A 55304-nucleotide genomic window follows, 5' to 3' on the forward strand; every position below is an offset into this window, starting at 1 on the left:
GGTTTTGGCCATTCCTTCCTGTAGTTTAATTCCAGCAATGAACAGCTGCCATCCATACTATCTGGGAAGTGAAAAGCTCGAGAATTTGGTGCGACTTCCCTTTATTATCTGTTTCACAAATATGACAGGGGTTCTCTGCACGAAGTATTGTTCCGCAGCGCACCAGGGGGAATCCGGGATGAGCTGGAAACTCTGCCCAAAAAGTGTTTGGAGCAAACATGGATCAATGGTCCAGTACAGATCAGCCACGACTTAATGGAATAGCATATCAAGCTGGAGGGGCTGAATGGCCTTCTCCTCTTCCTACCCTCTGATAATGAAATACTGATTAGTAAGCACGAAAACCGTGTTGTAAACTGAAGCTGGGGTAATGTCGCCCTCAGTGTTTTCCTGTGTTTCTCTGTAAATTTGTTATCAGTGTCAAAATTGCGATAGTTTGAGATTGTGTTTGATAAACCTATCAATTTCACAGTACTCATGGAGTGATGTAAGGATGTATCTGGGGACTTTGTGCTGGTTTAATTCTTGGAAGAGACAGAAAAAAAATTCTGAAAGATTCTGATTCAGGTTATTGCATCAGGAGGTGGAAAATATGGCATTTATCTCTGCAATTTTTACAAGTATTAACGCTGAAATATTACACATCTCGCTGCTCTATTTTTAACAAGCTTGTCACTTCCTGTAACATTGATGACTTAATTAATAAACCTGCATTCTGGTATCGACTGGTGGAAGGTCTTTCTTTCTGTGACTTTTGGTATTTAGCCTTTGATCTTATTAAAATCAAAATATGCCAGCAAACATGAAATGAATGAATTAAATGAAAATCGCTTATTGTCACAAGTAGGCTTCAAATGAAGTTACTGTGAAAAGCCCCTAGTCGCCACATTCCGGCGCCTGTTCGGGGAGGCTGGTACGGGAATTGAAACAGGCTGCTGGCCTGCCTTGGTCTGCTTTAAAAGCCAGCGATTTAGCCCAGTGTGCTAAACCAGCCCCAGTTTGACTTCCGATATAGCATTGTGACACGATGGTCACAATGTTCTTCTTTGTGTACAGTTTCACTGTATCATCCAACCACAATTGCATCATAATTTGGTCAGCTCATGACAATTCCATCATATTAATGGAACCGCATCTTTGCAAGACCGTAGCATCATCAGCACGGTAGCACAAATGGATAGCACTGTGGCTTCACAGCGCCAGGGTCCCAGGTTCGATTCCCCGCTGGGTCACTGTCTGTGTGGAGTCTGCACGTTCTCCTCCGGGTGCTCCGGTTTCCTCCCACAGTCCAAAGATGTGCAGGTTAGGTGGATTGGCCATGATAAATTGCCCTTAGTGACCACAAAGGTTAGGCGGGGTTATTGGGTTACGGGGATAGGGTGGAAATGAGGGCTTAAATGGGTCGGTACAGACTCGATAGGCCGAATGGCCTCCTTCTGCACTGTATGTTCTATCACACAGGACTCTGTCCTTCCAGAAACATTGGAAGAAAACAGCAGCAACCATCACTCCGCTACATATCCATTGACGGACAAAAACTGGTTGAAACCATCTGTGCCGCACCTCACTTACCCACATGGAGCAACCTTCCCGAGCAAGATCTGCCGGCGGTCATCATTTCGATCAAGGAGTTACCGGTGACAAAACCTGTTGAGTATTACCACGGCGAGAGAGTGGTCCTTGTTAAACAGCTTCAGGATAGGCCAAGGCCCCTGTGCAGCCAACCTGCTGGGCCGTCAGTACAAACTCCCCCTGCACTTGGGAGACAAAAACAAAGCTACACATTTATTGTGGAATGTCCCCTCTACAGACTAACTGGCATGCGGAGCAGCCTAAACTCAGCAAATGAGGAGGCCAACGCTTAGCTTCAGGGATTTAAATTTACAAAATAATGATCACATGATTACACTTGAGCATCAGAACATAGGAACAGGAAGAGGCCATTAAGCCCCACGGGCCGGTTTGCCATTCAACTGGACCGTGGCTGATCTTTAATCCTATTTACCTGCCTCCAGGTAAAACTCACTTTTCCTTCATACCCGTATCCAACAAACTTCTATCCATTTCTATCATGAAAATTTCAGTTGATCAAGGGCGAAGTTCTCCATTTGGGAGACTAAGGACTGGATTCTTCCACCCCGCCCACTGCAAGATCGCCACGGGCGGGACGTGGACCATGTAACGGTCCGTTGACCTCGGGCGGGAATTTCTGGTCGTCGGCCGGCGCAGGCGGAGAATCCTGCCCTGAGTGTTGCCACCGGGACTGAATTACATGCAGTTCCCATTCTCCTTGCGGGCGCTATTCCGGGAGCAATTCAGGGCTCTGCTGACGTGAATTCCAAGTAATTCCCAGCCCAGCGGGCCTCCTAACCGCTTGGGCCGGAGATGCTGCCAAAGAGTCTGACAGCCAGAAATGTTTTAAGCGCTCCACTTACCACGCACTCATTGCAGCCACCAAGATGGCTCAGAGGAAACCTGCCCCCGCCCCAAGGTCGGGGGTCCGAGGTGGACTCACAGCTCCATGCCAATGAGGAGCGGAGGGACATCCTCTTCCCCGGGGTGGGCCGCAGACTCAAGCCTGCCCTCCTGAACACTGCCTGAGAGGTGGGGCAGAGGCAGTCAGCGCTGCCAGCCTCACCAGGTGGAGACAGCTGGTGATCCGGAGATGTGGGGGGTCACTGGTGAGGCCTCTGCCCTGAGAGGAGCTGAGAACCAGGGAGGGCTCCAAAGGCTGCGTTGCGGGTGTCCTCTGGTTGGGGTGAGCTCTGCTGATCCCCTGCTTCCTCTGTAATGGGGAAGCGCTTCTGAGGGGTGCCAACGCCTCATGGTCAGTATCTCCGTTTTTGAGATAACAGCAGGTGCCTCCTTAGCTACACGGCAAAGACTCCTCGCTTTTGATCTGCAGTCAATTCAATTAAAATTACATTGTCTCACAGAATCAATGAAAAATACAGGCCCTTTGGCCCATCGAGTCGGTACCGTTGAATGAAAGGCACCTGATGTTTGCCAATCCTAATCCCATTTGCCAGCACTTGGCCCATAGCCTCGAATGTTAAGACGTGCCAAATGCTCATCCAGGTAAAGTATGAATAACTTTGTGGGTTGGCCGTGGCTTTCACAGATCCATCAAAACAACCTCCCAAAATATCCCGGACCTTCTTTGCAGCGAAATGTTTTGGGTTGAGAATTGGATGCACTCATATCATGATCAGCGCTCACCCTACTGCGTCAAGACTTTGATCTCCCTAAGGTCATCTACCTATTCCCAGAGATTAATGTACTTTTCCTGAGGGCGGCACGGTGGCACAGTGATTAGCATTGCTGCCTACGGCGCTGAGGACCCGGGTTCGATTCCCGGCCCTGGATCACTGTCTGTGGTGGAGTTTGCACGTTCTCCCTGTGTCTGCGTGGGTTTCACCCCCACAACCCAAAGATGTGCAGGTTAGGTGGATTGGCCACGTTAAATTGCCCCTTAATTGGAAAAAATGAATTGGATATTCTAAATTTAAAAAAAAAAGAAAAAAAAAATGTACTTTTCCTGCAACTGAGCTAAATCTCACTGATTTTCCAATGGGAGGATTTGGAGACATTGGGGAAGATGATCAAAAATTTGGTCAAAAAGGCAGCTGGTTGAGAATGTGTTAGAGAGATAGAAAAGAGAGGTGGAGAGATGGAGAGGTTTCGGGAGGGGTTTTCAGATTCTGTGAACTGAGGCAGCAGGGGACACAGCCAATGGGGAGGCCCAAGAGGCCCGAACTAGAGGAGCACTGTTACCTTGATGAATTGTAGGGCTGGAGGAGATTACAGCAATAGTGAGGGGTGAGGCCACGCAGGTATTTGGAAATAAGAAAGTGTATTTTAAAATCGAGGTGTTGCTGGAGCGGGAGCTAGAGTAGGTCAATGAGCAAAGGAACGATAAGTGAATGAGACTTGGTGCAATTGAGAATTAAATGATTGCACTGCTGCCTCACAGGCGTCTGGGTTCGATTCCGGCCTTGGGTGACTGTGCGGGGTCTGCACGTTCTCCCGTGTCTGCCTGGATTTCCTCCGGGTGCTCCGGTTTCCTCCAACAGTCCATGGACGTGCAGGTTAGGTGGATTGGTTACGCTAAATTACCCCTTAGTGTCCACAGATGTGCAGGTTAGGTGGGGAGATGGGATTAGGGCGGGGGAGTGGGCCTAGGTAGGATGCTTTTTCGGAGGGTCAGTGCAGACTCGATGGGCTGAATGGTCACCTTTTGCACTGTCATAGATGGAAAACAAAAATACGGTCTGGCACATATAGGGTTAATGTGGGACTGAGTACAGTACCGCCCACACAGTAATGACCCAGACCCAGGTTAAGTGTAGTGTTGATCAGAGATGGACTGAGACCGAAGCATGGGGGTGGAGCCTAGCCTGTACCCTTTACTGTACATGTTAATTTAGGGCGGCACTGTGCAACAGTGGTTGGCACTGCTGCCTCACAGTGCAGGGTCCTCGGTTCAAGCCTCGGGTGCCTGTGTGGAGTTTGCACGTTCTCCCCCTGTCTGCGTGGGATTCCTCCGGGTGCCGGTCCAGTTTCCTCCCACAATCCAAAGATGGGCAGGTTAGGTGGATTGGCCGCGCTAAATTGTCCAAAATTATTAGGTGGGGTTGCGGGGATGGGGTGGAGGTGTGGACTTAAGTAGGGTTCTTTTTCCAAAAGCTGGTGCAGACTCAATGGGCTGAATGGCCTCCTTCTGCACTGTGAAAACAAAATCTATGATATCATATAAAGACTTACAAGTAAGCTACTGAAGGCTCCGAAGACTTCTTTAAGATGCACCGTTCTGTAACCAACAATCTCCCAACAAGGATATGAAAGTTATGTTTCCCCAATCTCACCAGTTTTATGTTAGTGGATTAGAATAAAATTTCCCCCAAGATTTTCCTTGACTCGACAAAACAGAAATTGCCAGAAATGTAGATTAGACACAACAGGAGCTGAAACAGGAAGGTTAACACTTTGGAAATGACCTTTCCTTGGTTCTGTACAACAATCTTTGACGAATAGGCACCCCCCCCAGGATGAATCTATCATTTCGCTTTTTCTGTTTGACTGCTGTACGTTTCCACCGCCCTTCTGTTTTATTTCAGCTTTCTATCTGGACTAAACCTTTGTTCCTGTTCTGAAGGAGACAAAGGAACAGTATTCTCTCTTCCTAATGTCGGAATGTGGGCTTGTGGTCATTGGTGGATCCCCCTGTGTTATCTGACAGCGTTGGTCATTACAAGCTGCTTGCTCAGCAGTCTGCTCCGTTGGCCTGCTTGGTGTGGAATAAGGCCAAAACATTTTTTAAGTGAGTTAATGCAAAGTTCATTGTGTAAATCAGAAAGCAAGAAGTGATGATTGTGTGCTGAACTGCTTGATGTGATGTCTGCTGTCCCCACTGATTTCGAAGTTTGATTTGTGTGGCTGTCAACTCATGGGCGATAGACTTTTATAATGCATTCCATTCCATCTACGAATCACTATTTATTGCAATAAATTTGGAGCTTGATTTAGTACTTGATTTGCTAAACGTCTGACTTGTGGTAAAAGACATTGGTAAGCAAATAGATTGAGCCATAGATGTTGGGACGTGGGTCATCATCATTGTGCTAATGCCAGCAAATCTAAAGAGCTGGTCATTGACTTCAGGAAGCAAAGTATTATGCACACCCCTGTCAGCATCAACGGGGCCGAGGTGGAGATGGTTAGCAGCTTCAAATTACTTGGTGTGCACATCACCAAAAATCTGTCCTGGTCCACCCACGTCGACGCTACGACCAAGAAAGCACAGCAGCGCCTTTACTTCCTCAGGAAACTAAAGAAATTTGGCATATCCACATTAACTCTCACCAACTTTTACAGATGCAACATAGAAAGCATCCTATCTGGCTGCATCACAGCCTGGTATGGCAATTGCTTGGCCCAAGACCGCAAGAAACTTCAGAGAGTCGTGAAAACAGCTCAGTCCTTCACACGAACCCTCCTCCCTTCCATTGACTCCATCTACACCTCCCGCTCCTTTGGGAAATTGGGCAGCATCATCAAATACACAGCCCACCCGGCTTACTCACTCTTCCAACTTCTTCAATCGGGCAGGAGATACAAAAGTCTGAGAACACGCACGAACAGATTCAAAAACAGCTTCTTCCCTGCTGTTACCAGACTCCTAAACGGCCCTCTTATGGACTGATCTGATTAATACTACACTCCTGTATGCTTCGTCCGATGCTTGTGTCTATGTATTTACATTGTGTACCTTGTATTGCCCGATTACATATTTTCTTTTCATGTACTAAATGATCTGTTTGAGCCGCACGCAGAAAAATACTTTTCACTGTACCTCGGTACACGTGATAATAACCAAATCTAATCCAATCCAATCCACAAGGTGACCCTTTCATTTCAGACAGAGAACACACAATTAAACAAATGGGAAAAATGAAGATGAAAATGTTAAACAGGGAGTTGAGGCAGACGTCAGGAAAAATGATGAGATACAAATGCACCTATCAGCGGACAACAAGTATGTTACATATATGTCGAGAGAAAACAATGGGGCTATAGATGTGGTAACTACAAAGTGGAGATGTGAGGAAATTGACGCATTTCTGCCAAAAGCCAACGCCACAAGGTGAATGACATGAAAGGGAACAAAATAGTATCACTGTAGAGCAGTAACTAAAGGAGAAGGGGAGAGAGAGAGAGACAGCTAGCAGCAAAACTGCAACAGTCTGCAGGTATCATCTTCCGAAGAAACAGGAGTCTTTCACCTTTGCTGATCCTGAAGACTATTCCCAGATGTTAACCTGAGTATGGTAATTATTTGCTGGGTTTAGCTCACAGAGTTACTTAATGTTGGATGTTGTTCGGCAAAAGGGATGTCTTAGAGTTCAGGTAATCACAGATAGGTGGGGACCAAGGGGATGATTTCAGGTATAATTATGTGCGTACAGTGTCACAGTGTATTATCATCCTTCTTGTCATGTGTGTTTTTGCCTTTTTCTTCAGTTAATAAATACTTTTTATTCATTGTTCCCCACAATGAATAGACTGTTCCCCATTGAGTTGTACATCATTCCTCTTCACATTATATTTAAAAAAAGGAAAAAACCACGATGAGCCAGTGTTCCAAGTGATCCCTCTGGATTTTGGGTTACTTTCACGAGGTTCATCACAAGTGTCTGAATTGACAATGCCTGTTCTTCTCCAGAGTGAAGATTCTTCAATTTTCCCCTGGAGGAGCTTTAATTCAACTTTTATTAAACATCCTTATCTCCACACTCCAAAGATGTGCGGGTTCCTAAAAAAAAAAAATGTGCGGGTTAGCTGGATTGGCCATGCTAAATTGCCTCTTAGTTTCCAGGGATGTGAAGGTTATATTAAAGGGTTATTGACGGGGTAGTGGGCTTGCGTAGAGTACTCTTTCAGGGGTTGGTGCAGACTCAATAAGCCAAATTACCTCCTTCGGCACTGCAGGGATTCTATGGAACTCTTAACACCTCATCCATGGCTTATCATTCCCACCGGGTATTACGGCAATATCTGCAAATGTGGCGACGATGTCTTGTAACTCACTAACTCCCTAAGTGACATCTGCTGTACTTGTGGATCTGTGCAGCATCTGTCATTAACAGCGATCGGCTTATTGTTATCATGAATGTTCACACCATTTGCAAGATTAGTAACTTGGTGGCGAAGGCACTCGCAAATCACAAGAACATGTGCTACATGTTATTATTGTAGCCCACCCCAAAAGCTACAAAAATAAGAGGTTTAATGATTAGTGCATTTGTTCTCCATTAGTTGTTGAGGTTCCTCTGATCCCAGGGCTGTAGCACATGTCATCCCACACATTTACAGAGACTCTTTGCTGCAGAGGTCACCACTGACATAGAATCATAGAATCCCTAAAGTGCAGAAGGAGACCATTCGTCCCATCGAGTCTGCACTAACCCTGTGCAGGAGCACCCCACCCAGGACCATGCCCCCATCCCATCCCCTTAACCCCTTGTAACCTTTTTTTTGGACACTAAGGGGCCAAATCACCTAACCTGCACATCTTTGGACTGTGGGAGGAAACCGGAGCACCTGGAGGAAATCAACGCAAACACCACACAGACACGCAAGGCTGGAGTTGAACCCGGATCCCTGGCGCTGTGCGGCAGCAGTGCCAACAACCACTGTGACATCTGGAACAACAGGTTTGGCTGTTGTAGCACAGTTACCTTTTACCACAAGCATCCAAACTTCTTCCAGATTGACCGTTCCTTAGTGTTGGTCGTTTGCTAGCTTCAATTAGAAGTTTCATTCCTGTGGTAACAGAAAAACATTTTGTCGAGCACCTTGTGATTTGGATTGTGCATAAGGTCAAGGAGCAGGAACATCAGATTCCTGTCTCTGCCGAACTCTTTCGCAGCGACAGGCTGAAGCAACTCATTCATTCTTATTGTGTGACTCCCGAATCAGTCAGAGTCGCAGTACTGACTCAGTGAATTAATCAGGTTACACCGTGCCCACTTTGTAACATTAATAGGCCTTGTACCTAGATCTATCTGCATTGCAAGCACGCCCATTTGGCTGGGAATAGCGTCAAAGGCCAAATGAAAAAGGAATGTGCGTGAGTCGCGCAAGTGTGGGTTGTTTTAGATGTCACTGCTGCCCATAGAATGTGAGGGTGCAGAAGGCCTTGGAGACGGCAGCCAAGTTTTACAAATTCCGGCTTTCCTTTGGAAAAATACGCCACGGTTTACTGTTTTACTTCGGTTTTTCCATCAGCCCAAGTCCTGCCTAGCAACCAGAGGGGAGAGTGCTGACCCACAGTAGTTCTGAAGTGAGTCACAATCGGGATTCCAAATCTCAGTTTCTGTGGTAACCTGCGGGAGCTTGGCACTGTAAGGTGGGGGGGGGGGGGGGGGGGGGGGGGGGGGGGGGGGGGGGGGGGGGGGATTAGCTTTTGAAGCTGTATGACCATTGCTTAAAGTTGAAAAAAGATCTTTCAAGAGAGGGCCTGACCACACATATGGGTGATGACAATGTTTTAACACAGTCTCCTTCCACTCAATATTATTAGCACTCTAATAGATTCCGGTGTCCTGTTATACGAGGAAGAATTTAACTCTTCAAATGCTGACAACTCTTCAACACACAGGTCCAGAATTTGCTGGACCGGGAGTGGGGGTGGCGGGCAAACGTTACACGGCACATGTGGTCAGATTATATTCCCGCAGCATCAACTCCAAATATCTCTATGCCGCAAATTGCAGGAAATGTAAACAATTTTTCCTATCATCATTCTCAAGTCACTTTAAATAGAACATACAGTGCAGAAGGCCATTCGGCCCATCGAGTCTGCACCGATCCACTGAAGCCCTCACCCTATCCCCGTAATCCAATAACCTTTTTGGACACTAAGGGCAATTTGGCATGGCCAATTCACCTAACCTCCATGTCTTTGGACTGTGGGAGGAAACCGGAGCACCCGGAGGAAACCCACGCAGACACGGGAGAACATGGAGACTCCGCACACAGTGACCAATGGGAATCAAACCTGGGACCCTGGCGCTGTGAAGCCACAGTGCTATCCACTTGTGCTACCGTGCTGCCCTAAATCTGTGCCCTCTCATTCTTGATCCTTTTCCGAGGGGGAACAGTTTCTCCCTGTCTACTCTGTCCATCCCCCTTCATGATCAAATCTCGTTTTAGCCTTCTCCTCTCCAAGGTGAACAGTCCCAATATTTTCAATCTATCTTCGTAACTGATCCTTATCCTGGAACTACTCTTGTAAACCTCTTATGCCCCTGTCCAATAACTTAATTGTGGCCTAAATGCAGTCTTACACAAGTTCAACACTGGATCCTACAGCCACTGAACTGCTATATTGGGCGGCATAGAGGTTAGCACCGCGGTTTCCCAGCGCCAGGGACCCGTATTCACCTCCAGCCTTGGGTGACTGTCTGTGTGGAGTTTGCACATTCTCCCCATGTCTGCGTGGGTTTCCTCCGGGTGCTCCAGTTTCCTCCCACAGTCCAGAGATGTGCAGGTTAGGTGGATTGGCCATGCTAAATTGTCCCTTAGTGCCCAAAAGGTTAGGTGGGGTTACTGGGTTACGGGGATAGGGTGGGGGCATGGATCTAGGTAAGGTCCACCTTTGGAGGGTCAGTGCAGACTTGGAATTGACTCCGGGTCTCTGGCGCTGTGACGCAGCAGTGCTAACCACTGTGCCACCTATAGGAGTTAAATTCTTCCTGATATAACAGAGGAAGGAGGAATCTATTACAGTGCTAGTGACAATGAGTGGAAGGAGATTGTGCTAGAATATTGTCATCACCCACGTTTGGTCAGGCCCTCTCTAGAAAGACCTTTTTTAACTTCATCCAATGATGACAGTCATCAGTTGGCCACTGTGGATCAGTGCAATGAGGATCAACTGTGTAGCTTTCCCAGACTATATAAGCCGAGCACTGAGTCCTGCTGGGGGGGGGGGGGGAGCTAACTTGGTGAATGCAAAGAAGGTGCCTTGCAGAATTTGTCCTGCGCTTCTTGTTGGCCATGGACTGGGCAAAAACCCTGATTTGGATTGAACTTTGGCCTGTATGAACCCGCACTGTCGCCGTTACTTACTGTGTTGAGTTGTCCCTGGGAAACAGATTAGCCGTCCAGGTTTACATAGGGATTCACTGTGAGCAAAGCTGGGCTCAACGAAGAGTGAGGTGTTCAGTTCCTTCTCTGTTTTGCTGAGTACCTGAAGACCTTTAGTCAGTTCAGATTTCAGTCTCCGGACAACTGTGTGAGCTACTGAACTGAGTGAACCCCACCCCACCTATCACCAGCCCCAGCCCTTTGACACATCACAAATGCACTTTAGAATCCTGTTTCAATAAGATCACCCCTCAGTGTTCCGAACCCCCGAGAATATTGATCTAATTTACTCAGCATCTCATCGCAGGACAACGTTCTTGGCCCAGGGATCAACCTCGCTCCTTATTGCTGTACTTTCTTCAATGCAATTACATCCTTCCCTAATGCACACCGAAACTAAACCAATAAAATTAAATCACAACACCGTCAGTTAAAGAAAGCGATATGGAGACAACACTTTTGAAATCCCTACAAAACCAAATTTGTACTTCACGTAATAACAGGAGTTAAAAATCTACTGTAAGGAGCCAAATTGAAAGTTCACCACTCTTCAATGTAAAGGTCATCTGTTCCAACTTAATTTTTCCATTGGTTTGAAAAATAGTTTCCCCTCCCAATTATCGGAGCTACAATGCACAATAAAACATTTATAGTCAGCACCACATGGAGCGTTTATGGCTGCTGTTTCAGACCTCAGGTTCTGCCATTACATACCGTAAGCAGGAAAATGTTTTCGTTGAGATAGCGCCCCTGCAGTCACCATGAGCTATCCACGCAGCAGCAATTTAAAATGTTTACCTCCAATTTTGATTAGAAATGGCTGGAATTTTAAAGAGTGTCCGGCTGGCGAGCAATGCCATTTGTGACATCAAAACGGTGGTGCTCGGACCCGACGGCACTCGTGGTCTCAGGCGGGCGCTGATGTGCGGTGGACTCCTGTCTGTGTGTAGCCCTGCTCAGACAGAATTTCACATTGGCCCAGGTCCCTAACACCCCCTCACAGGATGGAGCCCACAGCCTGAGGCACCTCGTGGAATTGGCCTTCGTACCCTTTTGCACGGCGCAGAGGGGCTTAACACCAGCAGCCTGCGGTGGAGGAGTCTCAACCACACAACCAGAGGGGCTGGGGTGCCTCATTGACCCTTTTAATCTGATTCTGGTTCGATGTTTTAAGTTGCGTTTGTGACTCGCTTTTTGTTGGAAGGCAGTTTCCCTTTAAGGGACTGTCCCTTTAATTTGTCCCTCAATTTATTTGATTTAGGTTACTTGTGTTGCTCGAAATCATGGGAGTCCCACATCAGCCCCTTCCATCTCCAATTTAAACTGGGGGAGGCTCCCCCGGTCCCAGGTGACTGACATGGGGCCTTCCTGTGACCATGGTTCCCGCTGCATCCGGCTGCTTTAAATCCAGCCCCAAGTTCCCCCTCCTCTTCAATGTCATGCCTCTGTACTATTGTTCACTTTTGACTGTTTCTTGAAAGAAACTTCTCAATATTAGGCTAAAGCAAAGTCACTAAATCTGAGGAAGCGCGTAGCTTAGATGCGGTTGAATGCTTATTATATTGTCTAGTCAGGATTAGCTTGCAATGCATGTTGAGGTAAAATAATTAAAGCTTATACCACTTTTAGTCATTTAGAAAGGAAAGCACTTTGCCCCCCCCCCCAAACGTTTGTAGCTTGCGTTGGTTCGTTGCTCCTAATGAGGATGCTGGACCTTGGTACAATAGCACAGATACTGGAGCAGATCTGTTTTGCTCTTATGTCTGGTTCCATTGTGTATCAATTTCTCTCGCCTATCCTTTATACTCAATACAAACACTGAACACAACTCCCCAGTGTTCAGGCAAAAGATTAGTTTATAGGCCTGTTGTTGTTGTTGTTAAGAACATATTTTTCAATTGCCCTTTTTGTGGTCGGGCTCAACAGGAAGAGCCTGTGATTACTGATGAGACACCAGGGTGTGTGCTTGTTTGTTGTCAGAGACTCGTACATTATCTGCTCAAGCTAACAATAACTACTGACTCCCTATCACTAGATGTTTTGAATATTTAAAAAGTTGTTTGTCAGAGTGCCCTGAGATGGAACTCACAGTTTAGCCTCCCTTCTGCACTTGGGGGAGAAACATTGTCATTTTCCCGCTGATTGGCAACAACAGTCGCATCCTCAGAGCGGAGGTGGAGGTACATTCGCAGGCGGACATGTATCCAGTCATTCCATTTGAAGAATCTCTTAATTCCTCACTCAGTCTTGAACCTGGCCTCCAAATGTGGAGGCGATGATGTGGCTTGAATTTTGCCCTAATCCTTGCAGGCAGAAAGGAGGTTCTTGGGAAATGATATTGAAAATCAACGCAGTGTCCCCATTCTACAGGAGGCCACAGAGAAACTGGCCTCCCCATCAGGTCCTCAATGGCACCACTACCATAGAAATTGAAGATAAATCTGTCATTCTATGGTCGTGATTCATTCTGATTGAAGTCTGACGAACCAACGATTGTGGTCAGTGAGTGTAAAAAATAGCATGGTGATATGTCATCGAATTAAAACGTTTTGGAATTGTAAACACCTTTGTCTGACACCCTGTTATGTACCACACAGATTGATTCTGTGTAGATCCATTACTCTATCGATGGCTAGTTCTATTCATTGTAATGTCAGACCATTGCCTTGAAGCATATAATTATTTGATAGTTATTTTGATTTTCGGTTGTTCAAGTGTAACATGTGCACTATTTTCAGTAGGTCTGGTTCCAGAACCCTCGCCCTTAGCTCGTAATCTCCACTGATGTGCTGCCCTGGACTCAGCAATACATCAGAATCCCTCCAGTGCTTGAGGAGGAGCATGGTATCTCAACCATTAGAGATGTTTGGAGAGATCAGTGATGAAGATCTGTGCAATGCACCATCATATCTCCATTGAAAATGTTGCAGGAAAACGGATATAAAATCCTTATACTGGAGGACCAGATTCATTCCACTTCACTTCTGGATAAATACGTTTAGATTAAGCAAAGATTCGAAAGTCTATTATATCTAGTGTGACGAAACCTCAGGTCACAGACACGCATCTTGAATTTGTCTACCTGGATTGGCAGATATGGCTAAAGTGACTCAGTGTAATAATAATAATAATCGCTTATTGTCACGAGTAGGCTTCAATGAAGTTACTGTGAAAAGCCCCTAGTCGCCACATTCCTGCGCCTGTTCGGGGAGGCTGGTACAGGAATTGAACCGGCGCTGCTGGTCTTGTTCTGCATTACAAGCCAGCTGTCTTAGGCCGCTATGGTTAACCAGCCCCACAGTGTACTGTGTATTCTCAGGTCTGGGTCACACCTATTAGAAATGTACAATGAAAACCCTGCTTAAAGCCATCAAAATAACTAACAATAACCACACAACAAGCTGCTACGCTAAGGACTGATACTGATTAATAATCTATGAAGCAAACCACATCAATGCAATTCATATTTGGAGACTGACTTCAAAAAGGCTTAACAATGAAATGTGTGTTAAGGGGGTTCAGGCGTTTCCATTGCTTATTATTTAAAATCCCAAACGTATTCATTTCTGATGCATGGAATCAATTAAAAATAGGCTCAAAATTGCTTCTTACAAAGAGAAACATGATTGCACATTCATAGTTCCAACATTAAGTCTACAGCAATCATGCTAAGAATCTGGCTATTCCCTAGTCTTCCTTGAGACTTGAAAGCGTTAGCCATTGGGTTCTGTGCCCTCTTTTGGACAGATTGTGTGGTGGCTCAAGACAGACACTGGAGGCTTCCAGTAATAAACAAAGAGGTTTATTGATGAAAGGCAAAAAGCAGTTAGATAACAAACAAAGAATAAAGAAAAGTACAGCACAGGAACAGGCCCTTCGGCCCTCCAAGCCCATGCCGACCATGCTGCCCGATTAAACTATAATCTTCTACACTTCCTGGGTCCGTATCCCTCTATTCCCATCCTATTCATGTATTTATCAAGATGCCCCTTAAATGTCACTATCGTCCTTGCTTCCACCACCTCCTCCGGCAGCGAGTTCCAGGCATCCACTACCCTCTGTGTAAAAAACTTGCCTCATACATCTACTCTAAACCTTGCCCCTCGCACCGTAAACCTATGCCCCCTAGTAATTGACCCCTCTACCCTGGGGAAAAGCCTCTGACAATCCACTCTGTCTATGCCCCTCATAATTTTGTAGACCTCTATCAGGTCGCCCCTCAACCTCCGTCGTTCCAGTGAGAACAAACCAAGTTTATTCAACCGCTCCTCATAGCTAATGCCCTCCATAGCAGGCAACATCCTGGTAAAACTCTTCTGCCCCCTCTCTAAATCCTCCACATCCTTCTGGTAGTGTGGCGACCAGAATTGAACACTATACTCCAACTGTGGCCTAACTAAGGTTCTACACAGCTGCAACATGACTTGCCAATTCTTATACTCAATGCCCCAGCCAATGACGGCAAGCATGCCGTATGCCTTCTTGACTACCTTCTCCACCTGTGTTGCTCCTTTCAGTGACCTGTGGACCTGTACACCTAGATCTCTCTGACTTTCAATACTTTTCTACCATTCACTGTATATTCCCTACCTGCATTAGACCTTCCAAAATGCATTACCTCACATTTGTCCGGATTAAACTCCAATTGCCATCTTTCCACCCAAGTCTCCAAATGATCTAAATCCTGCTGTATCCTCTGACAGTCCTCATCGCTATCCGCAATTCCACCAACCTTTGTGTCGTCTGCAAACTTACTAATCAGACCAGTTACATTTTCCTCCAAATCATTTATATATACTACGAACAGCAAAGGTCCAAACACTGCTCCCTGCGGAACATCAGCACAGAACACACAACACTCCAGCTCCCTGGTCCATCCTGCGTGAAAATTCCCCGTTGGCTGGGGTTCACTCGCTCTCATGCGATAGGCCCCAAGCCGGCCATGTGGTCCATGGATGTCCCCTTAAAGGGGCCACGCCACCACACCTAGAAAATGAACCATCAGACAAAACATATCCTTCGGGATAATGGTTGTGGGTTAGTCGGCTAATGAATAGTGGAAACATGATTTAGTTTACTGTATTATGCCTTGATCTTGCTGACATCACTTCCTGTAAAGTGCTAGTCACAGATTAGGGTGGATGTAACTCTTTTAGATTGAGGCATATGAAATGAACAATACACGAAAGGAAACCCCATGTTACAAAATGCACAGAAGAAAGGTGCATTATACAAGATGTTTGCTGATGATTGCAAAATATTCAGTTCAACTTGCAATTCCTCAGATACTGAATCTGCCTGTACCCATATGCACTATGAGTGGGCAGCAAGGTGGCATAGTGGTTAGAACTATGGATTCACAGTGCTAGGGTCCCAAGGTCAATTCCCGGCTTGGGTCACTGTCTGCATGGGTTTCCTCCGGTTGCTCCAGTTGCCTCCCACAAGTCCTGAAAGATCTGCTATAGATAATTTGGACACTCTGAATTCTCCCTCAGTGTACCTGAATAGGCGCCAGAATGTGGCGACTAGGGGCTTTTCACAGTAACTTCATCGCAGTGTTAACGTTAGCCTACTTGTGATGAGGATTAGATAGGGTGGACTGTGAGAACCTTTTTCCTCGGATGGTGATGTCTAGCACGAGGGGACATAGTTCTAAAATGAGGGGAGATAGATATAGGACAGGTCAGAGGGAGGTTCTTTACTCTGAGAGTAGCAAGGGCGTGGAATGCCCTGCCTGCAACAGTAGTGGACTTGCCAACACTAAGAGCATTCAAATGGTCATTGGATAAACATATGGATGATAAGGGAATAGTGTAGATGGGCTTTACAGTGGTTTCACAGGTCGGCACAACATCGAGGGCCGAAGGGCCTGTACTGCGCTGTAATGTTCTATGTTCTAAATAAAATCTGGACAACATAAAACTGTGAAATGGCCAAGTCAGATTCATGGCACACAAAGTGCCAGGTAATGACAATCTTCAACAAGAGAGCCTAATCAACTCCCTTTGACATTACCATCATTGAATCCCCCATGGCCATCACCCTGGGGTCACCAGTGACCAGAAATTTAATTGGACCAACCACATAAATACAGGAGTATGTTAGAGGATGAGTATTCTGTGGCGACTGACTCACTTCCTCAATGGGCAAAGTCTTTCCACCACCTAAAAGGAACAAATCAGAAGTGCAGTGGAATACCCTCCACTTGCCTGGGTATAGCTGCAAGATCATTCAAGAAGCTCAAAGCCATCCTGGACTAAGCATCTCACTTGATTGATACCACATACAGCACCAGTGCAATGTGTGCCACCTAAAAGATACATACCAGCAACTCATCATGACATCTTCGTACCTTCCATACCTGCAATCTCTAACTGAGAAGTGCAAGGGCAGCAAGTGCATGGGATCAGCATCACCTCCAATTCACACACCATCCTGACTTGGAAATATATTGCCATTCCTTCTCATTTCTGGTTGAAAATCCTGGAACATCGTCCCGAACAGCACCGTGAGAATCCCTTCACTGCACAGGGCAGTCACAGCTCAGGAAGGCAGGTCAGGTTCACCTTCTCAAGGCCAATTTGTGAGGATGGGAAATAAACGCTTTCCTTGCCAGTGATCCCACATCCCACAAATGGATAAAATACCGGGTATTCCACTGCAGTACTGTGCTGTGAAATATATGAGATAAATTTGCGTTGTCGGAGTTTTGTACCCTAGGAGCACATATCAGGAAATTGTAGGCATGAATCATCTCCCTCCTGTGTTCCGTAATAGGTTGAAAATAGGAGTTCATGTGAATTCCCAATCTGCATTCCTCACACACGAGTTTGCAGAGCAGATGTGCAAATTCACAAGCTTTAACCCAGAGGCTTTAATTTTTGAATAATAATAATAATCTTTATTAGTGTCACAAGTAGGCTTACATTAACACTGCAATTAAATTACTGTGAAAATTCCCCTAGTTGCCGCACTCCGGCGCCTGTTCGGGTACACCGAGGGAGAATCCAGAATGTCCAATTCACCTAGCAAGCACGTCTTTCGGGACAGGTGGGAGGAAACCGGAGCACCCGGAGGAAATCCACGCAGACACGGGGAGGACGTGCAGACTCCGCATAGACAGTCACCCAAGCCGGGAATCGAACCCGGGTTCCTGGCGCTGTGACACATTTTCCATCATCACTGGGCCTCTCCTGTTACAGCAAATAAAGGTCAACATATCTGTAACTTCCTTTTGACCCATACTATTGATGCCAACTCCATAAGACCTTCAGAGTAACTCCAATATTTCTTAATGCTATATCAGGTGTTAAACTATACGTTATCCATATTATCATAGAATTTACAGTGCAGAAGGAGGCCATTCGGCCCATTGAGTCTGCACCGGCTCTTGGAAAGAGCACCCTACCCAAGGTCAACACTTCCACCCTATCCCCATAACCCAGTAACCCCACCCAACACTAAGGGCAATTTTGGAAACTAAGGGCAATTTATCATGGCCAATCCACCTAACCTGCACATCTTTGGACTGTGGGAGGAAACCGGAGCACCCAGAGAAAACCCATGCACACACGGGGAGGATGTGCAGACTCCGCACAGACAGTGACCCAAGCCGGAATCGAACCTGGGACCCTGGAGCTGAGAAGCAATTGTGCTATCCACAATGCTACAGTGCTGCCCATATTCTGGACAAAAGCCCTTTTGAAGTCAGTTACAAGGAATGACGTTCCAATTCGCCAATTTTCCAGACCCAACCCATGATTTCCCCTTTCCTCATATCTCCCCCAACCAAAAGTAACAGAAAGAGAATTCTGTAAACCACATGAAACATCAGATTCATTCTGAATTCCAGTTGTAATGTCTCTCTGTCAGTTCCAATATATTTTAGGTTTCAATCATGGAATTTGAAACAAAAGTGACTAAACTACACTGTTTTACTAATAACGTGGACAAAATGATTTATTCACAAATACGTGTTGAGCTATGGTTGAATGACACTTTACAGATCACATGACTAGCAGCACAAAGGCTGACAGAGAGGCCAGAATTTTACATTGCTCAGACGGAGACGAGCCTGGTCCGGAAACCCATGAAATTGTACAGGAAGTCGACGGGCACCAGTCCCAATGTCATTGTGCAGTCACGTGATACTTCAGTAGGTGGGCACGCATGAGAGTCAGAAGTACACCGGCCAACATGCAGGCAACTAAGCCCATTAAGAGGCTAACTGAAAGCACGTTTACTTGGCCCAACTACTTTTACGGTTCGGGGGGGGGGGTAGGACGATGGGCCGAGTGGCCATTTGTTTGGCTACAACCTCGATCCAGGGGGCAATGAATTGTCAAGGCTGTAATGAAATTTTAAAAGGTGCCTGGGGACGGAGGTTTGCGTTTGAATGTGCCGCCTAGGCTCAGGTGCAGCATTCTTTTATCACATTTGATCTGCAGAGATCTGCAGCTGCTTGAGGCAGCTCCGCATCAGCTGCCCGCCTTGAGGGAGCCCATCAGAAGCTCCAGCTTTCACCCTCCTTTATCTTGGCACGTGCTCTCTTCCCACCCCCGCTTGGCAGCGCCACATGTTTCTGAGCACGCTACGTGCCCGTTAATTGGACAGCCAGTGTGGAATTGTGTACCAGGGCCAATCACAGTCGGAAGCACATTTCGCGTTTGCTTCTGGACCTGCCAAGAGTGTGTGCCCAACGGGGGGCAACATTCAGGCCATAGAGTAGAATCTTTGAACAAGACCACCCTCTATAAGGAACCATTTGAACAATATTATATTCAATTTAAATCTTTAGATAAAAATAAGTTGTATTTCAATTCTCTCATAGTTCCTAAAGTGAAAACAAGGTAAACTAGACATGGTATTACAGTTCAACCTTCAATCTAAAAGTCACAATAATTACAAAAGTTCCACAGTGCCTGTGAAAAATGTATTGGTAGGTTTTAGAGAGTGAGAACACTAATGTGCCACTTTCATCCCAGTAACATTATGCCACGTGTCTGAAAACAAATGTATAAAAGGCTGCCAAACATCTGGCCCATGGACATTTTAATTGTTCCTTCCCCCCCCCCAACCTTTTTTTATGTCACATCATTGTTGTCTGCGATTTCTGCTTCTTCAAATGCCTTGTCAGATCTTCGATTCGGAGGTCTTTCAGCTTAACCAGATGCTCGAGTCTCTGTACTTTCATCTGCAGAATCTGACAAAACGAAGAACATTTCAGCACACTCGAGAGCAGTCATCTCCGAATGTCACATCAACTGTTGTTATGGAACACAGCCTGAGAAAGCACCCAGCTCCAACCAATGAGATAAAAATGAACACTTGTCAAATATTAATATAATATGCGCTCATGTTTGCTGCTTTGTCATATAACATTTGGACACTGCAAGTTTAAATAGATTGATCGGGTCAGCACCAGAGGTATATTGTGTTGTTTGGGTTACACCTCATTAGTATTATATTGGTAATGGATACACTAGTGCATGATCTGGAGTACAAATGCAATTTCATGGCAGGCAAAATTTGCAGCATATTTTGATGTCATAAGTGATGATGTATCTTTTTTTTGCTTGTAGAAGAGACGGAGTTGGATTGGGCAGGGACAAAACCGACATGACTCATTGGGATTTCAGATAGAGCAAAAATATGTTTATGCAGCTGAGTTGAATGATTCAAAAGTGCCCACCCATGTAATTCACCCACCGGGTAAAGCTTTGATTCACACTCAAGCAATTATGTATCGCTGTAGTCACTGTACAATGACAGTTACTGATTTAAAATAGTACATCTTCAGCTCAAGATGATACGAGTCGTAAAAGATGAATTCATCGTTTTGCTCTTATGCCTCACTCTCTTATATGTAGCGGTTTGTGTGAAACATCCGCCTGGTGATTAATCCTCTCACAACCACATCTGATCATATAGCTCTTTGTATAGTCCTGTTTTCAATTTGACCTGAGCGTATCATTGGATATTGCTTCTGTCTGCTAATTATAGGTTGTCTCTGTTTGAAATACTTGGCCAATTTAATCCACCAAAAATAATAAATAAGATATAGGTGAATGCTGACTGAAACACCGATTCTTCAAATCTAGTGATGTGTCAATGGAAGACTCAAACAAGAGGAATGCAAGTTGTGTGCAGACAGAAACCAGAGGAATTCTGTCTGAAGCGCTACGAGCTGAAGGCTTTGCTTTACATTCTACGCTACAAACCTGAGATGCCTTCAGATATTTGCCTTCTGAAAGGGCGATCTGTAGAACGGCACAGTGTTTAGCATTTGTGTCTGCATGGAAATTCGATTGCATTCTGAAGAGAGGTAAAAGAGGCAACGCATTCACGTAAAAGTGTTTGGCAAGAATTTCACTCAGAGGTTTGATTCGAAGTGGGGGGGGGGGGCGGGCAATCTTGTTAAACAAAAGGACGGGGTTTGTGGGGGCCAGGGTAAAGAGGACTCTGTTGCAGAAGCAGAGACAGAAAGGGAGGTTGGCAATACCGAACCTGCTGCATTATTATTGGGCGGCGAATGTGGAAAAGAGAGGCGATGATGGTTGGGGGGGCGGGGGGGGGGGGAGGGATCAGGATGAGGAGGAGTCCTGTGGGGCATCAAGTCTGAGCGCCAGGGTGACGGCTTCGCTGCTGTTTGCTCCGGGGAAGTATACGGGGAGCCCTGTGGCGCAGTCGACAGTCAGCGTGTGGAATCAGCTGAGGAGACATTTTAAATTCGAGGGGATGTCGGTGTTGACACCACTGAGAGAGAGTGGAGGGCGTTTGCCAAGTTGACAGGGTACACTTTATTGGAGCAACTGCTGCTCCCGGATGAGTTGAGGGAGGGTAGGATTGGAGATATATGCACGTGGTTGGGGCAGCAGGGTGGGGCACAGGGGGTGAGGATCAAGAACAAATGGGAGGAGGAGTTGGGGGAGGAAAATAGGTGATGCGAGGCATTGTGGCGTGTGAACTCAACCTCCTCCTGCGCGAGGGTGAGCTTGATTCAGTTCAAGGTGACGCACAGGGTACACATGACTCAGGCGAGGATGAGTCGGTTCTTCCAGGGGTGACCGATGGATGAGGATAAAAGGGGGGAAATTATCCAAACTGTGGGCTATGATTTTGTGGAGGGTGTATTTTCATTGTTGCTGTTTTACACACGTTTGGAATAAAGTACATTTTTTTTTAAAGTAAAAAATGTTTGGCAAAGCACTTTTTTATGCGGAATAAGCAAAATGGCCAGAGGAGTCCTGTGTTAATTTGTAATGAACAGGTGATTCAATGATACATTTCAATGTGAATCCAAGTCCTCGTCCCCAAGTTGATGACTGTTGAACGGAGCACAGCTTTGTTTCCGGACAGGAAAAGTTCGCTTCTTTCTTCAGCACATTACACTCCTGACTCACGGACACTAGATTCTGCCGGACGTAGAAGCCAAGACGGATAGGAGGGATATGACTCATTTTGTGAACCAGGGCACTTTGTCCTGCCTCATGCTTCCCCTATCATTGCCACGTGGAATCTCCAGACACACACACACACACCCAGCGCTTCACTGTAGACCAGCCCTTCCTCTGTAAGGTTCAGTGTGGGAAATGAACCATGAAGATTTATCTAGAACAAAAGTAGTCAGTTAGCAGCATTGCTGAGTTTAAACAATAAACTCTGTCAGACTAATTCGACACATGAAGGGGATGGGCTATTATTGAGGTGGTTACAAACTATGCACATTGGAATCCCATAATAAGTCAACCTCTTCACTAACAGAATAAAATCTATTAACAGTGCAGATCTTTGATGGCCATTAATCATATCTAAAACCAGGCATGTGATGCTCAATACATACAAACATACAAACTAGGAGCACGAATGGGGCCACTCGGCCCCTCCAGCCTGCTCTGCCAGTCAATAAGATCTGATTATAACCTCAAATTCGCATTCCCGCCTACCCCGACAACCTTTCACCCCCTTGTGTGTCAAGAATCTATCTATGATGTGGAGATGCCGGAGTTGGACTGGGGTGAGCACAGTAAGAAGTCTTACAACGCCAGGTTAAAGTCCAACAGGTTTGTTTCAAACACTAGCTTTCGGAGCACTGCTCCTTCCTCAGGTGAATGATGAGGTAGGTTCCAGAAACATTTATATAGACAAAGTCAAAAATGCAAGACAATGCTTTGAATGCTAGCATTTGTGACAAAATTCTATCTAGTTCTGCCTTAAAAATATTCAAAGGACCTGTGTTGTATCTTTGGTCTAACAGCACAAAATAAATTGATTGCTGATGCATATGGGTTTAATGCAAGATCAACAGAGGTTTATTAGAAAGGTCTTCACTGTACAAGGGTTGGCACTAGACTATGGGCAAAAGTCCGTGAAGTAGCCAATGATGTCACACATGTTACGTGACTCCCTTCTTAAAGAGACATTGCACACAACTACAATAACACATATATACATCCCTCCCTCTTTACTTATAAAGGCCAACAGAACAAACAACTAATATTTTAACATAGTCATTTACATATATATATACACACACACACACACACAAGTGCGGGGGCATGAAATTATTACATTGTAATGACACAGTAATAAGATAGACTGTCAGGTGGATGACTATTCCTCGCTGATTGCCTGTGCCCTTCTGGGACTTTGTTCTTCTTGACCTTAGATGTATTTTCAGGTTCTCCAGTAGATGTCTCTACCCTAGAAGGTTTTATAGTCTCTTTTTCTGAGGAAAGACTTATAGTAGCAGGTACCTCTGATGCAACTGCTTCTTCTGTAGATGAACTAGAAGTTACACAATCAGATAGGATGGAGACTGTTACCACTTGCGGTGGTTCTGGCACTGGCACACTAACGCGTGTGGACAATAACTGATCTGCAAGGCGTCACCACACGAGCTGGTCTTCATTTGGACTGTGTAGGATATTGGGCCATCTGAGCCAATATCGTCACAGGGACCCACTTCTCACTGATGGTGTAGCAGTGCGCTAACACCTGTTGAAACGAGCTTTTCCTTGAATTCCTTTCTCGTCTCATGATAGGGCAGCACGGTAGCACAAGTGGATAGCACTGTGGCTTCACAGCGCCAGGGTCCCAGGTTCGATTGCCTGCTGGGTCACTGTCTGTGCGGAGTCTACATGTTCTCCCCGTGTCTGCGTGGGCTTCCTCCAGGTGCTCCAGTTTCCTCCCATAGTTAAAGGTTAGGTGGATTGGCCATGATAAATTGCCCTTCGTGACCAAAAAGGCTAGGAGGGAGGAGGAGTTTTTGGGTTATGGGGATAAGGTGGAAGTGAGGGCTTAAGTGGGTCGGTGCAGACCCGATGGGCCGAATGGCCTCCTTCTGCATTGTATGTTCTATGTTCTAAGATCTGTGACTGTTGGTATCGCTCTACTATGTCAGATGTCTTCTCTGACAAGAGTAAATCAAAGGTAGTCCTCAGCTTCCTTTTCATCAATAGAAAAGCTGGTGAATTTTGTGCAGTGGAATATGTCGTATTTCAGAATGTTGCTAAAACCTTGTTCACAAGGCAATGTAGTGAACCTTGGGCCATGAAGACTTTCAGTATGTGCTTCAGGGACTGGACAAAACTTTTAGCTAAACCGTTCGTGGAAGGGTGGTAAGATGCTGACTTTACATGTTGAATTCCACAAATCTTTAAGTAGTCTTTGAACCCTTGGGCTGTAAACTGGCACAAATGGGCAAGAACACTTATGACACTTAGAAGCTACAATGAAATGCTTCAAGTGCATGGTCTTCGTGTTAGGAAAGATAAATGTGATTCTTTTCAGATATCCAGGATGTGAAATTGACAGTAAGGGTCTACACAAAGCATCCAAAATGATGAATTAATTAAGCCATTGACAATGCTCGAATTCAGTTCAATTCTTTCCAGCCAAGAGTGGCAAAAGAGAGCTGGAAAATTTCCTCAGACCACATGGACTGGTAGCTCTGTAGTTTACATTGGCTGTCCTTGCTCCAGCAATCATCCTGTGATTGACCTGTTTTGGCACAGCGATGACATGCCTGTTGGCGGGTAGACTTCTTCTGGGCGGCAAGCAGTTTATGCGCTTGCCCCACGCTGAGAAGCCTCGAGCTCCATTAAAATGGAAATTGCTGATGCAGCCTTTGGACTTAGATTTAATTCCATTGGTAATCGTCTCTGAATGGCCTCATTTGTCAAACTACACGCCAAACAATCTCTAATTGAGTCGTCTAGCGAATTGCCAGATTGTTTGAGAATTGCGACGAACGTACAATATTTTCCCCTTCTAACTGATTCCTTTGATGAAATTGAAACCGCACCACAATATTTAATGGCTTTGGTGCAAAGTGGTCTTCTAATATTTTAACCAATTCTTGATACGCCTTATCCGCGGAATATAGGGACCATAAAGTCTTCCAACATCTTATTGGCCAGAATATAATAACGGAATCTTTCTGAGCATGATTCCAGTTCTCTGAGTCTTCAGCAAATGAGTCCATTGGGCCAACATTTTCCACCATTTTAACAGTATCGGAATGCTCTCCCATCTTCCCTTAAGTTAATGGTCTGGTTAAATATAGTTGAATTGCCAATTTAACAGCTTTTGTTCTCTGCCCCACACTACTTCCATGTCTTACTGCATGTGGCGGGAGCTGCAGCCTGAACTCCTCGGAGTGCCGGTTCAAAGTCAGTATGAGTCCTTCCTTTGAATTTTTGCCCCCCAAAAGCTTTCCAGTTCCAATGCCAGATGCGATTCCTGATTTTTGTTCATTTGCTTGACTGGTGAAGCAGCTCAACTCGTCTACACCAGTGGTCAGACTTTGGCTTTTCATCTTTCTTCTGAAAAGTATTTTTTCCCCTGATCCGTTCCTCGCAGCCAGTTTACTTTTTTGTAAGCTGTTGTATCTCTGGGCTAACAGTACAAAGAAAATAGATTGCTGATGTACGTGGGTTGAACGCAAGCTCAATAGAAGTTTATTAAGTAGGTCTTTAATGTACAAGAGTTGGTACTAGACCAGGAGCAAAGGCCCTTGTAGCGCATGTAGCCGATGACGTTGCACATGTCACATGACTCCCTTCTTAAAGAGACATTGCACGCATATACAATAACCCATATATATAACTTTTTAAAAATAAATTTAGAGTGCCCAATTCCTTTTTTTCCAATTGAGGCCAATCCACCTACCCTGCACATCTTTGGGTTGTGAGGGAGATACTCATGCAGACACGGGAGAATATGCAAACTCTGCACGGACAGTGACCCAGGGCCGGGATCGAACCCGGGCCCTCGGCGCTATGAGGCAGCTGTGGGATAGTGAGGGGGGGTGGGCGTCACCATCGGCGGACCTGGAAGGTACCACTGGTGGGGAGTGCCGGAAGATGCCGGCCTTTTACCTTTTAAAGCTGTGCCGCACCTTTGAATGTTGGTTGCTACGTTTCTATTTTGTTCAAATTGCAGCTGTAAGCAAAACGTGAGTAGGAAACACAGTAGTTGCGCAATGTCAAAATAAATTCAGATGTATATGTTAATTAAAGCACAAGGAAAAACGTGGAAGAAATGACCCAATATTTACACTGTCAGCGCTGATTTCTCCACTCCTGACCATTGCTCATTTCATCAGCATTTACAAGAATAAAATCCACCGGCTGTGCAGATCTTTTGTGGTCATTAATCATATCTAAAACCAGGCACGTGACATCTGCATACTTAGTACAAATGAACATTCAGAACTTGGAGTAGGCCACTCGGCCCTTCAAGCCTGCTGCACCATTCAATTACATCATGATTGATCTGACTGTAACCCAGACTTCACATTAACATGGTGCTTCCAGCAAACAAATCTTCTCAGGATGGGATTTCCGTAGGAGATTCCAACAGTGCTCCGAAATTCTAGAGGCCAGATTCCATCATCAACATTCCTAATGACACCAATTGAACGTTATGTCGCAGAATGAGCCAAAATTAGATCATTTTCATTACACGACCTACCCCGACTGTTTCACGAAGGGCGAACAAAGCTTGTTCCTTTTCCTCTAATAAGAGACGGATTTCAGGATCCAGGTGGGAATACTGCTCACAAAACGACCTAAGACAGACATAATGGAGATGGGTGAACAAAAAGGGAACATGTTTACCCTGCTGCCTTTCTGTAATAGTAATTCAACACCTGTGCCAGAATTCAACACTCCCCTCTCCCCCACCCTGGACAGATTCTGAGGCTGGGGAGGGATGGGTGGTGTAAAATTCCGTGTTCGTGTTCCGTGTTCGTGATTCCCCCCGGAATCCCGCCTGCCCTGACCCGGATGCAATGTTTTAACAGTGGGGCAGGCAGGTAACGGGCATTTCCCACCCAGCCTTAATTGTTAGGCTGCTACGAGGATTGCCCTGGCGTTGGGGATGTTCGGGAATCGACGTATCGGGTGAGAAGGGCGCGGGCATGTGCCTCCATCAGAAGCCCTCTTCTGACACCGGGCATATCCTCCTTCAGGTTCTGGGCCTCCCTTTTCACAGCCCCCCCCCTCCCCCCCAGAGACCCCAATCACTCCCTTTGGGCCCTGTACGTGATGGCCAAGGAAGGTGTGTTCACAACACGGCCAGACAGATTGTTTGTGGATCCTTTCAACACATGCCAATGGCAGGTTGTATGAATGGGAGAGATTTCTGGTCAGCCATCGACAGGAAAGAGAGAGAGAGAGAGTGAGAGAGGGAGAGAGAGACCTTCTCCCTGTGCGATCAGGAGACAAAATTGAGACTGCTTGGGACTCTGAAAATTATTCCACTGGGATTGGATCCAATCACCACCTGTTACCAGCAGAGCAAGGCCTTTTGGGCCAATTCATTGACCGCCAACCAATCAACTAAACCAAATTCCACCCCATCTCTCTCCCTGGGGCCGACAAGTCTGAAGCTCCTGTTCAAACCAGCAGAGGGTAGGAGAGTGTTCTCTCCTGTAACTTCTTAATTCTGCTGCTTGACTTAAAGATACATGTCCATGAATCATCCGTAGATCATAAATAATGACAGCAAAATAAAAGAAAGGGGGAATAAACAGGGCGGACCCTTACACATCACAGTCCATTGCTCCAGGCTACAGCATGCATGTAAAAGTGTATGTTGCCACAGCAACTTGGACTCCTTGGACAGAATGGTGCCAAATCACGGGACTTGACCCCTATTCTGACTGGGATGGATTTGTGACCTGCCTCCTTGCCCTAACCATGGTAGAGATCATTGCGTTGGCGGCCGGCCCTGACTTCAGACAGCGAGAACCGAAGACGATATTGAAAACATTTTTCAAAGTACACATTGTACAGCACAAATGCTAATGATATTGATCGGCACTTGGTGCCTCATGCCATATATTTGACAATTGCTCTTGTTTATACTGATACAGACATTCATAAGCCTCATTGTTAGGCTTCTAATTGTAATTGACATCCCTGTTCTTCTCCATCCTCAATTAGCTTTTCAGCTTTCTTGTCTTCTCCCATCAGACTTAAATTTGTTGAATGCTTCTTAGTGTTTTAACTTTTCTAATCTTCCAGGTTGCAGATTTACTGATTGTAAAATGTTACTTCAGTCACTTATTGATCTCTCTCTGTCTATTTCTATCTATGAGTGAGTGTGTGTGTGTGTGTGCGTCTTTGATTTGTATTCCTTCAGCCAAGTTGTAGTAGGTTGTGATAAATTATAGAAAATAATTAATAATTACATTTTACAAAGCTCTGTTCAAAGTAAATTGCACATTGGACCATTGTGCACAAATGAGGGCACCGATTACGTCGTTGAATTTTCCCATTTCAGAGCACTTACAATGTGCCTGAATGGGATATATTGTGCTACTAAATATTATGAGATATTTTCCCCTCATTTATTCTCTTTACCTCTCCCCCTCCTCACCCCCAACCCTCCCTCTGTGGTACATTAGTCAATTATTATTATCCTGAGCCTAAACATTGCAGCAATCTGCTCGACCTTGATCATCCTGGTAACGAAACATCTGTAATTGCAGCCGCGCTGTGGATGGGAACTTTGCCAATCTCCACAAACCCCCCCCCCCCTTAGCACAAGAACACTGAGGCCAGCCACAGATTGTTATTTATGCTTGATTTCTGTTTATTTTGTCGGGCCTGATAGTATTCTCATTTTATTTTATTTTTGTTATCTCTCTGCTATACTTCCCTTGGCCGTACTCTTTTACTCTTGAAGTCACAGATATCAGGGTCTGGTCCCCTGAGTTGTGCCCCACCTCCCTCACGCGGGTTGCTGTTTTTCAAGCACAAGGGACATAAATTACAGATCAACTAAAAACAGGACAGAGGAAAGTCAATCAGTTACAGTGGGGAAGGCTGCAAATGATACCATTGCATTACTGAACGAAGGTCATGTAGCGGAAATCCAGTTCTGGGTTCCATAATCGTTGCACTGTTATAACATGTGCAGTTCGCCATTGACTTGTGATATTATTGCTAACTTAATTCCTGCTCCTTTTTTAATAGCTCTCATGGAAGCATTCTTGACGTAGGATCCTACTCCTTCAGATACCATGTTCTAAGAGGGCATTGTCAACCATGGAGTTCCAGTGGATTGGTCCATGAACAATGTTGGCAAAGTACTCCAGTGGTTTTCCGTTTTCTTCTGCTGTACAGCAGATCAGGAAACTCTCCCACTCTTACCTCCTGCCATCAGGAACGTGGAAGGATTTACAGGCTGATGATCAACTTTTTTTGTCACGTTATGAACGCACCTTCTATGGGCATCAAGTCCTGAAGTGGAACTTGAACCCAGAGCCTCTGGCTGGCAGAGGGGGATGCTACTCGCTGCACCACAAGACTGTCTGACATAGGACGCCTGCGCAATACAAATTAACATGAACGTGTTTGCACATTCAGACTAGCAACCTCAAAATGCTGAAATTACTGTCCAGCTTTTATGCTGCAGAACTGTAGTTAGACTCTTGAAAGCTATCAGGAAGATATCAAGGTACTGGATAATGCAAAGGCTACGGGCCCTGACAATGTTCCAGCAATGGTACTGAAGACTTGAGCTCCAGAACGTGCCATGTCTCTCGCCATGCTGTTCCAGTATGGCTACAAGACTGGCATCCATCAATAACGTGGAAAATTGCCCAGGTATGTCATGTACACATACCTGGCCAATTGCTTCCCATTCAGTCTACTCTTGATTATCAGTAAAGCAGCGCTGTTAAGCGGTACTTGTTTCACCACAACCTGCAACCTGACCATTTAGTTTGGGTTCTGCCAGTGTCAATCAGCTCCTGACCTCATTACAGCCTTGATTCAAACATGGACAAAAGAGCTGAACTCCACAGGTGGGTTGAGAGTGACTTACCTTGCCATCAAGGTAGGATTTGATCGCGAATGGCATCAAGAAGCTCCAGAAAAACTGGAGTCGATAGGAATCAGGGGGAAACTCTCCGCTGGTTAGAGTCATACCCAGCACAAAGGAAGATGGTTTTGTTTGTTGTAGGATAGTCATATCAATTCCTGCACATCACTGCAGGAGTTCCCCAGCGTAGTGTCCTAGGCCCAATCATCTTCAGCTGTTTCATCAATGACCTTCTTACTATCATATGGTCGAAAGTGGGGATGTTCGCAGATCACTCCCCAATGTTCAGCATCATTTATGACTCCTTAGATAATGAAGCAGTCCATGTCCAAATGCAGCAAGACCTCGACAATATCGAGGCTTGGGCTGACAAGTGGCAAGCAACATTCGTGTCACACAAGTGCCACGCAATGGCCATCTTCAATAAGAGAGAATCTAACCACCACCCCTTGACATTCAATGCCATTACCATTGCTGAATCCCCCACAATTAACATTCTGGAGGTTACCATTGATCAGAAATTTAACTGGACTAGCCATGTTAATACTGCGGCCCCTAGAGCAGGTCAGAGGCTAAGACTCCTATGGTGAGTGACTCACCTGACTCCCCACAGTCTGTCCACAATTTACAAGACATAAGTCAGGAGTTTATTGATATACCCTCCTCTTCCCTGAATGAGTCCAGCTCTAACAAAACACTCAAGAAGCTCAACACCATCCAGGAAAAAGCAGCCCTCTTGATTAGCACCCGATCTACAAGCATTCACACTCTCCACCACTGATGCACAGTAACAGCCATGCGCACCATCTCCAAGATGTACTGCAGGATCTCACCAATGCTCCTTAGGTAACACCTTCCAAACCCACGGCCACCACCATCTAGGACAAGGTCGGGATATGCATGGGAACACCACCACCTAGACGTTCCCCTCTAAGCCACTCACCATCCTGACTTGGAAATATTTCACTTTTGCTGGGTCAAAATCCTGGAATTTCCTTCCTAACAGCACTGTAGGTGTGCCGTCACCACGTGGACCACAGCAATTCAGGACACCGCACCACCACCTTCTCAGGGGCAATTAGACCCAGCCAGCCAAGCCCACATCCCTTGAATGAATAATTTTAAAACTACCTTGTTTGTCTGATTGAGCAAAAGCAAAAAAAGTAGGTTGTTATTGTGAGCTCCATCAGGGTGGTTCAAAAGCAACACTAAAAGCCACAAAATCATAAAAGAACAGGAAACTATAAACCACATACAAAGTTTCAAATGTCAAAGCCTTCATCAGAACGGACCATTAAAAAAATGAACAAGTATCTTTGTGAGACTGAAAAAACAATGTCAAATGTTCCAGAGTAAGCAGGGAGAGAATGAACAGGTATGGTAGTCAGTGTGAGAGTCAACAGTGAAATTTAACTTTGATGGGTGGTATGAAGAAGTGGTAGTGGATAGGCTGCCCAGAGCTCACCCTGTCTCATTTTACTTTCCCCTCTCGATCGGAAAATTGGATGACGATCAGCTACTGTCTGTTTTGTGCATCCTCCCCATTTCTCATCCTCGGAATACACTCCATGGTGCTCGTTCCTTCTAAGCCCTCTGGCAGACATACAATCCGCACGTCCTGCGCTCTGGACCTGTTCTCCTGCTCCTCCACCTTCACCTGCAGCCACTTGCATAGATCACCCAGGATTCCCACCTCCGCCCCTGAAGGCACAATCTGATCGCACTGGCCGGACACCACTTTCTCCACCTCACATATCGTTAACTGTCTTCTGCCGGGTCTGATAGCCAATCCTGAGGAGATCCTCTTCTCCTCCATCTTCCGCTCTACTTTTCTGCCGAAACTACTCCACTAACGGGTAAAAAGTGCCAAAGCCAATGCCTTCGAGCCGGAGCTGCCCTATGTGCGACCACTCACTCCATGGAAGTCAAGATTTAGCAGACTTGGTAAAATTCACACCCAACACATCCAACCAATACAGCAAAGCAATCAACAAAGTGATCAGAATTTTAATTAAACAGCCAAAACAGTCGAATGCAAGTCCGAAGTTGTGATCAACCATACAATGTTGTATGGGTCAGTTCCCATCTTGTGAGTACTGTTCAGTTTGACACAAAACAAGGGCAGGAGACAGTGCTGAGAAGAGCCACAAGTCTGGTCTCTATTGTTAGAAGACGGAGTTATGAAGAAGCCTGAAAATATTTGGATTTTTCAATCCCTCAGAAGGCCATGCGAGAGGTGATCTTATAGATTGACTTAAATAGTTCAAAGAATGGAGAAAGCAAACTAAATGTTATTTTAAATTGATGTTCAAACATAGGACGGGGGGCCCAAAACTAGCTAAAACTAGTAAAAGGTGAGTTTTCTCACAGAGTGATCATTACATGGAGCAGAGTTTCATTTGGACTATGGAACCATTTAAGGAGCAATCAGGTACTGGAATGGGGGAAATAGAGAATTATTCTGGACGGGTGAAGTAAGCTGGATCAAATGGTGTTCCCCATCTTTAATTATCTTATGAATTAAGACGCATGATGGATTTGCATTCACTATTAGACAGAATGAACTATATTATGGACACTTTGATCTTCCATACCTTCTCTTGAACCTTACAACACCCCAGGATTATTCAGCTGCTTGATGGACAAGGTGGCACATGACCAAACAAATACGAAGAAAATGCCCTGAAATTTAATTCGCTCCGTTTGAAGATCGAGGTTACTTTGGAGAGCAGAGACATTATAGGGGAAGGTAAAGTTCTCAATATCAAAGCTATTCCTTCACTTCCAACCATTCACCCAGAAACAGTGGGGAGAGTATCAGCCCACATTAGCCGTGCTCGGGATTGCTCACGCAGGCAGAAAAATCAGGAGAGAATCGGGAAAAGCGATTCCCTCCAGAGAAATCATGTACCCCCCCCCCCCCCCCCTCCCCACTCCCCTCCACCGGGGGCGCAAAGACAAGTATAATCGCCGGGGGAATAGGGACATGCCTTGGAATGGGATGGCAATGCCAGGTTGAGTGCCGGTAGTGTCAGGGGGCAGTGCCGGGGGGGGGGGGAGGGGGGGGGGGGTGCCTCTGGGGAGCCACATTGGGGGGTGTTTTCCCATTTACGTGTAGTGGGGAGAGCGCCGAGGCCATTGAGGGGGGAAGTTGCAGGCACGGGGGGGGGGGGGGGGGATCAAGCAGTGAGGGGAGGGTCGCCGGGGATACCTCCGTGGTAGGGGGAGGGGGTGGAGAGTTGATCCTCAGTTCTGATCAGGTCGCCGTAACAATCACTATGAAGCCAGCCTTGCTGTCTCTACCAGGCCCCCACCCCGCCAGCCTGAGATCGTAAACCGTGCCCACCCATTCCGATTTTACTCAAGAGAGATTTGGGGTGAAAACTGGTCTGTGCAGCTGGAGAGCTGCAGACCCGTTTTCAGTCTGAACCTGACACTGAAACAACCTGCTAACATTCTGCCTGTGGACAAGCACAGTACCGTCAGACACAATGCAATCCGCCACTGAAGGCGTCTCTTGGAGTTAGCAATTGTCCGTCTGATGGGCCTGGGGAAAGCAGATTGTCAGTGCTGTAGGTGCGCCTGAGCATTCAAGCACATTGCACTGTGCCTCATCAGTCTGTTGCAAGTGCCAGCGCAGCTACGCCCACTATCAGAGGGGAACAGCAAGTTCCACAGTGAACAGAGAGGGAGATCAAGTGTAAGTGGCAGCAATTGTATAGGAACCAGCTGGCCAGAAGACCAGCTCATTTCCTTCCATGTAGCAGTGATTAAACAAATCACCACCTGGCAGAGTCTTATTATAAAAGCATGAAAGACGGAATGAGTAAAATTGTTTCTGTGGGTTTCTTGAGTCTAACCAAACATATAAAGAAAGAACGTTGCTTTATACATTACCCTTATATCTTCGGGACACCCCAAAGTGTTTGACAGGCGATGAATTATTTTGGAGGTGTGATCACTGCTGTAATGTTAACATTGCAGCGGTCAATCTGCTCAAATCAAACTCTCCAAGACAATGAGTTAATTTGCTATTGTGATGTCGGAGAACGCCCTGCTCTTCTTTAAAGTGTGACCGGGGAAACAGCCATTCAATAGGGTCAGTATGAACAAAGATGAAGTTTTAGCGTGCAAACATTTTGTAACGAGGTTAAATAGATTTATCCTGAAGCTTGCAGAGCATACAGAACGCTGACAACCTGCTGAGGTTGCGCTGCACAAGCTTACATAGATTTCCAAGGGGCAGACAAATGAGACACTAACTACACGGGCTTCCCCATTGATATCATTGAAGAATGCGGCATGGGTCAATAGCTCTAAGCACTGCCTGGCTCAGGGAATCGACGTTGTGGTTTGGAGTGTGAAAGGACTCTTTACCCGTTATTTTGTTTTTAGTGAATGAAATGAAAATGAAAATTGCTTATTGTCACGAGTAGGCTTCAATGAAGTTACTGTGAAAAGCCCCTAGTCGCCATATTCGGGCGCCTGTCCGGGGAGTGAGTGTCTGTACTGATCGCAGCTAAAGACTCAAACATTTGTAAGCAGATAACTTTCTCGCATTTTCAACATTTAAGCACTCACAGGTCAGATCCAGTATAAGGCAGATGCAGGCTATAATTCTGCGGCGGGAATCTCAGCCACGTTTGATGACCTGCTGTTCGCCGGCGGCAGGATTTTATCTTCTCGTCGCTTGTCAATGGGATTTCCCACTACAACCACCCCAGGCCACCGGGTAACCCACCGGCGAGGATGTGCTACCAGCGGGAAAAGCGAATTGCAACGACCAGGGAACTATTTCCTCACCAATGTTTTTTTTACAATTTGTTCTTGGGATGTGGGCGTCGCTTGGCTGGGCCAGCATTTCTTGCCCAAATTGCCCTTGAACTGAGTGGCGGGCTAGACCATTTCAAAGGAGGGGGTAGTTAAGAGTCAACCGCATCGCTGTGTGGGGTCTGGAGTCACCTGTAGGCCAGACCAGGTAAGGATGGCAGATTTCCTTCCCTGAAGGACATTATTGAACCAGAAGGGTTTTGATGACAATCGGCAATGGTTTCATAATCATCATTATACTTTTAATTCCAGATTTTTATTGAATTCAAATTTCACTATCTGCCCTGGTGGGATTTGAACCTGTGTCCCCAGGGCATTACTCTGGGTCTCTGGATTGCTAGTCTAGTGACAATACTACCACACCACCACCTCCCCAGAAGACCCCAGTGAACCCTTACAATATTTTGATATTCCATGTTCAGGATTGACAACTTAATAACGATAAATCACAAATCAGATCATCGTTTCTTTACTTGAAACTGGACTGAAACTGCCAAGATAAAGACCCTTCCAGATAACTGCACGTTTGTGGAGTGGGACAAGCTCAAACTTAAAATACAGAATTGAAAATACAATTGTTCAAACTTTCGCTCCAATTATGCAGGGTCTTAGAGGATGAACACAAAGATTGATTTAAAATGTTTACAGGCTACCTATTCTATTGACTCTGACTGGTGGATGGACAGTCTTAATCAATATGAAGTTGGACAAATATCCTAAATTACCTTTGATTTTGACTGTTGTACCACATTTCCACTTGGGGTTGGTGCATGTTGGGTGGTCCGTAATCTAGAAAACAAAATTAAATAACTTTGTGCAGAATGTGTATTACATTTTGTGTTAATTCTAACAACAGAGTAGGTTCTTTACTCAGAGTAGGAAGGACGTGGAATGCCCTGCCTGCAACAGTAGTGGACTCGCCAACATTAAGGGCATTTAAATGGTCATTGGTTAAACATATGGATGATAAGGGAATAGTGTAGATGGGCTTTAGAGGGGTTTCACAGGTTGGCGCAACGTCGAGGGCCGAAGGGCCTGTACTGCGCTGTAATGTTCTATGTTCTAATTCTTCACACACACATATAAGAAGATAATGCAGCATTGGTTTCCTATGTATTCAGTACTGATTACCTGCAATGCAGTTTTAGTATTGCATAGACCATTGCACTTTATAATATGAAAGTTTAGCAGGTAAGTGAATAATCATGTGGGAGGTTCAACTAAATTAGTCAGACATGACGACTTGCTTTCAGCTTAACCAGTGTGAGATCATTATTTCTGGCAGATTTAGACACTGTTGATTAATAGTAAAGGAAATCCTGTTCATTTGCGTTTCATTTGTCAGCGCAATGGTACTGCAAAGGTTTTATGTACCGCCGAGGATAACGTCAAAGACAGAAAGGATAACATTTTGCAACTTCCACAGCTGATTGAGTTGCAATATTTCCTGTCCGTCAATGCTCAGCTGCACAATATTACAAAGGGTGACAGGGTGTCACTGTAATGACTCAATAGAGAGGGTGATGGGCATATTAAAGATGGAACCCCACCTTTAATTACAATGTTAGAAATCACTAACGTGTTTCTGATATCTATTTCTGCTCGAATAAAGTCTCTGCTGTGGATATTCCCTGATGCGAATATTTTGATGTTAACAGTTGTTAATGGTGCTTCCAAGGAAATCATTTAAACTTCCATTAGCCTGATTAATCTCTTCTAATAACCCATGTATGGGTGCCAGAGACATCTTCCAGGACCCTTTGTTGTATTTAAATATAAACAACTTACCAAGCCCATTTTGACACAATTTCCATTCCACAAGCTCAAGGCTGAAGGAGGGCAAAGGTGGCAATGCCCTCCTGACTGCCATGTCCCCTGAGAATTCTATATGTCTCAATAAAGTTGCCTCTCTTTCTTCGAAACTCCAAAGAGTAAGGCCCAATCTCTCCTCATAAGAAAATCCTTCCATACCTGGGATCAACCTAGTGAGCCTTCTCTGGACTGCCTCCAATCCCAGTCTGTCTTTCCTTAGACAGAGACCAAAAGCTGTTCACAGTATTCCAGGTGTGGTCTATCTAGTGCCTTGTATAGTTTTAGCAAGACTTCCCAATTTTTATATTTAATTACCTTGGAAATAAAGGCTAACATTCCATTTGCCTTCCCTACTGCCTGCTGAACTTGCGCGCTAACTTTTTGTGATTTATGCACGAGGACATCCAAATCCCTCTGTGCTGCAGCTGTCTGCAGTCTTTCTTCATTTAAATAATACTCAACTTCTTTATTCTTCCTACCAAAGTGCACTGATGTCGATAGTCAACATATCTATGCTAATGCAAATAATACAAACTATTTTCAAATGGCTGTGTAGCCCAGTAATTAATTAATTAAAGAAAGCAGCTTACCTAAGAAGCTCTTGTCTGCACCAGTACTGTAATGCTCCATCTGCTGCCAAGATATAAGAAAAATATTTATTCATATACTAGACAAAATAAGTGTAATGTACTCAAATGCCTTTAGTGACTCTGCACGCATTTACTTCAGGGTGCTTTGTATATAATGGGGAAGAATTTGGTCGGGATCATCCCACTATTTCTCCAGGGTTTGTGTGGATCTTCTGCTGAAGTTACAGTGCGTGATCTGGAGAATTCCCGCTGAAATTAATGGCATATCGATTTACACCGATGTTTCAGAACTGAATAATTCAAAGCTGATTTTCTCATTCTCATCAGGGAAACGGCTATTTGTAACTACTGACATTCAATATTAGGGAGTAGCTCCCTGAGAAAGCTGTTAAATGATGTCTCCCTGAAACCACCATTTTTATTGAATGCAGTTTCTACGGCAACCAGGTGAACGTCACAACAATTCTTTTTTTTAAATAAATTTAGAGTATCCCATTTTTTTTCTTCCAATTAAGGGGCAATTTAGCGTGGCCAATCCACCTACCCTGCACATCTTTGGGTTGTGGGGGTGAGACCCACGCAGACACGGGGAGAATGTGCAAACTCCACACGGATGGTGACCCAGGGCTGGGATTCGAACCTGGGTCCTCAGCGCCGCAGTCCCAGTGCTAACCACTGCGCCACGTGTCGCCCTGCTTCATAACAAGTCTACGTGTGCACATTTGTGCAAGCGTGATTGAGGTGGTGACAAAGTGGTATTGTCACTGGACTAGTGATCCAGTGCCCCTGGGTACTCCCACCACAGCTGATGTGGTTGACTCTTAAACTGTCCACTGAAATGGTCGAGCAAGCCATTCAGTTCAAGGGCAACCAGGGGTGAGGTATAAATGGTGGCCCAACCAGTGAAACAAATTGTTTCCAAATTACTATTTGCCTACATTTTGTTCACTAACTTGACAAGTGGCTAGCGGGCAATGAGCAAATTTGCATTGTGATGTACAGAGAAGTAAGTTCCCTTTCAGTAGCTGGAAGTCATAACTGTTCCTTCTGCCTCAAATAGCTGCTCTTGAGCTGGGTCTGCCCTTAACGGTTGTAAACAATGAGTGGGATTTTCCGGCAGTTCCCGCTGGTGGGATCTTCCGGCCCTGCCGAAGGCGCCCCCCCCATGACGGATTCACCGGCGGCAGGATGGGCAAGCCATGCAGAGCAGCGTGGGGAGGGTGAGGGGAAAATCCCGCTCTATGTATTTTGGCACTGTTCATCACCTCCAAAGGCAACTCTGTTCATAGTGCAATTTTGCAGGAGGAACTGCCAGTAGTAATTTGCAAATAGAAAGCAAGAATGTGGGCGATTGATAGGAATTCAGAATCCAACCACATAGAACATAGAACATACAATGCAGAAGGAGGCCATTCAGCCCATCGGCCACTTAGCCCTCACTTACACCCTATCACCATAACCCAATAACCCCTCCTAACTTTTTTGGGCACTAAGGGCAATTTAGCATGGCCAAACCACCTAACCTGCACGTCTTCGGACTGTGGGAGGAAACCGGAGCACCCAGAGGAAACCCACGCAGACACAGGGAGAACGTACAGACTCCGCACAGACAGTGACCCAGCGGGGAATCGAACCTGCGACCCTGGTGCTGTGAAGCTACCATGCTGCCCTTGGAACACACGGCAGCTTGATGGGCAATGAAAGCAGAAAATGCTGGGAGTACACGGGTCAATCAGTGCCGCTACAGAGAAACGATAAGTTAACCATTCAGGTGCATACTGACAATGGTTCTCATGGTATATACCTGAAATTTTAACTTGCCTTTTCTAATGAAGGATGTTGACTGACCTGCTCACCATTTCCAGTTATTATTTCATATTTCCAGCTGTTGTATGAAAAGACAATAGGCGTTTCTAACTAAAGTACACCTAAGTATCACATTGCAAGAGACACAACATAAACTGTTCCATCTACAATACCAAAAAAATGAAATAAATCAACATGTTAACTTTGAATATCTGCGCATATTCTCCCAATAGATTTTTAACTTGGCGGATTTGGTTAGCTCAAAGCTACTTAATTTCAATAAACTCATTTGAATTTTTTAAAAATCAAACAAAATGACTCGTGCTGTTTTACTTAAATTTCTGATTTCAAATCACTGGATAACTTTCATGATTAGCACAAGACACAATTGATTCAACAACAGAAGGCAGTTTTCTTTTGTTGGAGTTAAAGGATCATTTTAAAACATACACATGCAGTACTGTGGAAAGGAGAACAAAGGACACATTTTTTTCTGCTAACAAAGAGCAGTTTTTATGTATTGAATTGAAGCCGATCCGATTGAAAGAATGGAAAAACTATAGAGCAAAGAAGCTTCATCTTTGACACACGTATATTGCAAAATGATTTGATACTTGTCAGGGGCTATTAAAAATGTAAATGGCATTTTAAATGCGAGGCATCAGTTTGAGGAGTTTAATGAGGTAAATGCTGGGGGAAATTCTGTGAGATCCTGAGTGTCTTTAAGACAGAGGTAGATAGGTTCTTGATTAATAAGGGGTTCTGGGGAGCAGGCAGGAGAATGAGGATGAGAAAAATATCAGCTATTATTGAATGGCGAAGCAGACTTGATGGGCCGAGTGGCCTAATTCTGTGTCTATGTCTTCTGGCCTTATCCTGCACACTCTCAGTTAGGAGCCAGGTCTGCAAGGTGCAAGAACTGCAGAATCCAGCTGTAATGCCGTGCTCTGACCTAGGCTCTTTCATGGCTTCCCTGCTGGGAAGACATGATTATGGAATTACCCTGTTATGGGCCAGGGTTTAGAGAACCCCAAAGTGTATCATGGAGTTCACCTGACCCACAACCTTTAATAGATTGTGGTATGGGGAGCACACGGCCCACTCTACAGGTGTGGTACAGCAGAAATGGAAAAGTACTTTTTAAAGCAAAACAATGTTTATTCTATGAACTCAGGTTAACCCTTTTAAAACATACAGTGAACATCTTAGCAACCATTAATTCAAATACAACCCCCAAAGAATACAACACTACGTAATCCTTAAGCTGTCCTTTTAACATCCATAAGACTTAAAAAAGAAATTTTAACAGAAGCACATCAAGTTAAAGTCACTACTGAGAGCAGTTATTAGTTTTAAATCACCAAAGGATCGATTTACTGTTTTTAGATGACAGAAAGAGAGAGACTAATACACCTTCTGGCTATGACTGCAGCTATCCAGCTCTGAAAACGAAACTAAAACACACACTGCAGAAAACAGCCTAAAATGAAATTATAAAGCTGACAGATAGCCCAGCTCCACCCACTCTCTGAACACTGCAGTAATAAACACCCATTTCTTAAAGGTACTCTCACTACAGATATTTATATACACACCCATTTATAAACACCCATTTCTTAAATTTTCTCACATGACAACCCCTATTATTTAGTTAATCTCTTATGATAGGTCGTATCGAATCACAGAATTATCATGGCACAGAACTGGTCCTGTTGGTCCATCGTGTCTGGACCGTCTTTCTGAATGAACAATACGACCTAGTCCCATTCCACCACCTTCTCATCGTGACCCGCTACTTTTGCCCTTTACAGATAAGTCCAATTCTCTTTGTAATGCTTCAATTGAACCTGCCTCTACCACATCCTCAGGAAAAGGATTCCATCTCCTAACCACTCGCTCAGCAAAAAACATTTCTCCTCACATCACTTTTCCTTCCTTTACAAATTACTTTGAATCTGTGTTCTCTCGTTCTTCACCCTCTCACGAGCGGAAACAGTTTCCCTCTGGACGCCTCATGATTTTAAACACAAAAATCCACCAGCTGCTGAGGCATTTGGACACACATCCCCAGGGAAATTTAGCCTGGGTCCCTGGATGACTAACCCAGTGGCATTGCCATTTAGCCAACATCCACTTGAGGTAGAAAGGGTCCTAAAATATCCAGAGCTCCTGACACTGTGAAATCCAACTCTAGTGTGGGCAGACGCCAGAGTCCTGGCAGTAGCAGATAACGAACTGTGTGCACGAGCACTGCCACGAGAGGGTCACAAGAAGCTGGTTTATTTTATGGTCAACACTCCCCAACAGCTGTACAAACAACTGGAAAACTGCAGCGCTGCTGTGTCTGGGCAGGTTGAGTTTGATCATGCCCAGACGAACAGCTGATAAATGCTGCTGCAAACTGCAATTATATTGCTGTTCCACTGCTACTGCCTCTGGAGATGCGATGGAAGGCTACCTCTACAACATTAATATCAACTTGCATTTATATAGTGCCTTTAATGTAGTGAAATGAAACGACGCTTCACAGGTAGGCTATCAAATAGCATTTGACATTGAGCCACATAGGGAGATAGCTGGCCAAACATTTGGTCAGTTAGGGTTTTAAGGAGCATCAAACAGAGGAGAGAGCAGTAGAAAGATAGAGAGACTCAGCGAGAGAATTCCCAAGCTGAGGGCCTAGGAAGCTGAAGATACAGTTGCAAATGGGGGAGTGACGAAAATTATTTCAAGTTAGTCTTGGCACTTTTGGAGTCAGTCACATTGTTTCATTTACATTTGACAGTGTTGCTGTCAAAATGGGGTCTATGACCAATGGCATCAATATTAAATAAATACACGATAGAGTAAAAAATCATTTGGCAGTACAGGACTTGAGTATTGCTGAAAAAAGACATTTTGTCAAAGCTTTTAATCTTGCACTTATCAGGACAATGGCAAGAATACCAATGTCGGGGAAACAAGACTTAATACTGTGAGAGAAGAGCGTGCTGATTGATATGTAAGTGGACTCTAATTGGTAGAGGCATCGCCATGGTGAATGCACCAGTTAATGGTGACTGACAGCTAACTGTCAAGAATTGTTTGAAATTAATCAAATAATTGATTGCCATTCAGTGGTTCATTTCAATGCCTTGATCGATTAGAGTCAAGCTGCCTGGTGTAAATTTTCAAACAATGCTCGACCGTTAACTGTCAGTCACCAACTTGTGCATTCGCTATGGCAACGCCTCGGCCAATCAGAGCCCACTTGCCAACCAATCAGCACTCTCTTCTCATACAGTATACAGTTGTTGTTGAAAATGAAATGAAATGAAAATGAAATGAAATGAAAATGAAAATGAAAATCGCTTATTGTCACGAATAGGCTTCAATGAAGTTACTGTGAAAAGCCCCTAGTCGCCACATTCCGGCGCCTGTCCGGGGAGGCTGTTACTGGAATCGAACCGTGCTGCTGGCCTGCCTTGGTCCGCTTTCAAAGCCAGCGATTTAGCACAGTGTGCTAAACCTAACATTGGAATTCTTGCGATTGTCCTGATGAATGCAAGACAAATAGCTTCGACAAAATGCCTTTTCCAGCCAGGTAAAAAATGCTGTGTAAGTCTAGCGGGAAAGCAACTGTTAATTGTCTCCGATTCCTAGCTAATCATTTAGCACCTGAATGACTATTAGATAAAATGCTTGAAATCAAATTTTAATAGAAGTATAACGGAAATAAAGGATTTGAATTGTTTTCTGGGCTCAATGGTACCACTCCCACCTCTGTGTCAGAAGGTTGTGGATTCAAGTTCCACTCCAGGGGCACCCCAGTGCGAGAGTCGGAGACAGTGACGGGAGTGAGAGTTGGCGGGGCACCCCAGGCTGGCACCCCAGTGCGAGAGTCGGAGACAGTGACGGGAGTGAGAGTCGGCGGGGCACCCCAGGCTGGCACCCCAGTGCGAGAGTCGGAGACAGTGACGGGAGTGAGAGTCGGCGGGGCACTCCAGGCTGGCACCCCAGTGCGAGAGTCGGAGACAGTGACGGGAGTGAGAGTCGGCGGGGCACCCCAGGCTGGCACTCCAGTGCGAGAGTCGGAGACAGACGGGAGTGAGAGTCGGCGGGGCACCCCAGGCTGGCACCCCAGTGCGAGAGTCGGAGACAGTGACGGGAGTGAGAATCGGCGGGGCACCCCAGGCTGGCACCCCAGTGCGAGAGTCGGAGACAGTGACGGGAGTGAGAGTCGGCGGGGCACCCCAGGCTGGCACCCCAGTGCGAGAGTCGGAGACAGTGACGGGAGTGAGAGTTGGCGGGGCACCCCAGGCTGGCACCCCAGTGCGAGAGTCGGAGACAGTGACGGGAGTGAGAGTCGGCGGGGCACCCCAGGTTGGTACCTCAGTGCGAGAGTCGGAGACAGTGACGGGAGTGAGAGTCGCCGGGGCACCCCAGGCTGGCACCCCAGTGAAATACTGAGAGAGTGCTGCACTGTCACTGGCATTGCCTTTTGGAAGAGACAGTAAACTGATGCCCAGTCTGCTCTCTCAAGTGGACGTGAAAGGTCCTCTGGCACTACATTAAGAAGAGCAGGGCTGTTGTCCTGAACTCCAGGCCAACGTTTATTCCTCAATCAGTCAATGCCCCAAAAACAGGCTCGTTGCTCATTTATCTAAATTTTGTGGAACGTGGGTGCGAACAAAACTAGTTGCCATGTTTCTTTCCACTGCAACAATAGCTACACTTTAAAAGTAATTCATTTCCTCTGATACGCTCTGATAGAACAATGCACGACATTAACGCAAATATAAGTTGAGGGGTTGATTAGCACAGTTAGCTGGATGACTGGTTTGTGATGTTGATTGATGTCAACAGTGTGGGTTAAATGGCTGAGGCTATTTGCCTTCTCAACCTTGCCCTAGCCTGAGGAATGGTGAACCTCAAGTTAAATCACCACCAGACAGCTATACTCCTCAAAGGGGCTTGTGGTGACATTTTTCTTTAGTTACATCAATGCAAGCCCTTTGTTTTCTTTCTACTTATAGGTGTCAATTTGATCTAGGTTTCTGTTACTTGTGTAATGTCTTCGGCCAGGCCTTTGAGATTGGCCAATTGGAATACGAGTTCCCTGATTAGTGGGCCAATCATGGACCCCCTTTCTCTGTATATAACAGGGAATGTCAGATCCTCTGCACTCCCAATGTAGACAGCAAGCTGAATGCACAAGGTCGTACTGCTGTTGGGTTTGTTAATAAAAAGGGATTCTGGTGAAGGGACTTCTGCGTCCATGGACTTATTAAAACTTGGTCTTTATTAATTAGCTGGAAGGGTACAAGGCAGGCAGCTCAAATTTATATTGAAGACCCCCATGTCTGCTTGAACTAATTATGTCATGTTCTCCCTGCACTGTGCAGCACTGTTTATTTGTACAATTCAGGTGACAACACTAAAATAGCTGCAGTTGGGGCGGCAAGATAGCACAGTGGTTAGCACTGTTGCTTCACAGCTCCAGGGTCCCAGGTCTGATTCCCAGTTTGGGTCACTGTCTGTGTGGAGTCTGCACGTTCTCCCTGTGTCTGCGTGGGTTTCCTCTGAGTGCTCCGGTTTCCTACCGCAAGTCATCGATCATAGATCATAGAATTTACAGTGCAGAAGTAGGCCATTCAGCCCATCGGGTCTGCACCGGCTCTTGGAAAGAGCACCCCATTTAAGCCCACACCTCCACCCTATCCCCGTAACCCACTAACCTCACCTAACCTAAGGGCAATTTAGCATGGCCAATCCACCTCACCCTGCACACCTTTGGACTGTGGAAGGAAACCAGAGCACCCGGAGGAAACCCACACAGACACAGGGAGAACGTGCAGACTCCGCACAGACAGTGTCCCAGCGGGGAATCGAACCTGGGACCCTGGAGCTGTGAAGCAACTGTGCTAACCACTGTGCTACCGTGCAGATGTGGTATTAGGTGAATTGGATATTCTGAATTCTCCCTCTGTGTACCCAAACAGGCGCCGGAATGTGGTGACTAGGGGCTTTTCAAAGTAACTTCATTGCAGTGTGACAATAAAGATTATTATGATAAGCTTTCACATGCACAAACGGCTGTGGGAAAACCCCTTCTTGGCTACAGTTGCATATGAAAGATCTGTATAAACATTCACTGGAGAAAGTACACCACCAGTCAGCAGAGACGGGCTGTATTGGGATGGGTAGCTTCACCAGGCCTTTGAAGATAAACATAAAGTATCTTCTGCTCTGTGTTTCCCTTACTGTACAGCCGAGGTCACAATGTGAGACACTGTAGGCAAGAAATGTACCACTAATCTGCCTATTGTACAAAGTGTTTGGATTACTAAGCATCTGAGAGGCCTGCTTAGAAAAACATTCTGAGCAGCGCCAGGCCAGTATCACGAGCTGAGAACAAGGCAGAGTGTGAATGTCTAGTAGCACCAGCTCAATGTTGCCTTTAACTTGAGACCCAGACCATCACCTTACATTGCGTTGTTGGTGCTTTATTAGATACAGAACTCCGTTAAGAGTAAAAGCATCTGAAAATCATACAGGAGTAAAACTTATATAAATAAGATTTATGTTGCTTACTTGTACGCTGTTGAGTTCTTCCTCAATCTTCTGTCTCAACATGCACAAAACTGTTTCAATAATTCCAGGGGAACTCTTAATCAATTTTGTTAACGTATCTTCGGGAATATGATAACGCAGTTTGGAAAATACCTTCCTGCGTAAAAGAATTGTGAAAAATGTTTCAGTAAAATACATTTTAACATATAATGAATATAAACATTTGGGGACTGCACAAATTGCACAAAGAGGAATGCCTCCTGGGTTTAGTGTAACAGATTGTCTTTGGGAGTCAATGATATTTATTGACTGTCATTCTTAACTACTGATTTCCTGCTTCTGATTATCGCATCTATAAAATTAACACCATGTGGGCCATTTTTTCACCGAGCGTTTCTGAGCAACGGGGGAATGGGACAAGCCATGATAGTAGTTAATTATTACAACTCTATTCAGGTTGCATGTGAACAATGCCATTGGAGGTCAATAACAATTATTTTATCACTAACTAACTCCCCTTACATATTCAGTGAAGATATTGGTTTTATGTGGGAGTGAAGTTTTACCAACATCATATCCAACTTTTACTGTTCCAGATAATTAGAAAGGGGAGCATGATGTGTGGGGGGGAGCAGCGCAGTGGGGTGAGGGGCTGCACTTTGGGGTGGGTAGGTGGGGCAGCACTGCTTTAGAGTGAAGTGGGAGGGGCTGCACTGTGAGGTGAGGTGGGAGGGGCCGCACTGCCAGGTGGGTGGGGGGGGGGGGCTGCATTGTGGGGTGGGTTTAGGGTCTGTGCTGCAGGGTGGCATGGTAGCACATTGATTATCACAGTTGCTTCACAGCGGCAGGGGCTCAGGTTCTATTCCAATCTTGGGTCACTGTCTGTGTGTAGTCTGCACGTTCTCCCCGTGTCTGCGTGGGTTTCCTTTGGGTGCTCCGGTTTCCTCCCACAACTCCCGAAAGACGTGCTGTTCGGTAATTTGGACATTCTGAATTCTCCCTCAGTGTACCGGAAGAGCCGCCGGAATGTGGCGACTAGGAGCTTTTCAGAGTAACTTCATTGCAGTGTTAATGTAAACCTACTTGTGACAATAAAGATTATATAGAACAGGGAGGGTTGCTGCACTATGGGATTTGATTGAAGCGGCTGCACTGTAAAGCAAAAAGCTAGTTTTTGCAGAGTGTAAACTATTAAATATCGGAGCACTTGCCTGTTTAGTATCTGCCAGTTACTCAGTTTTTGCTGCGTAGAGTTTGCTGGGAAATAATTGTGGCTATCTACCAGTTTTGGCAAAAAGTGCTTCACGACTTCAGCAACTAATACTTGAAAGAAAGAAATAAAAACCAATTGAAATTTGTTGAAATAATCATTGTTCAGCTATACGAATAACATGTCTTCAAAAAGAATTAACCAATTTTTTGTGAAATTATCAAATGATTGCATGTTTATTTTACACAATTATTCAATAGTTCTAATACTTTTTTTTATTGGATATAGGACTGATTTTCCAAGTATACAATTTTCCATAATGTATTACCAACAGAAGGCTTATCTGCACAATTGGAAAATTACCTCCTTTATATGCATTCACTTTATTGTGCACAAATCACTAAAAGCTAGTGTGCAGGTACAGAATGTAATCATACGGCATATCATCCAGTGTCACAAGGAGTGTTAGAAAGGTGGGATCACACTTTAAAGACTATGCAGCGGGCCGATAGCCAGGATTACCCAGAGGATTGGGATAAAGGAATTCCATTTGTACTGTTTGCAATTGGGATGCACCAAATGAATCAACCAAATTCAGTCTATTCAAATAGATTTTTGGTCATGAGATAAGAGGGCCATTTAAACTGATCAAAGAGAAGTTGATGAGTCAGTGTTCAGAGACTACCTTGTTGGACTATGTGAGAGAGATTAACTATGGCTGGTGAGTTGGCGAGAAAACATTTTAAATTGTCATAACGTGATGAAAAAAAGGTGGATAAGAAATCAAAAATTTGTAGCTTGTTAGTGGGGAGGAAATATTAGTATGGTCACAGACAGGAGGTTCTGTGGTAACGAAAGAGACTCACGGTTGGTGTGTTGCCTCCCAGGTGCCAGGGTTCGTGATGTCTCTGATCGTGTTTTTGGGATCCTTAAGGGGGAGGGGGAGCGGCCCCAAGTCGTGGTCCACATAGGTACCAACGACATAGGTAGGAAAAGAGATGGGGATTTGAGACAGAAATTCAGGGAGCTAGGGTGGAAGCTGAGAGCTAGAACAAACAGAGTTGTTATCTCTGGGTTGTTACCCGTGCCACGTACTAGCGAAGTGAGAAATAAGGAGAGAGAGGAGTTGAACACGTGGCTACAGGGATGGTGCAGGGGGGAGGGTTTTGGTTTCCTGGATAATTGGGGCTCATTCTGGGGTAGGTGGGACCTCTACAAACAGGATGGTCTTCACCTGAACCAGAGGGGTACCAATATCCTGGGGGGAGATTTGCTAGTGCTCTTCAGGGGGGTTTAAACTAATTCAGCAGGGGGATGGGAACCTAAATTGTAGTCCCAGTGTACAGGATGTTGAGAGTAGTGAGGTCAGGGATAGGGTTAAAAGTTCGAAAGAGGCACCGGCAAGCAAGACGCTGGTTTGAAGTGTGTCTACTTCAACGCCAGGAGCATCCGGAATAAGGTGGGTGAGCTTGCAGCATGGGTTGGTACCTGGGATCTCGATGTTGTGGCGATTTCGGAGACATGGGTAGAGCAGGGACAGGAATGGTTGTTGCAGGTTCCAGGATTTAGATGTTTCTGTAAGAACAGAGAAGATGGTAAAAGAGAGGGGGGTGTGGCATTGTTAATCAAGGAAAGTATTACGGCGGTAGAAAGGACGTTTGAGGACTCGTCTACTGAGGTAGTATGGGCCGAGGTTAGGAACAGGAGAGGAGAGGTCACCCTGTTGGGAGTTGTCTATAGACCTCCGAATAGTTCCAGAGATGTAGAGGAAAGGATTGCAAAGATGATTCTCGACAGGAGTGAGAGTAACAGGGTAGTTGTTATGGGGGACTTTAACTTTCCAAATATTGACTAGAAATACTATAGTTCGAGTACTATAGATGGGTCAGTTTTTGTACAGTGTGTGCAGGAGGGTTTTCTGACACAGTATGTAGACAGGCCAACAAGGGGCGAGGCCACATTGGATTTGGTACTGGGTAATGAACCCGGTCAGATGTTAGATTTAGATGTAGGTGAGCACTTTGGTGATAGTGATCACAATTCGGTTATGTTTACTTTAGCAATGGGCAGGGATAGGTATATACCGCAAGGCAAGAATTATAGCTGGGGGAAAGGCAATTATGATGCTATTTGGCAAGATTTAGGATGTATAGGATGGGGAAGGAAACTGCAGGGGATGGGTACAATCGCAATGTGGAGTTTTTTCAAGGAACAGCTACTGCGTGTCCTTGATAAGTATGTACCTGTCAGGCAGGGAGGAAGTTGTCGAGCAAGGGAACCGTGGTTTACTAAGGAAGTTGAAGCACTTGTCAAGAGGAAGAAGAAGGCTTATGTTAGGATGAGACATGAAGGCTCAGTTAGGGCACTTGAGAGTTACAAGTTAGCCAGGAAGGACCTAAAGGGAGAGTTAAGAAGAGCGAGGAGAGGACACAAAAAGTCATTGGCGGATAGGATCAAGGAAAACCCTAAGGCTTTATATAGGTATATCAAGAACAAAAGAATGACTAGAGTAAGATTAGGGCCAATCAAGGATAGTAGTGGAAAGTTGTGTGTGGAATCCGAGGAGATAGGGGAAGCGTTAAATGGATATTTTTCGTCAGTGGTTACACTGGAGAAAGACAATGTTGTCGAGGAGAACACTCAGGTTCAGTCGACCAGGCTAGATGGAATTGAGGTTCAAAAGGAGGAGGTGTTAGCAATTTTGGAAAATGTCAAAATAGATAAGTCTCCTGGGCCAGATGGGATTTATCCTAGGATTCTCTGGGAAGCCAGGGAGGAGATTGCAGAGCCTTTGTCCTTGATCTTTATGTCGTCTTTGTCGACAGGAATAGTGCCGGAAGACTGGAGGATAGCAAATGTTGTCCCCTTGTTCACGAAGGGGAGTAGAGACAACCCTGGTAATTATAGACCTGTGAGCCTTACTTCGGTTGTGGGTAAAATGTTGGAAAAGGTTATAAGAGATAGGGTTTATAATCATCTTGAAAAGAACAAGTTGATTAGCGATAGTCAACACGGTTTTGTGAAAGGTAGGTCATGCCTCACAAACCTTATTGAGTTTTTTGAGAAGGTGACCAAACAGGTGGATCAGGGTAAAGCGGTTGATGTGGTGTATATGGATTTCAGTAAGGCGTTTGATAAGGTTCCCCACGGTAGGCTATTGCAGAAAATAAGGAAGTATGGGATTGAAGGTGATTTAGCGGTTTGGATCAGTAATTGGCTAGCTGAAAGAAGACAGAGGGTGGTGGTTGATGGCAAATGTTCATCCTGGAGTTCAGTTACTAGTGGTGTACCGCAAGGATCTGTTTTGGGGCCACTGCTGTTTGTCATTTTTATAAATGACCTGGAAGAGGGTGTAGAAGGATGGGTTAGTAAATTTGCAGATGACACGAAGGTCGGTGGAGTTGTGGATAGTGCTGAAGGATGTTATAGGATACAGAGGGACATAGATAAGCTGCAGAGCTGGGCTGAGAGGTGGCAGATGGAGTTTAATGCGGAAAAGTGTGAGGTGGTTCACTTTGGAAGGAGTAACAGGAATGCAGAGTACTGGGCTAATGGCAAGATTCTTGGTAGTGCAGATGAACAGAGAGATCTCGGCATCCAGGTACATAAATCCCTGAAAGTTGCCACCCAGGTTAATAGGGCTGTTAAGAAGGCATATGGTGTGCTAGCCTTTATCAGCAGGGGGATTGAGTTTAGGAGCCACAAGGTCATGCTGCAGCTGTACATAACTCTGGTGCGGCCGCACCTGGAGTACTGCGTGCAGTTCTGGTCACCACATTATAGGAAGGATGTGGAAGCTTTGGAAAGGGTTCAGAGGAGATTTACTAGGATGTTGCCTGGTATGGAGGGAAGGTCTTACGAGGAAAGGCTCAGGGACTTGAGGTTGTTTTCGTTAGAGAGGAGAAGGCTGAGAGGTGACTTAATAGAGACATATAAGATAGTCAGAGGGTTAGATAGGGTGGACAGTGAGAGTCTTTTTTCTCGGATGGTGATGACCAACACGAGGGGACATAGCTGTAAATTGAGGGGTGATAGATATAGGACAGATGTCAGAGGCAGTTTCTTTACTCAGAGAGTAGTAGGGGTGTGGAACGCCCTGCCTGCAACAGTAGTAGACTCGCCAACTTTAAGGGCATTTAAGTGGTCACTGGATAGACATATGGATGAAAATGGAATAGTGTAGGTCAGATAGGCTTCAGATGGTTTCACAGGTCGGCGCAACATCGAGGGCCGAAGGGCCCGTACTGCACTGTAGTGTTCTATGTTCTATGGTTATCAATGGTAGATGAACCATTAAATGCAAGGTTTCGGGTGCCTTATCAAATTGAAAGGAAATTGAGTGAGGTGAATTATTTGATAAGAATGCCAGAGAGAAGGAGAACTCAGACTGTGTCATGTTAATATGGTTTTGTAGTTGGGTGGGTGTTGTTCTTGGGTTTTTACCATGGTTGTTTTGTTAATATTGTTTTGTTGTTTATATTTTGTGAAAATCTTAATAAAAATTATTTTTTAAAAAAAATATATGCTCAAAAGGTATTTTGATAGAGAAGGAGAAAAGGAGGACGTGTTAGTTGTTGTAACTCGGGGAGAAGAGATGAATCCAGATGATTATAGGCTCAATCACTAAAGTTAGCAGAGGTGCAAAAGCAGATTGAAAGCATGCTAAAGAATGATATCATCAAAGTGAGTTGCAGCGATTGAGCTCACCTATTGCACAGAGTGGTTAGGGCGTGGAACGCACTCTCAGCTATGGTAGTGGAGTCAGACACTTTGGGAACTTTCATGCAGTTATTGGATAGGCATATGGGGTGCACTAGAATGATTGGGAGTAGGTTGATTTGATCTTAGTTTCAGACTAGTTCGGCACAACATCGTGCCAAAACCAGGTAGAACACAACGATTGTTTGTTGACTGTAAAAAAGCTAATGTAGTTATAAAGGCTAACGAGGGGGTCTTTATCTCAAGTATCTGGAACAGAAAGATCTTACAGCAGTTAGACCATATAACCTGTGAGGTTAAAAATGTTACGCTTTAAACAGTATAGTATTGCTGCCCTTACAAAACAGCAAGCAGAAAGAACATGGCCAGGCATTGCACCTTCTTTCAATTAAACAAAAGCATGGAGACAATAGTTCCTTGTTGCCTCCTCCGTAGCAACGTCTTGACCTATCAGAGTCGACTCGCCAACCAATCAGCAGGATAAACAATAAATTGATACATCCTTTGAAATTTTGTATTCTTGTGTCTGTCCTGATGCATGCAAGACGAAAAGCTTCGACAGCATTTTTCCTCAGCAACACTTAAGTTTTGGTACCATCAAGCGATTATTTCTGCACTTGGTCGAGAATTTGCCACTTTTCCCTCCGCCCTGCTGTTGTTATCATGCTAAAGAGACATCCAGGGACTTCCACTTGGTTGGCATGTGGTTAGGTCTTTAGTGAAAAACAAATATGAAGGCAGGGAGTGTCAGGGGAAGATAACAAAAATCGGATAAAGCAACTGCAAAGTGCTTTAAAATAAATGATGGCTCTGTGGATCAGTTGTTGAACAGCAATTTTATTTGGATTCCGATCTCACTCATTGCTCTTTTTCTGTCTTAAGCAATGATGTATTTTTCCTTCGAGTTCCATAAGATTAAATTGTTGACAAATAAAAATTTTTTTGTAAATACTTGGGATTTTTCAGTTACCTGAAATTTTATTTTTGAACATATAATTAAGGGTGCTCTTTGGTTCAGTGTGCATCAGGCTACCCACCGCAGCAACACATGTCTGGGTCTTACCTGTCCCCGTTCTGGGCCCCTCTTTAATCCGAGGGCCAGGAGGGACAATAAATTGGTCTCAGCTGCCTGGGTTGGCAAAAATGAAGTGGGCCAAGATTACTAGTCTTGTCCACAGCCCGGTGACCTTAAGTGAGAGTGGTTAGATACATGGCAGATGAGAGTGGGCTGGTCTGGGGTATTGTTGTAGTTGCCATACCTCCAGGATTGTCCTGGAGATAGGTGGACTGTGCGAGAAATCCCGGCCACTCCTGCCAAGCACCGATCGGAACAGTAATTCAGCTCATCGAGCCTGTTCTGCCAGTCAATTAGGCAATGGCAGCCCTGTATTTTAATCCAGTTGGCTGCCTTGCACCTTTACCTTTAAGGGCCTTGTTCAAAAAAAATCTATCACTCTCAGTTGGCCTCTAGCTTTTTTGAGGGGGGGAGAGTTCCAGGTTTCTGCGATCCTTCGAGCAAATGAGTGCTTTCTGTCATCACCTAGTCCAGCTCTAATCCTGAAGTCCTTGTTCTGGATTCGCCACAGGAAAGAGTGGAAAAGAAAGAAAGGCTTGTCTTTTATATCGCCTTTCACAGCCAGTGATGTATATTTGAAGTGCGGTCACTGTTCAAATGTAGCAAAAGCCCCAACCAATTTGCACACAGCAAGCCACCATAATAGCAACATGGCAATTAGCAGATAATCTATTTTTAGTGCTGTTGGTTGGAGGATAACTATTAGCCCGGAAATGAGAGAAATTCCCTGTTTTTTTTTAATGCTTTAATGAGATGTGTGTATCGCTGGCTAGGCCAGCATTTCTATTCGTGCCTTGAGAAGGTGGTGGTGAGCTGCCTTCTTGAACCGCTGCAGTCCATGTGGTGTAGGTTCAACCATAGTGCTGTTAGGGAGTTCCATGTGACCCAGTGATAGCGAAGTAACGGCGCTCTTGTTCCAGGTCAGCATGGTGAGTGGCTTGGGGAGGGACTTGCTGGTGGTGGTGTTCCTATGCCTCTGCTGCCCTTATCCTTACAGCTGGTAGGGGTTCTGACGTTGGCAGGTGCTACTGAGGGAGCCTTGGTGAATTTCTGCAGTGCATTTTGTAGATGTTACTGCTGTCACTGTGCATTAGAGGTGAAGGAGGTTACTGCTGAAGCGGGTGGATGGGATGCCAATCAAGCTGCTTTGTCTTGGATGGTGTCGAGCTTCTTGAGTGTTGTTGGAGCTGCACTTCTCCAGGCAAGTGGACAATATTCCATCACACTCCTGACTTGTGCCTTGAAGACTTTGTGGAGTCACGGGGCAGATTACACAAACACAATGCCATGGGATCTTTCACATCTACCTCAACCTCACGTTGGAAAGACGGCACCCTGTCAGTGCAGGGTTCCCTCGCTGCTGCACTGGAGCATGGACCTTCATTTTAGCGCTCGAGTCTCTGGAGTGGGACGCAAACCTAGACCGCCTGACGTAGACGAGCAACCCCACCCCGGCAGCCCTGATTACCCGGGTACCTCCTTTCTGGACCCAGCTGGCAATTTTATTTGCAAGGTCCGGGGGGGGGGGGGGGGGGGAGGGATTCTCCTGCCCTAAGCCATGTCCCCATAACCTCACCCCCCCTGTCAGAGTTCCTATCTTTGCCCTAGGCCATGCCCCCTGCTTTTAGCACATCCTTCCCTTAACATAGAACCATAGAATTCCTACCGTGCAGAAGGAGGCTATTCAGCCCATCGAGTCTGCACCGTCCCTCTGAAAGAGCACCCCACCTAGGCCCACACCCCCACCTAACCTGCACATCTTTGGACTGTGGGAGGAAATCGGAGGACTCAGGAAAAACCCACACAGGTATGGGGAGAACGTGGCTGGTTTAGCACAATGGGCTAAATAGCTGGCTTGTAGTACACAAGGCCAGCAGCGCAGGTTCAATTCCCGTACCGGCCTCCCCAAACAGGTGCCAGAATGTGGCGACTAGGGGCTTTTCACAGTAACTTAATTGAAGCCTACTCATGACAGTAAACAATTATTATTATAATATATTATTATAGCATGCAGACTCCACGCAGGCCGGGAATTGAACCTGGGACCCTGGCGCTGTGCGGCAACTGTGGTAACCACTGTGTCACCCCAAGGCCCCATCCTAGCCTGAAGCCACGCCCCAACCCTGAAGCCACGCCCCCTGTATGAGCCACGCCCCCACGAAGCTCCGCGTCAGCCTGAAGCCACGCCTCCTGCATGAAGCCACGCCCCTGTCTCAAGCCCCGCCCCGCCCCTCCTCACTCCGGCAGTCAAACGGCTGCTGAGCGCGAGCGCGGATATTGAACTGCGGCTGCGCGCCCCCCCCCCCCCCCCCCCGCCACTACCTCCGTCGCTGAAATCGCGGGCGATGTTCCGCTTGGGCCTGGAGAGCGGGATTTTGTCGATCCAGGCGTACAGTTCCTGCATGGCCTCCTTGCTCAGCTGCTGGGCCATGGCGAGCGCGGCGCGTTGCCTGGTTACCGCCGCCCGCCTGCCGGCTACGGCGCGGGAGGTGGGACAGGAGGCGCGGCGGCGGCGGCACACTCCGCAACCGGCGGCCCTCCCCTCATCCCAACTCCCCTCCCCTCATCCCAACTCCCCTCATCCCAACTCCCCTCATCCCAACCCCTCATTCCAGCTCCCCTCATTCCATCTCCTTCCCCCTCATCCCAGCTCCCTCCCCCTCATCCCAGCTCCTTCCCCCTCATCCCAACTCCTGCCCCTCATCCCAGCTCCTTCCCCCTCATC

The 55304-nt window shown here is 45.6% G+C and overlaps 1 protein-coding gene across 6 annotated transcripts; it reads right to left on the reverse strand.

The window, feature by feature from the left end:
* Nucleotides 1–17691: 17691 nt before the first annotated feature.
* spef1 (sperm flagellar 1) lies at nt 17692–55050 on the reverse strand. Of its 6 annotated transcripts, XM_038782944.1 has the most exons (9): nt 54902–55050; nt 48274–48360; nt 46787–46898; nt 45597–45732; nt 37218–37260; nt 35541–35604; nt 26626–26722; nt 19728–19852; nt 17692–17843 (listed from the first exon to the last, which is right to left on the reverse strand). In XM_038782944.1, exons 1-8 carry the CDS (start codon nt 55008–55010, stop codon nt 19739–19741), a joined length of 762 nt encoding a protein of 253 aa, XP_038638872.1. In that variant the 5' UTR covers nt 55011–55050; the 3' UTR covers nt 17692–17843; nt 19728–19738. The 6 variants fall into 6 exon arrangements, with proteins under 6 accessions (XP_038638872.1, XP_038638871.1, XP_038638874.1 ...); XM_038782943.1 differs by lacking the exon at nt 17692–17843 and having other exon boundaries at nt 18580–19852; XM_038782942.1 differs by lacking the exons at nt 17692–17843; nt 19728–19852 and adding an exon at nt 21847–22260 and having other exon boundaries at nt 37218–37257.
* Between the last annotated feature and the right edge of the window lie 254 nt (nt 55051–55304).

This window comes from Scyliorhinus canicula, chromosome 22, assembly GCF_902713615.1.
Source record: "Scyliorhinus canicula chromosome 22, sScyCan1.1, whole genome shotgun sequence".
In the NCBI taxonomy this organism is placed as follows: Eukaryota; Metazoa; Chordata; class Chondrichthyes; order Carcharhiniformes; family Scyliorhinidae; genus Scyliorhinus; species Scyliorhinus canicula.

Coding starts and splice junctions, on each gene's coding strand:
- spef1 (XM_038782941.1), bottom strand. CDS start 55,010: ATGGCCCAGCAGCTGAGCAAGGAGGCCATGCAGGAACTGTACGCCTGG. Junction 37,261..45,596: donor AAGAACTCAACAGCGTACAA/GTAAGCAACATA, acceptor ATATCTTGGCAG/CAGATGGAGCATTACAGTAC. Junction 26,723..35,540: donor TACAACAGTCAAAATCAAAG/GTAATTTAGGAT, acceptor TGTCTGTCTTAG/GTCGTTTTGTGAGCAGTATT.